A 72089-nucleotide genomic window follows, 5' to 3' on the forward strand; every position below is an offset into this window, starting at 1 on the left:
ACCACATAGCAGTGACCCGGGCCAAAATTCTAATGATCCCTGTCTATATTTATTGTTTAAGAGACAGATATCTTAGATAAACACAATTTTAAAAAATTAACTCAATGAGCTTGCATGGGCTGAACTCACTATTATCCTGAGTGCTAATTTTATGAGCTCCAAACAAATGGGGTCAAATGACTGTGAACTCAGTCTGCGTGTGCATAACAAACTCCTCTCGCCTGGTACTTGTGCCTCTTCCGAGTGACTATGCCATAACACAGTGAAACTCTGCATTTACCTTTCTATGGGACAGCATTTTGACAACTTACCATTGGCGAGAAATCCTCTGCAGACAGCCTACTGCACTCCTCTGTACTGAACGAATAAATAAAAGCTGCTTTCCTCATTCATTCTATTCACACATGCTCAGAGTGTCTATGTTTGTCAAATATTTTGCAATTTTAATTTTGATTGCAAATCATGGATTCTGTAAATTGATCTTTGAATCATAGGTAAACATATTTTAAGTATCATTCATTTAAAATTAAAGAACACTTCTCACCAAATAGGCAACCTGCATATATAGTTTCCATAACCTGAGCCCAGCAGTGAGCCAATTTAGCAAATATATATATTCTTAAAAATCCTAAAATGTGGACACTATACTTATAGATTCTAAGAAGTTGTAAATCTTTTCCATGTTCACAAGGTTTGGGTTAACCGGTTTTATGATCTAATCCAGCCCCATTTTTATTAATAAAGTTAGACTTCAATGACAATTGATAATTAGTACTGATTGTTCCGAACATTTTAATTCCTGCAGAACTGTACCCATAACTGCCTCTGATAAATCCCATGGTCTATGAACGCTACACATGTACAGCCTTGCTCAGTATTTCTAAAGAAATAGTGAACCATGTGAAGATATCGAAGATAAAAGTGTAATCGATCATATGCTCCAGAGTGGAATACAAAGTATTTTGTATGGAATTCGGCAGCAAGTCATTTACATCACATCGTTTCTGAATCACCCAGAAGGTAATTTGCACTGTTTGTAGAGTGGGATCATCAACAGATTCACTTGGCCAACCAAAAATGGCCTTTGAGTTAACCTTTAAGGTGTTTAGTGATTTATTAAACAGAGGGGAATGCTCATTGGATCTTATATTTAGACACAACATTTCAGAGATGAGCTGCCTGTGCTGTGGAATGTGCACTACGCTGATTGTAAAGGTGGAATGGAGGATTTTGCTGAATATTCACAGAGGCTGATCATTGTGCATGGCGAGGACAATAATGTATTAAGTGTTCTCATGAGAAATCGGAAGCAGACATATACTGTGCCCTCTCCAGGAATATTTTAGTTTAAGCAGCAATCTTGGAGCCTTTAAAAAATTATCGTAGTCCTTTCAAAATTATTACAGTTACCAAAATAAACTGCTTTTACACAAAAGAACACAGAGCAAAAACAGAAAAATCGCCATTGAATGTGAGGAATCGTAAAAAAAAAAAAGCATGCTCTGCTCTTACTATCAAAATACACTTCTTTGATACTGAGGAAACTTGAAGAATTAACAAAAACGACTATGTCCTGCACGATTTCCTAGTTTATCACTGATTTCAAAGGGCTAGCCATTGATCTATGAATAAAGGTCAGATTATGTTTTCCAAATGGAAGTACCAGGGTGTGTTACTGCCAGCACTACCTATGGGTTGATGGCATTCAGTATGAAGAGGTCAGCTGCCACTCATCAGCGAATAATAGACAATAAGTTCACATATATTTTCACATGACCAGAACCAGAAGAGTTTAGATGTCCCTGAAAAAGGTGTGTACCATAAAGATTCAGCACACATGTTACCATAAACTAGTGCAACAAAGCGGTTAGTTGTCATAAACTGAACTTGTATTATCAAAATTGAAATTGAATTGGCGTACTCCACTTTACAACTTTTATAGAGATTTAATGAGAGCAAAGTTGCAGCTACCTGCTAGTAATGTTGCCCATATCCGTGCTCTGTAAAGATATTGCTTATCTCAGTGGATACAGGATTCTGCCCTAACATCAACTCCAACCAATTCCCTTTGCGCATCATCTATGACAGAACCATTGTCTCATGACTCATCCGAAAGAAGCTTCCTCTCTACAAATGGAATACACAAATGTCTAAGTGACTATCAGAACATGGATATTTGCCACCAATTGAAAGGATACCTTGTTTCTACACAGGTCATTTTCACTGAGGGCATGGATACAGCACAGTTACACTAGTTGGAGTATTTAACTTGCAACAGAATAATTTGCAAAGTGTCCAAGCATCGCCATGGGCATGTTTCAAAGTTTTATAAGAACCAATACTATCAAGGTCAGAAACAACTTTTGTTTCAGCAAAAGCCATGAATTCTCACTCAATAACTTGCCAAAAAGTCAACTGGAAGATCAAATTGAGGACAATGTTCACTTTTAGTTCAAAAATGGAAATTTTCTCGGTGCGCTCAACTGACGGGCCCATTGGAATGATTAAACATATTCTATCTGTTTAGTAATTTTTTGGGCATTTTGAGTCATTTACCTACATCTCTCAGCTAGTAGCCATACTCGATGCGTGATCAAATTCTTGAAAAGATGATAATGATATTTCAGATGACGATTTGTAACAGAAATACTCCAACATTTTTGTAATCTGAAGTTAACCATTTGCACGAATAATCTTTTCCAACATGGGAGATGTCTAGATTGCATTGTTTATTCAGCCACAGTATTTTTCAATTTTGAAGTTGAATGGTTTGCAAGTTACCTGTGAAAATATATGTTTAGCAAAGTGATCGTGTCATTCGATGGGGCACTAAATGAAACAAACCAAGGCGTGCATGTACTGATAAAGTTGAACAAGATGATCAACGAGGTGGAGTTGTAATAAAAGGAATAGAGAACAAGTTATATAATGAGGCCTGGCTCTTCACCATAAAAGCTGGGGAATATGTGTTTTCCTTTCCTTCCTGTTGAAGCATGCAATTGAGCATGCTTTACTTCCTGTCAAGTGATATGTTTGTTTACTGGGATGGGTGGCTTGAGTGTGGGGTGTCTGTCTTTTCTTACTCTTGAGTCTGTTTCTTTTTCTCTCTTACTCTTCTCTTTCAGAGAAAGGACCAGCAGAAGGGAGGGTGGGAAAAACACCAGACACTTATAGTAAGTTAGAGCTACGTTTGGATATGTTTAGGAGTTCATTCGCTGTTAAACAGAGGTACATTCAGGCCTCATCATTCCATTTGGCATGCTCAAAGCAGTCTGATTTTTTTCTGCCCTCTTGACCATTGAGAATATTTTTTCTTTGTTTAGTGACTATAACCACTGTTAGTAAGATGTGCAGTAATGTGAAATCGAACTTGGCAAAATTCTAATGTAACTAGACATTCTCCTCTCTTATGAAAATATGTTGTTACCTGGCCTAAGGAGACCCAGGGCGTTGTCTTCTGTTTGGCCAATGGAAGTGAACCCTGAATGACTGTATGACTGGTATTTCTCATGTAAATCCATAACACCACCGACTGTATTATGAATACTTCACCCGTTCCTTCTTTGTGTCACATCACACCTTTCAAAAGGTGTGCCTTGCGCAAACAAGGAAAGTGCACCGTATTGGAATGTATGCGCAAACTTGTGGTGCCCCGGTAGCAGCGCATTCAAGTGAAATACGAAAGCTGCTGTGTTCCTATGTGCAGGTGGCAACTTGATCATTTGATAATCGGGATTAGAGATGCCTATGCAGGTCAGTGCAGTGAGTGACTGCACCCATCAGCAGGGGGATGTCTGAGGTGTCCTTCGGACTACCTTTCTCCCCCACAGCGGGCTACCTTTAGGAGTCACACTGTAAATATGCTACTTTTTTGTGGCACACTTTCAGAGTGGCTTTCAAAGGCATGTTTGCTTCTGCACCCACATCAGTAATATGGCACGGGCGCAGAGGTAAAGTGATTTCCTCATTTGCATAGGGCACAACCCCATTTAAATGTGGGGACGCCCTTTAATGATAGCGCTGGTGCTACATGTGCGCTAGCACTATCTGTACCTAAGAAAGGGAAGCACAGATGTCTGCCGTACTTCTGTAATACCATTGTGCCTTGGCTGCGCTCAAAGCGGGCACACATGCCGGTTGCGCTTCCGGGGCACAATGTATAATACGGACCTTGATTGTCTCTCACTCATATGACTCTGGGATAGGTAGATGGTGGCTAAGATCAAAAGAGCATTGTTATGAGCAAGTAGCTTCACAATATACATCCCCATACCGTATGTCATAAAGTATGTTTTGCTCTTATTGAATGTAATCAGGGTAGTATTAGGAGAATCCTTCATTTGAACTTGAATTACTAATGTCCATTCCAGTCTGAACATCAAACATCAACAACTTTGTTTTGCAAGGCAATTGAACATCCCACCATCTACTCAGTGGATTACTGACTGCCCTAATGAACATTTGGGGAGTGCTACTGTTGGAAAGTGGTAAATATGTATCAATCACTGGTAATAGGACCATTAAAACAATATAGCGCTCAGTATTGGTCTTAGAAAATTATTCCCATGCTTAACCATTGGTAGCTTGGCTGCGAGCAGACAAGCTTAACTTCAAACACAGGTATGAAAAGAATTTAAAAACACAAAATCAGTAAATAATTAAGACAAAACACACAATAAAAACTCAACACTAATTTATAAAAATAGGAGATATTTAGATCTTTAAAATGACACCAAAATGAAAAAAACCTAAGGAACCGGAGATATGAATTTTTAAAGATTTAGCACTTTAAGCTAATAGAAACCTATAGCGCCTATTGGGACATCTGATCGCGCTACACCGGGACAAAGTCAAATTCTCAGGTCGACCACGGTGGAGCCCTGTGTGACTACCCGTCGAGGTAGGTCTTAGGAAATCTTCTGAAGCTTTTCTTCCCGGGTCCCTCGCAGCTCTCAGCCAGTGCGGATTGGGTGAGGTTTCACCGACTTCCCTTACGACAAGCTTGCTGTCAAACTTGTGGAAGTGTGACCTCCGGGGCTTTCCAGCAAGACAAGCCAGAGAAAAAGGCTGGCTCACAGTTGGTTCCGGTCACCTTTTCTAAATTCAGACTTAGACACTTTTACAGAGCTTTTTCTCGCGAGCTCCCTTGATGCTCTTCACTAGGCTGGATTCGGTGACGGTTCGCCGGCCTACGTTTTTAACCAACTACCAGTCAAACACTAGAAGTTGGAGCTTTTCAGTGGGACATACCTGGACAGCAGGCCTTGTGCGGTTCATGGTCGCCAGCTGCCAGGTCGAGTTGGTCCACTTAGGGAGATTTTTTCGAAAGTTGCTCCAAACTTCTTCCTGAAGTTGCTTTGAGGGGTCCAACATGTCTGACACTTACTCCATGGGTCTAGAAGCTCCAAGATGGTCCTTGAAAGTTCGGGACTTCAAATCCTGTAGGAAAGTGTGTTTCTGTTGCAGTAACTGCCCCCACGCACTTTTTGCGAGATTTCTGATGCACTTTGACTTGATGTGCCCTGGGTCCTCGCCAATCAGATTCCCAGGGCTTGTGTTCTTTCTCAAAATTGTACCTTTGTACCCCAAATTGGCACCTCTCAAAGTCCCTTGTAAAAGGTACCATGGGTACCAAGGCCACTGTGACCAGGGAAGGCCTCTAAGTGCTGCAGCACATATTGTGCCAGCCTTGGAGATCCTGTAGCTAAACACACACACTGCCATTGCACGCTGCGTGTTTGGATGCAGAGAAAAGTGAAGAGTCGCCATGGCACACATACTGTGTGGAAGTCCTACAGCCCACTGCCTATGGTACAGGTAAGACACCCCTCTCTAGCTGGGTGCACTATACCGCTGGTGAGGGTACAGTTGCATGAGCACTGTACCCCTACAGTGTCTAAGTCCATTCTTAGACATTGTAAGTGCAGTAAAGGCATAACAAGTATATGGTATGGGAGGTTGTCATTACAAACTCCACAGCACTATAATGGCTTTACTGAATTCTGGGAAGGTTGGTAGCAAACTTCTCAAGCATAATAAACCCACACTGATAGCATGGTGGGATGTATTATACTATGCACTCAGAGGGCATCTTATAGATACCCCCTGAACAACAAGACCAGCCTCTGGTGGGTTCCCTGACTGGTAAACACCTTGCCTGCCACCACAAGACAAGTTTCTGGACCCCTTGGGGGGGGTGGGGGGGCTTTGCTCTCTGAGCCCAGAAACAAAGTCTTTCCTGGGCGGAGGTGGCCATTCCTCCTCTAGGTCAGGAAGAGCCATGTGTGGCAGGGGAGCTACAAAGGCCTTGCCACCTTTGTAACCCAATACCCAGCCTCTCCTGCCATCAGGATCAGGCCCCCTTTCCTGTCTCTCCCCCTTTTCGGCGGGCAAACAGTTGGAAAAAATTAAACAGTCTAGGAAGGTGTGCCCACCTCTGCCAACTCTACCGCCCAGGTGGGGGAGGCAAGGTGAAGCCCACTCTTCAGTGCCTGCCATCTTGCAGGTGGCAAGCACTCTCCAATCAGTGTTAGGGATTGTGCCCCCTCCCCCACGTGGAGTGAGCATACCAAGGGTTTAGTCACCCTTAAGGTCAGTAGCCCATTGGCTACTGACCTCGAGACCTCTAAGGCAGATTCCTGCAGCCAACGAAGAAGGACAAAATAGGACTCAGAGGAGACTGGAGAGAAGAACTGACTTGGACTCAGCCCTGCCGGCGCGTCTGCAGTTTCCAGAGATCCTGCACCAACTGTCGCCTCGTCCTGCAGCCAGCAACCTCCAGAACCCCTGGGAGGACTAACTATCTTCAACAAAGACCAGACCTCCTGTGAACAGCAGCTCTGCTCAAAAAAATCTCAAAAGAAAGACTCCAAGCCTGCTGAAGGCAAAGAAGCCCGACGCCTGGAACCACCACGGCACCTGTCATATATGGCCACAGTCCGAGTGGCCCACCAGTCCTAGCGAGGTCCCCCAGCACTCAAGAGTCTGAGTCCTCTGTGGGTTGACCCCTCCACGACTCCCCGACGTCAACTGCAGCCTTTGCACAGAGATTCCCCCATCCTCGACTGGCCCGGTAAGGTGAAATCTGACCTCAAAAGTCACTGCAGCATCTGGCCCTCCTGCGCCCTGGCGAAGAGTACCTGAGGTGCACCAATGTCCCCAAGCCCTACAACTTACCTGCCGAGCTGGTGGTTCCTCCCAGTAGACTTCCTGGATCGAGCCTGCTGCCAAAACCCAATACCGGCAGCACCCATTAACAACAACAGGGCAGCCGACCCCAAATCAGCACCCTGCACCCGGCCGTTCCTGTGTTGCTGTGGGTGCACCTTGTGTGCTAAATCAGATCCCCCTTTGCCCTGATCTAAACCCTAGGAGCTTTGCTCCCACATCCAACTGGCGTGTCCATGAGCAGTCACCAACCGGAGGCCCTCTTTCCCCCGTTGTATAACATTAGGCCACCCTAGTGCCGCTAAGGGTGATCCTTGAGTGCATCCTTGACCCTGGGGGAGCTCTAGTTCTAACCCCAGAAACCCAACTCCCAAGACCAAGACCGATTACTCACCTTTTTTTTCTCCCATGGAACTGCATAGAATGTTTTTCTGTGGAAAAAGGTCTGTGTGAAGTTGGAAATTGTATGAGAACCTAAGAAACTGTGTTTTAAGGAAAACTGACTTATGTACCCTTGAAGCAGGAAATGTCCCAGTGTGATATCTAGGCATATCACACTGAGTGGAAAAAGTAATCCTGAAAAGTAATATGGAAATTAATCTTAAAAGTAGCTGCAAAGTAATTTTAACTGGTGCTGAGCATTTGACCTACCTGTAACAAAACCAACTGCTTTCAATTACTTTCAACTATATTATTCTTAAAAAGTACTAGTTTACTTACCTGCAGCTTGGTTCTACAAATAAAATAAACCACAGAAATATTTTTATACAAAACAATTAGTCATTAGTCAATTTTTCCTCCCGTTCTGGACATACTTACTCCGGTAATTACGTAACTGTGTAATGGTATGTTTAAGTCAGGAACCTACCCCAATGTCCTAAAAAACACCCTTTTAAAGCCACTTCTAAAAAAACTGCATCTGGCCAAAGACGAACCAAAAAACGTTAGACCAATTGCTAGTCTTCCTTTCTTGGCCAAGCTGGTAGAGAAAGCTATGAACCAGCAGCTGTCTGAGTACATCGAGGAACATCACTTGCTGGACAATACCCAGTTTGGTTTCCGTTAACTTCACGGTACGGAAACTGCCCTCATTAAAGCCGCAGATGACATCAGAGTCATCAGAGATCAAGGGGGAACCGAAGGACTTATACTGTTGGACCTCTCTGCGGCCTTCGACGCGGTCGATCACTCCATCTTGATCGACCGTGTCGAAAGGATGGGCATCAAACTGGGAGCTAAGAACTTACTGGCCTCTTTCCTGTCCGGCAGGACTCAGGCAGTCACACTAGGGCCATTTCAATCAGCCGAGCTGTCTCTACCATGCGGTGTCCCCCAAGGCTCATCCCTTAGTCCGACACTTTTTAACATCTATGTGTCGGACCTAGCAAGAGTCATCAAACAATATGGGATGGGCCTTACCTCCTATGCGGATGACACCCAGCTAGTCCTCACTATAAACGACGGAGAAGAGGTGGCGGAGCGCTTCAAGGAAGGTATGCAGGCAATAGGAGACTGGATGTTCTCCAGTCACCTTAAACTTAACTCCGAGAAGACCGAGGTGGTCATCTTTGTGAACTTTTCCCCACGCTGGTCATCTGTTTTGTGGCTCTCATCGTTTGGAACCTTGCCCAAAACTGTCCCGAAGGTTAGGAATTTGGGAATTGTTTTTGATGAACATCTTAACTTTTCCATGCATGCTAATCAGACAGCGGCAACAGCTTTCCATAAGCTAAAACTTATTAAAAAATCATGCCGTTACTACCTGACAGTGCAGGCAAAACTCTGGTCAGCTCACTTGTACTTTTATCACTCGACTACTGCAATGGCCTTTTTGCCAATGCTCAAGCTCGGGTTGTTAACAAAATGCAATCAGTACAAAACGCTGCTGCAAGATTACTTTCCAAAACTACCAAATTCAAACCTATTACCCAAACCATCAGGAATTTTCACTGGTTTCCGATAAAAAATCGAATAAAATTCAAAACACTCTGCCTGGTATTCAAAGCACTGAATAATCAAGGCCTGCAGTATCTCAGGAACCAGTTTATACCATATCAACCCTCAAGGCAACTGAGATCGGTGACCTTGCATCAACTAACTGTTCCTCGCACTAAAACAGTCTCCTGGGGTGACAGACGATTCTCAGTTACGGCAGCCAGACTCTGGAATTCACTTCCATTGCCAATCAGACTAAGTCACTCTCTTTACTCCTTCCGTAAAAGTTTAAAGACATGGCTGTTCAGCCAGTAACCCCTTGAATCGCGTTAGAAGAGCCTAGAGTCGAGTTTTCAGCGCCGAGACGCCCAAGGGCATTCGTTCGCGCTTTACAAATCTCAAAAATAAATAAATAAATAGTCTTTGAGTGAGTGGAATCATTTCTTGTCTGAATGTGTACAATAAATGCTTAATACTATCCTCTGATAAAGTCTTACTGCTCGCCCACACTACTACAAATAGAGAATAAGGCATTACCTACTTTCACCTCTGTAAGCCTTTGGGAATCCACTGGACTCTCTGCACACTATACCTTACTGTGGAATATCATATACTGAGCCAGCTTCTTACAATTCCCACTATCCACTTGGACAAAACCCTTACAAATCCATTGGTAGTACTTAAGGCGGGGAAGTATTAGTGGTGATGGTCCAGGTGAGCTTTGTTAACCTGTAGCTTGCAGGGAGTCCATTCTTTAGTCATTTGGAAGCAGGTTTGATCCACAGGACTGTAGTTCCAGATTGTGCAGCAGGCGCAGTCAGAGTCAGCATGGAACCTAATAATTGCTTAAGTTTCAAGCAGCATATCTGAGAGGCTCTGCCCCTCTCAGATACTTATTTCAAGTTCTCTGGGTGAAACAGGGTGGCACCCCTGTCTGATGAGGTGTAGGGCAACATCCCAGAGAAAGACCGTATCCTCCAAAGTGTGGCACTATAGTCTCCAAGAGGAGACTTTAGGGGTTCTGAATATGTACAAATATTTCAGATTCTAACTTCACAGTGCTCCTAGCGGCAACACTCAATTTTGGGAAGCACTTCACTTCTATGTGCAATTTCACTAAACGCAAGGTATTTAAAACTTATTTTATCATGGTCATCCTTATAAATAATTGACCCCCCACCAATGGGACACCTGGGGAAGACTCTGGGCGTACCTAATATGCCAAAACATTGTAGTTTATCAATTTTTAAGTGCCCCAAACACCAAAGTCGAATTTGGGTACAATTTGCATTTTAAAAGGAGTAGTGTAACACAGGGCTACTTTTAAACTGACCTCATGCCTCAGCAGTGCGCAAGTGCAGAAAGGGCTGCTGGCCTCTAAACTGCTATCCCCTGTTATATAGTAGAGACTAAAAGGTAGTTTTGATCCCCCTGCCCTATTATGTACTAGGGCCTTATAGTGGAGGTCATGTTATCATAGGTGTACCCTAACCCATAGTGTACCCTAATTTATTTTGGTGTTTCACTTTATTCTAAATGCCTTTTCAGTGTAGCACTGTGTAAGAATACAAGAAAGGCAGGAGATTAAATATATATAAAAAATTGTAGTTTAATTAGAGAGCAAGAGGTTTACAGCTCATCTAGTCAGTGGCTGGAAGTCATCTTACAAGAATCTAGAATTCTTAACAAAAGATAATAATCCAACCTAACAGAAAGTTCTAAAAAGAATTTAAGGAAACATACATACAATACAGGGAATATAAAACACATCTCTTCCCTTAATAACTAAACATAATCTATCATTTTAATGGGAGGTCTGATATTTCTACCACCAATTTTTATTCTGGAAGAAATTGAATCCGTCTCCTTGGAAATGTTGGGTTTGCGAGAGTTGAAGTAAACAGAAGGAACATTTCATTTAGCAATTCTTCTAACATTCAAAATTTTAGCATCTTGTGTCATTACACTATTGGGATATGTTATAACTAATTTGATGGGTGGTCCAAACTTAGGGGGCCCTTTAACATTAAAGCCTGGTTTACGTACCCTTACCCAGTCACCCATAAACAAAAGCAGGTTCTTTCACTTTCATTTTAGTGTCATATACATTTTTCATCTTGTCTTGTTTTCCTTGTATCTCGTACTTTACTTGTTGTAAGTCAGCACCAAAACATTCTTTTGGCATTTTATTTTTAATCCACCAAGGACACAACTTAGAAACTGGTTCTATACCCCTAAAGAGACGGAAAGGAATAACATTTGTTGTAGAATGTGGAGTAATGTGATACTCCCACAACTTTTTGCTCAAAACAATTTTCCAATCTCTGCCTGATTTCCTAGCTGTTCCAACACCATCTTTAAGAATACAGTTAAAACCCTCAACCGGACCATTTCCTTGAGGCTCATAGAGAGCTGTGGTATGACGTTTTATGTTATGCATCTTCAAAAAAAAAATTCCATTCCATGGGATTTAAGTTGTACCCATTATCAGTTACAAGAATTTCTGAAAAACCTTCCCTAGAAAAAATCTCCCTGAAAAACTAAATGATAATTAAAGTAGTGGCATGATGAACAAACTTAACTTCTGGCCACTTTGAATGATAATCAATGATCACGAGTGCAAAATGAGATTCTTGAGGCAATGCATTGAATGGGCCAGAGATATCAAAAGCAATGTTTTGCCATGGACAAACTGGCCACGGAACAGGTCTCAAGGGAGCAGGAAAAACGTTGAACATTTTATCACTATTGATACATTCAAAACACTCTTTAACTGTTTTGTCAACAGATTTGTCTAAACCTGGCCACCAAAAATTTGATCTAATTAACCTCTTCATAGACGAAATTCCAAGATGTCCTTCATGTGCAAGTTTCAGAATAAGATTCCGCATTGACTCAGGACGAACACACTTACAGTTTTTCAAAATTAAGTTATTTTCAAAAGTGAGTTCAGAGGAAACCTGCAAAAATGATTTAAATTCAGTAGAAATTGTCCTATCATTAGGCCATCCTTTAAGAATGAACTCTTTAAACTGACACAAGATCTTATCAGAAGTCATACTCTGATCCCACATCTATTCCGAGATAGAAAAATAATTCCTGTGAGACCTATAAGCAATCATTTCCATGTCATTAGAATCTTCAACTTCACACATTTGAGAACTAGGAAGGTAAGAAAGACAATCTGCGGTAGCATTATGTCTTCCCGGAACGTATTCTACAGAAAAATGGTATTCTTGCAATCTGGACATGTCTGCTAATTCTTGCCGTTGCATTCCACCCACCACCAGGGGATAAAATAGAAACTAGAGGTTTGTGGTCAGTCTTAAGTACAAATCTGTTTTCCCATATAAAATTCTGGAAATGTTCAATTCCCCACAGACATCCTAATAACTCTTTTTCAATCACAGAGTATTTTCTTTCAGTTTCACTTAGTGTGCGAGAGGCAAAAGCAACACACCATTCATCTTTACAAGCTTTTTGTGATAGTACTCTCCCTAAACCATACATCCTGGCGTCTACTGTAACAATACAAGTTTTGCTCAAACAAAATGGTTTTAAGGTTGGACCCTCAACAATTTATTTTTTTATACTTTGAAAAGCATTCTCTTGTTCCTGTGTCCTGCAAAATTCCACATGCTTCCTAGTAAGTTCTCTTAAAGGCTCCATCTTAGTAGCAAAGTCTTGGATGAATGTACTGGAATATTCGCAGAGCCCAGAAAAGGATAAGAGTTTTTGTTTTTTATCTGGAGCTTTCACAGTAGCTTCCACTTAGTACTTCTTAGGAACAACATCATTACCAGAGAGTGTATGTCCCAAATACTCTACACTTTCACAAAACATTTTACATTTTTCTTGTTTCAAAGTTAATCCGTTTTCCACCAAACGTCTACATACTTCTCTTATGTGTTCAGCATGTTTTACTGAAATTGGAGAGAGAACAAGAATATCATCCTGAAAACATCTCACAAATCAATCTACATCTTTAAAATTGTGATGCATGGCTCTCTGAAAGGCTGATGCTGCTGAGGCAAAATCAAAGGGCATTCTTTTATATTGAAAGAGACCTTGGGGCGTTATAAATGCAGTGTTGTTTTTTTAATCTTCATTGATAACAATTTGGTGATACGCAGAGCGTAAGCCAAAAGTAGAAAATATCTTAGCACCCTCAAGCATAGAACCAACTTCATGTATAACAGGTAAAGGATGGCAGTCTACAATTAAAATTGCATTTAGGGGGGCGTGGCCAAGATGGCGTCGGAGTAGGACGCTTTCTCGAGCCTCTCCGACGCCGATCCTGCACAGCGGCTGATTGCGGGGTCCCAAGGCATCCTACCTGCGCTGTTCGATCGGCGGGGGCTGCCGACAGCTGGCGGTGTGTTCCGGTGTCCTCCCGTCGTCGGAGGGTGTCCGGTGAAAGCGGGAGCTGGGTGCCGAGCGGCGGCCTGCAAGGCGGCGGCCTCGCGTGATTTGGTGACCGGAGGAGGCGGAGCTGTCCCTGGCCTTGCCGCAGCACCAGCGCAGGGTCCGTCGCGCTAAGCGGGGGCAGCAAGGATCCGGACCCGCCGGCGGAAGGAGCGTCCATTGCAGGACACTGGTCAGAGAGATCGGCGGTCCGGGCCCGGGCCGGTGCTGGACGACACCTGGGACCGGCGGACGGCCGAGGGGCGACACCCGAAACCTCGGAGCCGGCCCGTGCACTACAACATCGGCCCAGCGGAGGTAGAGCAGGGGGATTCCTCACCCCAGGGAGCAGCGGACAGGAGTGCCTGCCGGCGGAGGACGGCAGGCGGGGTGGCGAAGTGGCGAAGCCCCATCTCAGCGCAAGATCGCGCGCCACATTGGTGACTGCCGGATTTGGGCCTGCTCGGTGCAGGTGGCCGGAGGGCCGATGCGTGGACTAGCATACCCCTGCATACAGCGAGGTGAGGCGCGTAGAGCCAGGCGGCCGATCCAAGGCAGAGGCTGCGCTTGGGATACCGTCGGGGGCCCTGGTCCCTGGTGTTGAGACTGTGGAGTGGCTTGCCGATACATTGGAGGTGGGCTTTTACGGCGGCGCCTAGAGGGAGCGGGACATTCGCGCCTTGCCGGTACGGATTTGGAGAGTGGCGCGCTGTACCTGCCGCCACTTGAATGATGGGCCCTTGTGACGGCCGAGTGCTTGGAGCCACTTTGGAGGCACTCTAACGCTAGCTGCCCGATCTGGATGGTCCCTGGTTTGGCCATTGGAGGGGACACGTGCCATATTGGGGTCCCGTAGGCCCTGGGCCTAGCAGTCTGCCTTGTGGTGCAGGCCTCCCCGGCCGCCTTCTGCCCCTGGGCTGACTCTTGGGCACTGGCACCCCGGCGATTCGAAGTGGCCTGGAGGGAGCGAGGCCGCACTGCCATAAGAGGGTACCTGTCTGACCACTGGAGTGGACGAACAGCACCATTTAGGGTCGCCCTGACGCAGTGAGCTGCCGTCCCGACTCTCACCCTCCGAGTGGCGGTGATCTGGAACCTGAGTGCAGGAGTGTGGCAGAGACTGACCACTATGTCCAACTCGCAGCGCAGAGGGGGCAAGACGGGGAAGGAAGTAGTCCCCAAACCGTCGCAACAGCCGGCTTCACCTGGGGCCAGTGGCTCCTCCAGACAGTCAGATGATGAGGCGCCGGCGACCAAAGCCTTCATGAAAGAACTCTTCGCCACTATCAAAGACGATATTTCCGAACTCCGTACGCAGTTGGCCTCGGATCTCAGAGAAGTGCGGAGAGACGTGGATGGGATCGGCGAAAGGGTGGCGACGCTGGAGGACCATGATCTTAGCATGGCGAATGATGTACATCAACTCCAACAGGACATCATACGCCTTACGGAGCAAAATCTGGATTTACAAACCCACGCGGAAGACTTGGAGAACCGCTCCAGAAGAAATAACATTCGTATCAAAGCGGTGCCGTGGGACGGCGAGGCAGGGGACCTGCGTGGGTACGTCCTGGCCCTGTTTCTCCAGATCTTGGAGGATGAAGAGGTGCGTGACATCCAGATGGACAGAGTGCACAGAGTTGGGCTGCCCAGGAGGGGCGGAGGGCCACCTCCTGACATCCTCGTTTGTGTACACGACTTCCAGTTGAAGGAGAAGATACTACGAAAAGCGAGAACCACTACCTCGTTGCAATTTAGGGGCCATCGCCCCCAGCTTTTCCAGGACCTGGCTGCGACGACCTTACAGAATCGGAGGGACTTCCGCCCTGTGACCGCCTTCCTCCGGGAACGCGGAATATCCTACTCCTGGGGCCATCCCTTCCGGATCATCTTTCGTTGGGAAAATCGGTTGCGACAGATCAACTCCCTGCGGGAGGCGAAGGATCTCCTAGGTATCGAAGAGACGGACCCGACGCGGGAGGCACGTGGCTCCCCGTTTCGGAGGCGGCGGCGCTCTACATCTTGGCACCATGTGGGCCCGACCACAGACCGACGGCGGCCGGATTCGGCGACTAGTGAGCAGGAGAGAGGAGCTGCAGTGGCTTCGGTGGCCTCCGCCACCATGACAGATTCCCAGACGAGCTCTGGTGCAGCGTGACCCCAAACTCGCGGAGTGGCACCGGAGGGGCTCTTGGCTTGAGGTCCCCGGGGCACAATGGTACTTTTGGAGAAGACACCCCGGACTATGGACCTGGGGGTCCCCAGGTGGACCCCCCTGCCCCTACCCCAGTCCAGTGGGAGACTTCTGAACCACGACCTACTGGAACTGAAGACTGCGAGGTTCAGGTTCAGTGCCTTGAGTTGCTTTTTGTTGTTTCTTGTTCTTGGGGGGGGGGAGGGTGGGATTCTTGGAGCTCTACGTCTGAGTGTCATGGCGGGGTGGTTTGGTTTGGGGCTGGGGGTAAGGGGGGTGGCGGCGGCGGAGTGTGATGTGGGTATGCTGAGGACATTTTCGATGACATTACCCTCTATGTTTGTATGTTGCTTCGAGATGTGCCTTTTCATGACCCTTGTGTACCTTCGGAACGTGATTGCCGGGCGCGGCCTGCGGTATAACCATGTGGGCCTCTCGGAGTGGTTGTGGTTGGGCCGCTTCCCTCGACTCTTTCCGTGGGCTTGGGTCCTGATGCATGTACGGGGCCAGTGCGGGCGCCGTGGCTGTCTGGCTGTGAGCATGGCGTGGACTCTGTATTGCCTCTTATGCCTGTCTGCATAGGAACTTGGAATGTAAAGGGCCTTAACTCTCCGCAGAAACGGCAGAAGCTCTGGAAGTACATCATGGACCATCATTTGGATGTGGTGGCCCTCCAGGAAACCCATCTGGCTAGGAGGGATGAGTTGAGGCTTCGTCATAGGCAGTTCCCCCTCATCTACAGGGCATCTGTGGCCACGAAGCATAGAGGGGTGGCCCTGCTATTCCGAGCCTCCCTGCATTTTCAACCCATGGGCGTCAGTGTGGATAAGGATGGTCATTGGCTGCTGGTGAAGGGATTGTTGCGTGGCCGCCTGTGTACTTTTGCTGTGTTGTATGCCCCTAATGCGGGACAGAATGGTTTTCTGCAGGATCTGCTGGACAGGATGGGGGACTTTGTAGAGGGCCACTTACTCTTATTAGGGGATTTCAATATGGTCTGGGACAGGGGGCTAGATAGTTCTGGGGGCCGCAGGGCGGACACTGGAGTTTTTTCAGATGAAACTAAACGTCAGATAGGAGACATGGGACTGATTGATAGCTGGCGCTCTCTCCACTCTCAGACCAGGGACTACACCTTCTTTTCCAACGTACATCACTCGTACTCCCGCATTGACTATGTTTTGGTTAGTCAGGCCCTCCGGGGGGACATACAATTAGCTGACATCCTTCCGCTCTCACTTTCGGACCATAGCCTCGTGGTTCTGGGACTGCACTGGGCCACCGGGGGGGATGGTTGGCGCAAGTGGTATTTCCCAGCGGCTCTAGTGCGGGATGAGGAATCGTGTAAGGCTCTGCGCAAGGCGATTGGTGACTTCTTCCTCCTCAACCCACCTGCGGACACGTCGGTGTATACCACGTGGGACGCATGTAAGGCCTCTCTACGGGGCACGTGCCTCGCCCTCAATGCGAACTTGAATAGGCTGAGGCGCAAGGAACGGGAGGCTCTGGAATTGGAACTGGCTTCCTTAGAGCAGGCTCACAAGGCGAACCCCTCCAGAGTGACTCTACGCCCCCTGACGGCGGTGCGAGGGAAACTGAGGGCCCATTACAATAACAGGGCGGAGTTTACTCTTCTGCATCTTAGGCGCACCTCCTATTCCCAGGGCAACAAGATCGGGCGCCATCTTGCCCGACAACTCAGGGATAAACGTGAGAAAGAGTATATAGGGGGCATTCGCGACCACGCGGGCTCTGTTCAGCACAGAGATGCTGACAAAGCGACCATATTCGGGCGCTTTTATGCGGCACTCTACTCGAGGGACGCCCTTGACTCAGACGCACAATCCAAATTCCTGGAGGGTCTGTCTCTCCCGAAAGTTTCTACAGAATGGAATGGTTCACTGTCCTCCCCCATCACCCGGGAAGAGGTCTTAGACGCCATTAAAGGCCTGAAGCTGCACAAGGCCCCAGGTCCTGACGGCTACATGGCCCTCTTCTACAAAACGTATGCTTCTGAAGTGTGTGACTACCTAGTCTCCCTTTTCAACGCAATGGCGTTTGATGGCAGAACCACAGATTCTATGGCCGAAGCACTAATCACTGTTATTCCCAAGCCGGGGAAGGATCCTACTCTCTGTACATCCTACCGGCCGATCGCGCTTCTCAACTTAGACGCCAAGCTATATTCCTCTATCCTGGCGAGTAGACTGCAAGATCTGATGCCTACTCTGATCCATCCTGATCAATCGGGGTTTATTAAAGGCAGGCAGACCCATGACAACCTGCGCCGCGTCATACACCTCATCGAAAAGGCGGAACGATTTCGCGTGCCTGCGGTGCTAGTGGGGCTCGACGCAGAGAAGGCTTTCGACCGCGTCGACTGGGGGTTTTTGCACAAGACACTGGTAGCCTTCGGTTTCTCGCCCTCTTTTGTGAGGATGATTGAGGCAAACTACAGCGGCCCTACATCTCGAGTGTTGATCAACGGCCATAGATCCTTGAGTTTCCGTCACTCCCGAGGGACGCGTCAGGGATGTCCCCTCTCGCCCCTTCTATTTGCTCTTAGTATTGAGCCGTTGGCTATGGCGGTGCGGGAAAATGAGAGGATTTTGGGACTTCCCTTTACGGGCGAGCAGCACAAGATCTCGCTCTTTGCGGACGACGTCCTGTTGTCTATCAGGGAGCCGGCGCTGTCGCTCCCACATGTCCACTCGGTGCTCACCATCTACGAGGAGGTGGCGGGCTTCAAGGTCAATTTCGACAAATCCTACATCCTGAATCTGACCCTGTCGGCGGGGGAGGTTCAACTGACCCGGCCTCTCACCCCGCTCGCCTGGGCGTCGGAGTCCTTGCTTTACCTGGGCGTGCGGTTGACCCCCTCCGTGAATGCCCTGTTCCAGGCTAACTTCCCCTCGATGTTCTCTTCTATTAGGGCGGAGCTGGAACGATGGAAGCCTAAATTCATCTCGTGGCTGGGCAGGATACACGCTCTTAAAATGGTGCTCCTACCCAAACTGTTGTACCTCTTTCAGGCTTTGCCTATTCCGATAGGGTTAGATTACTTCCGCAGACTGAAGACCGTGATGCTGCAATATGTCTGGCAGGGCGGCCGTGCAAGGCTTCCGTTTTCGGTCCTACGGCGCCCACGCTTAGAGGGAGGGGTTGGCTTTCCGGACATGCATTTGTACTACAAAGCCGCCCAACTGAGGGTCATCGTGGAGTGGTCACAACAGCTATCGGAAAAGCACTGGCTCCACATGGATCGGAGTGTTGCGGGTCGATCCATCTGGGATTTAGCCTGGAAGCCTAAAGCAGACCGGCCCAAAAATGCCTACATTAGTACTCCCACGAGCACGGTATTGAAGGTTTGGGACACGGTGAGCGGTGATGACCGCTGGACCACGTTCCCGTCCCCATTCACCCCGATTCATTTCAATCCGGCTTTTACCCCGGCCCTGGAGGAAGGTCCCTTTGACGCTTGGAGGGAGGGTGGATGTAGATCCCTCACCCATTTATTCCATGGCGCCGAACCCCTCACTTTCCACAACTGCATGAGGGACTATGGCGTCCTTCCGACAGAACGCTACAGACATCTCCAACTCCTACATTGGGCGACGTCGCCCGCCGTAGTGCACGCAGCTACCAGACCCTTGTCGAAATTTGAGTCCTTCATTCTTCACACCTCCACCATGAAGGGAACGATTTCTTTCCTGTACAAATTGTTGTTAGACTCTACCGTGGCACCACGGCCGCGCTATCAGGACCATTGGGAATCCACACTGGGGAGGGACATCTCTACGACCGAATGGCAGGCCTTATGGAGAGATGTGACGACGCATAATCACTCTACTGACCTCAGAGAAGCACACATGAAACTCATCTTTGACTGGTACCTGTATCCCTCTAAATTACACCATATATTTCCTACTGCTTCAGATAGGTGTTGGCGGGGCTGTGGGATGCTTGGAGACTTTAGCCATATATGGTGGGATTGTCCCGCCATCAAACCATTCTGGGCTGAGATTCTCTCCCACGTAAAAGATATCCTGGGTTACCCGATCCCAGACACCATGGCCTTTGTTCTCCTAGGACTTAGGGATCCGCTGCTTGAACATCAGACTAGAGCGGACAAGCGTGTTCTGTGGTTATGTTTGGGTGCAGCCAAGATGACTCTGGCGGCTGCGTGGAAGTCCCCATCTGCCCCAGCTCTTTCCTTGTGGCATGCCCGATTGTGGCGTCTGTTGAGCATGGAACGCCTCTCTGACATCTTCCTGGGGAATTTTAAGAATTTTATGTACAACTGGGGCTCACTTGTGCGATTTCTGTCCCGAGGCTTGCCCTCGGCTGTGTGCCCGCCAACGCTGCGGTCTCTTCATCTTTTCCAACTTTGATTACGAGAATGTCTGCATTGCATTGTGTGCTTGTTGGTCGCCGCCACCGGGGGGAGGGTGATGTTGGGGAAGGTTGAGGGTGGAGGGATAGTGGGGTACTTATCTTGTGTTCTTTCTTTCTTTCTTCTCTCTCTTGCTATGACTGGCTATAACTGGGGAAGGGTTGCTGGACTATGGCGGAGCTTGGGTTGTTCTTTTGATCTACGGATACCTGTTCTGGACTGGAAGCTGCACTGGGTGGGAACTCCCCCATTGATTGTCGGACTATTGTTGGCTACCTATGCACTGTGGAGCTCTATCGCCCTTCTTTTTTGAATGCACCCTCCCTTTTTTTGTGCACCCCCTGTGTGGGGCTGAGTGGCGGTATGTCGCCTGTCTTTCCCCTCTTTTCTGATTCCCCTCTTCCTGTTTCCCACTCCCTTTCCGTTTCAAATGATATATTGCAAAATAAAAATTTTACAAAAAAAAATTGCATTTAGTGCCCTCAAATCAACACATAGTCTCAAACTATTGTCTGATTTCCGTGCGAGAACAATGGGAGAAACCCATTCAGAGGATTCTACTTCCTCAATTATATCCTCATCAATAAGTCCTAGTAACAGTTATTTTAAATCTCCACTCGCGCATAGGGGTAGAGTCCTAAGTTTTTGCTTAATAGGACATCTCCTCTCTTTAGTTTGATTTTATGTGAAAACTTGTTGAGTTTTCCTAACATATCAGATAAAACTCCAGGAAAGAGTTTAATGATGTTGTAACTCTCTTTTTTAACATCCGCACTATTGCTAACTTGTGAAATTAATAAAACAGGATTAACACTCCTAGGATTGAGTATAATTCCAAGAGGCCATTGATCTCTCCATCCTAATACATTGACACCTTTAACTGCAACATACATCTTAATGTTGGCAGTGCGTCCTTTGAACTCAATAATGGTTTCAACAGATCCATCCATCTCTATAATAGACTCATCAAAAGCCCTGGCAATAATATCAGATTTCTTTAAATCTTCAAATGAAAAACTTTCTTTAAAACGATCTAAGAAAAGTTCCCTAGTGACAATGGTCCAGGGAGAACCAGAGTCAGCCATGAGTTCTAACTCTACGTTCTGTACTTGTACAAGACATTTCGGAGGTCTGAGATTATTGACATTTAAATCTACTACATCCTCTGCCCCTGCTAATAATAATAATATACCAGTCTCACATCCTCCATTAATATTAACACTGTCTCTAGAATTGACATGATACTTTTCCTTTGACACTAGTATTGTCACTGGGTTTTTGAATATCTACAGAAAGTAGCAAAATGTTCACGTCTTCCACACTTTTTACATTCTGTTAAGAGCAGGACACCTAGGAAGAGAAAAGAAGCAGCGTGCTTAGGATTCCCACATCTAAAACAATGGAAACCCTTCTAATATCTTCTGAAAGAGGTTTGACCTAAATTATTTTTTTAGAAAAGGTTCAACACTATCACATGATAGCATAGTGCTAGTACCAGAATGCGGTAAATCTGTCTTTAAAGCACACACATCATCACTACTACTTTTATTTTACTTATGTACACACTTAACCCATTTTTCTGATTGTTCCATAGCATTAGAAGTATTAATGACATCAGTTAGATTTGGATCACCCATGATCCATAATTGTTCTTGTATTTTTTTTACTCCTAACATGTACAATTATTTGATCGCGGATCATCTCATCAGTTATGGGACAAGCATTGCAATGTACAGATAATCCACGTAATCCTGTAAGGAAATCATTGAATGTCATTCTCCTTTTGCTCTCTAGTATAACATTTATAACTATTAAGCGCGATACTAAATGAAGGTTTAAATCTAGTTTATATCCTATTCAATGCATCTTCAAAAACATTTCTATCACCACTACCATCAGTCTGTGGAAGGGTTCTAAACACAAGTTGACCGTCGGATCCTAAACAATGTAAAATAATATTTTTCTTCCTTTCAGCAGAAAATCTTTCACCATCAATAGCTTTAATGTAGGTCAGAAACTCCTCCTTCCACCTAGACCAAGGAATAGGAGGGTCTCCCTTTACCTTAAGAAATTTTGCAGGTGGATCCAACTGCATAATGAATATAAGAGATAATACAGAATACCACACAACACTCAATAAATGTTTTAATAATGAATAGTGTCAACAGATAAATGTAAAATTCTTAATAATAAGTTGAAATTAATTTGAGTAAAGTGGTGTGTGCATCACCAGATGCATAGAACAGTATCAAAATATAATGGTGTGCACATAACCATGAAAATGCACCAGATAGTCAATTAATGTATCTCCAGATAAATAGATAGAATGCACACATAAATAATTCATAAAAAAATTCAGGTGCGCACCTCACCGAATGCATGCACTGACATTGAAGGCTGAAAAATTGTAAATTGGTGTGCACATCACCATGAACATGCACAAAACAGTCAACTTGTAAAGTCCAACGATGTACACATAAAAAAACAATTAGTAGGAACTTTGAGGTGTGCACATCACAGTAAGAGTGTGTACAATGAGAAAAAATGAATAAAATGCTGCTACTCAAAGTTGCTGTAAGCGTTCCATAAGAATAAAGAAAAAATAATAATAAAATAAATCAATAAATACCGCTGTTTAAGGTTGCCGATGCTGATCACATAAGATATTCAAAGGACTGTTCCGTTTAACTTCTTCAACGCGAGTCGTTGCTAGGAAACCACTTAATAGTTGCAAAATGGCTTCCTTACACAACGTGACCTGGCGTGGAGTCATAAGCGTGATGACGTGGCGGGTCACTCAATGAGGAGAGAAGAAGATTTCAATGGGAACGTTGGCTGCAAAGCTCCAGCGACATGGACGCGAGACAGAGGCTTGAAAATACACATGAAGCAATGGAACGAAGAGACGGCAAGGGGAGCCGGTAAATACCTTAGTTCCAGATAGCTTCACTGCGGTATTGTAGCTATGTTCGTTGCGGTATATCAGAGATGTCTTCACTGTCACAAGCGATAAAGTTACCGTGAGAGCCCAACAGTAAAAAAGAAAATATTCCAGGGAAATATTTTTTTTAAAGTGAAGAACGAATCAGGATACACAAGTAGTAGTAGGGTTCACAAGGTCTTCGTCGCCAAATTTTTTAAGAATCCAAGAAAGGCAGGAGATTAAATATATATAAAAATTGTAGTTTAATTAGAGAGCAAGAGGTATACAGCTCGTCTACTCAGTGGCTGGAAGTCATCTGACAAGAATCTAGAATTCTTAACAAAAGATAACAATCCAACCTAACAGAAAGGTCTAAAAAGAATTTAAAGAAACTTACATACAATACAGGGAATATAACACACTGGTCCTGGGCCTGGTTAGGCAGAGCCCAGGCACAGTTAGAGTCAGGCACCACCAGTACCTGTCCGCAAAAAATGGGGGGTGCCCAGGGCACAGGATGACTTTGCAACAGTTACATTGTAGAAACCGGATTTAAACAGACAATAAACCTATATAATATAAAAAATAATGACAAATATGCTAAGAAAATGTATTCCAGAGGACAAGCATGACAAACGTACGTTTAGAACATTTGCCGGATTTAGATTCATCATTTTGTTATTAGTGTATTTGAACATTAAAATTGAATGTGAACTTTGTTTTATTTAGTGCAAACTCCATCCGAGCACCAGTTGCCTTACACAGGGTCAGATTTTTTTTTTAATGTTTTTGGTACAAGGATATTAAGTGACTTACCCACAATCCATGGATGTTGACCCGATCCCGTGACTTGAACCTGGTTCTCCAGTTCCAAAGTTCGCAGCTCTGCTGTAAACAAGAAAAAGATCTACAGAATTTATAGGCATTTTCTATACCGCATTGTAGAAAACAAATAGAAGAAAGAAGTAGCCTGGTCGTACACATTTTGACTAATGCTTCCTTGAAGGGATGTCCAGTTATAGTCAACCCACCCTGTATAGGGCGGGATGGCAGTTACTATAACCTGGAGGCCCTTTGATTGACAGGCTGAAATTGACAAATGTGAACAGGAGGAGCAAGCTGAGGCTCTGCTAGCAGAAATTCAGCAGTTCCCATCACTAAATGAGGCAAGGGCACCAAGAGAATGGCAGGAAGAGTAGCCAACTAACGTTGGTTGACCTGATCCTCCATAAAACAATTAAAAGATTTAAATAAGCACATTATTGTTGTTCATGGTTCTTGGCTTATGCGCTTGAGTTGTTCTTCAGCTGTAGAGTACCCTGAGTCTAGTCAAACATTTGTGGATGTCTACAAAGATACTTTTGTATGGTAGGCTTAAAATCATTTAAAATAGATATCAGTGGAAAGTTAATTACTAACTACAATGATGTTCATCTGCTGTAGTTTTATTGAGATTCATGGAATATATCATGATGGGCTTTTCTGGTATTGCTCAGAGCCAAGCGTCTGTTTTATGCACCAGCAGTGTGTAAAGTGAATTTATTTAACCCAGTATTTTCTGTGTTAGTGCTTTTATTCTCGAATAGTACAGCTCAGAAATAGGCAAACCTTTTTTATTGTATCACAGTTGTACTTATATGTGGATAAACATGGCGCTGTCTTGAAAAGATGGTGCATGTAAAATAAAAGGCTTAACATCTCTGTTGTGACTCGTCGGGTGCTATGCATCATCCCCAGAGTTCCAGGTCCCTGCTGCTCAGCCAGTGTGAGAGGTCACTAGAATGTTAAGAGTGTTTGTGGTTGGATGAATGTCACGTGAATGACTGGGCTGAGCAACAAGGATGCTGCTCCTGGTGGGGAGTTAACTGTAACTTGTAACAAGCTTAATAAACCTTCATCATTAATCTATATGACTTGGCTACACAACATCTTTTAATTATTATTTTGTTAGTTAGGGGCTGATTACGCTGGCAGCTGGCCGAGCATCTGACTGCCATTGCATCAGGAGTGCGACCACCTAACAAGTATTCGGAGATCCCACCCTCCAGATTAGAATGCGACCGCCGTTTAGGCAGTAGGAGACATCCCTTTTTCTATGGCCCCTAGTGCTGCGGGCGGGAAAAGGGCCACAGCTGATGCAGCGGGTTTAAAATAAAACCCTTTACCTGCGTCACTAATTCAGGAAAAATTAACTCTTACTATTTACTCATCGGTGGGGCCCATTACACCAAAAACCACACACATTCACACAGTTCCTGAACCAGTGATAAATAGACGAGCTGCAAGACATGTGGGGTACCTCATTAACCTATACAATAATTATATACATTTTATATATTAAACTTTGATAGCTGTCTGTTCTAAAAAAAAACATCAAGGTACTCCGCTATTTGGGCGATGGACCAACTAGTAGGAATCAGTTGATGGTGATTGAGTCCAGCTCAATCACAATTTAAAACCTTCAGCCTTTATTTAACATGATTTTATTCTAATAACCACAGACTCGAGTTTATCTTTCACAAGATTGTATCTAAATTCTTTAACAATAACTCAAATTCAAATAAGTTTTATTAGGAAAATACATTTAAGCATTATATCAACACATTTAAGCATAGGAAAATTAGAAAAATTGAAAATACTCATTACCCCTTGGCCACAGGGCGATGATGAGAACGGTTCACCAGAAAATGAACAGCTGATCACCGGATAGGTTCCCAAGCTGACTGTCTGTTGCTCTAACCTCCTCGGATGTCTCCCTCCCGGGATAGAATTCCCACAACAGTCTTGTTCCTTTTCCCCATCAGAGTTGTCCAAAAATGTCAAAGTCTCTTGCACCATAAAAGAAAACTGCTTCAACGGAGAGCGTGTCATGCTGAGCAAAGGTGCGAAAAGCAAAGGCCACAAAAGCTGCGAAAAGCCACCTTCTCATAACTCATAACTTCATAAAGTATCTTATTTTATTCTTTATTGAAGTTCTTTGTAACTCTTTTTCACGGTCATGATTCCGTTCATCCTCTGGAGCACAGCTCTCTCATCCATTCCCATGCTTTTAGAATAGTCTCTTTGGCACAACTCCTGTTGCAGGTCAAGCTAACCTTGACATCTCTCACTCCGGTCATAGGCCATACACTTGTGACTGAACATCTATCCTGATCATGCACGGGGCCATCTTTATTTTCTTTTGCGCCGTCGCATTTCAATTCAGCCATTTTCAGACAAGGCCTAGCAGAGGCAATTCGGAACTAATATGAAAGCAAACATAACAGAAATTAGATATAGAATATAAGAACTTCTGTTTACTGCCCATCATTCTAATTACCCATGTAGGGTATTACCTAGCAAAAGCAACATTAAAAGCCGTTGTACTTACCTGATTTCAAAGTAGTTTAAGATTCTTTGGCATTGACAAGGTTCCCAAACACATACGTGGTGGAGACCACGAAATACAGCTAAGGGTCAAAGAGTCCAGATACATTATAGATCTGGACAGTAAGACCCCGAAGGGGCTAAATTGTGGGGAGGAGTTATCCTCACATATAGGCTTTTGAATCTGTCAGGGACATCATGAAAGCTACCTCGTAGAATGAGGAGTATTGTGAGGATTTTTATATCACTATCACTTTTTTAAGATGTAGGCTTATACATATATTATAATCCCCTATCCATACTAAAGGGGGTGGAGGACAACCACAATGGTGGTACCATCACAGGACCGCTAGTCGCTCCAGGGCTAGAATATGAGGAACGGTAAGCCAAATAGGAATCACTGAAGATTTTGTTTTATTTATTGGTTACTTATAATTTACACGATTACACACTCACACTAAATATGTCATCACTTCCTCATCCTTGATCGTAAGCACTTGAACGTAAGGCCAACCACCTCGTAGGCACTAGCACATCTAACTCCCCTTATTAAAATTCTACGAGAGAGAGGAGCACCCATCTCGCAAGACGGTATCTTTGAAATCAGGGATCTCCCAGGTAACAAAAGACACAATTTACAGGTGCGGATACGTTATGTCAGAGGAATTCCACTAAATAGCAGTCTCGAACCCTGCTTGCATCCGGCGGGTGAAATACATTACCCGGCCGGTTTTGCGACCGTGTACGAGTCACATAATACGCGACTCGATCCACTTGTATTTCATGTACAGATACGCTTTGCCAGTGGAATTCCACTAAATAGCAGTCTCGAACCCCGCTCGCACACGGCGGGTAAACTACATTACCCGATCGGCTCTGCGACCGTCTGTGAGTTACACGATATATTGCTAGAGAATCAAACGGCAGTCCCTCGCGATAAATGAAATCGCAATATCATTCAATGTAAAAGTGAGATCACGTTGACAGATTTTAAATACAGTAATTAAGTATTGTGATTATATAATTTTGTGCTGAAATGAAATATGATAGTATGTTTTCTATCCTTATGATTTTGTCATCAAAGATGGACTTAAAAATGGCTAAATACAAAATGGTGGTAACTTGATAAAGGCAAACGCCGAAACGCGTCGTCCTTGTTCTATAAGTGCACAATAAAGGATTTGTGCTGGATTTTCCTGGTGTGCCATTTTCTGTGTCCAGCTATTGTAGGTGGATGGGAAGCAGGTTCGAATAGAGTGTGGCGGCTGCTGCCACCAACGGCGCCAGCGTTGTGAGGTCGAGGATCGTTTATGCAGCAACTTTGTGGAATATATATATATATATATTACCTACTGGCGGTCGCCAGTAGGTATATATAGTTAGGATTTTTTTCCTATGGGATTTTTGAAAATTCTATGTCTAATAACTTTGGCGTTTGTGGACGGAATTGGCTGAAATTTTCAGGAAAATGGCACATTTTGTTTCTGAGCAGCCCCTAAAAATTTGGGGGGGTTTCGTCAAGGGGGGGGCCGAGATAAAAGGGGGGTCCCAAAACGCGTTTTTCCCATTCATTTTTCCATAGGGCGGTTGGAATCACTTTTAGCTCGAACGGCTGAATGGATTTACACGAAACTTGGCAAAATTGTAGATATGGTTTGCCCGACGTGCCTTTGCTATGTCTCAATATATGTGCTCCAGTGGATTTTGAGAAATTAACGTTTTTAAAAACAGATATATCTGTGACAGCGCTCCGGTTAGTGCCCTGGTTCGCGTACCTGACGCGTAACGAAACTTCGCGAAGCGAAGCTGATTGGCTGTCGGGTGTCTGTCAACATTCGAAACAGTCCGGAGCGGCCGCCATCTTGTGTCTCGGTAGGATCGAGACACAAGATGTGGCAAAAACAAAGGGGGAAATGAGCATAAGGGGGCAGAGTACATCCTACAACCCCCTAGGTTTGATGAGGGGGCTTTAAAAGGGCCTCGCAAGGTTAAAAAATAATAATTTTTATATCGTTTTTTTTGCGGGGGAGCGCTCGGTACGCGCACCGGGAAGCGGTCCGGGAAGCGTAATATTGGGAAAATAGGATGAAAGAATGTTCAAATATTGTATGTTTATTGATTGTTCTTTTTTTTAATTTTTTTTATTTAAGTACCAACATGTAGGTACCAATGCAGAGTCTAAAAATAAAAATACATTGTTTCCTTTGTAGATATCTTGCATGTTGTTTCAGACGTTATTGTGGTATATGGAATTCATAGCGTAGTCTGTCAGGAAAGCAGAAACACCATGGAGGCAGGAGATGATAAAGAGATGTTAAATACACATTGGAGATGATATAGTGGAAGAAAATTCCTAACTATATATGGTCTATAACCTATGGTTTTTTCAGTGAATTTCAATGGTTTTTTAATAGTAAATATTATTGCATTACAACATTCAAGACATCTACAGAAGAGATGGTGTGCACTTCCCCGATGAAGGGAATAGAATATTCGTCCTTTATTTAAAAGTGTGCATTGGAACATACTTGGAGGTACCTAAATTAGCGACAGAACCCAATAGCTCTTTTCAGAGCTACCCTACCTCTGATTATTCAAAACGTTTATCTTTTTCTTACTTTTTTTTTCTTTTCACCAAAGTACGCTCCCCGGTTCGCTTACCGGTGCGCGTACCGGGCGCTCACCCGCGAAATTTTTAAATTTTTATTTTTTTTATCTTTGCATGTATCAGCATCCTAATCCCCCCTCCGAAAACCTAGAGGGTCACAAAGTGTCTACCGTGCCCCCTTCTACCCATTCTGAACATTGTTTGTCCTCCATCAGTGATGTCACTGACCATGTCATGAATGATGTAATATGTGACATCATCAGCAGTGGATTGCGGGTGCGCGATATATAGTTAGTGCAACTAACTATATATGCAAATTTCAATGGTTTTGTGCGAGTAAAATAATGTTTTGTAAATGCTAATCCCTAACTATATATGGTCTATAACCTATGGTTTTTTCAGTGAATATATATATATATATATATATACACACACACACACATATGTATGTATATATATAAAAACCATTACATTTCTCACTCAACCTTCTGGGTGCTTTAATATTCGACCTGATATGGAAACTGAGAGCTGTCATCTTCACTGTTGGAGATCTGTGAAGACGGTGAAGAAGTAACAACAGTCACTTGGATTTCAGGTTTAGTCTTTCTTCTAACATCTTGATCCAAAGACTGATGAATACAATGTTGAAAGTGCGAAGAGTCTATGGTTCCAGACTTTCCAGGATGCTGGGCAGTCACCATTCTCCCTTGGTGGACACAACGTGGAAAGGTGCAGCATCCTAGGAGCATTCGATTTTCTCCTTCGTAGGAGAGATCATTAGATCTACTGTCTTTAATTCAATGTTCTTTGCATGTCAACTCTTGTCGGCATAGGCATTCATCTTTCACGTATTAACCAAGTCTTTCATTTGAGTTGTCTTCTCACCTCCTTCTATTTTGTTGGTCCATTGAGGTAACTTGGTTGTCACTGCTCTCACAAATATCAGAGTTGCAGGATTTTCACCTGTGGCCGAGTGAGGTTTTGAACAATAGGCTCATAGGGTGGAATTCAAAACCATTTGCAAACTGAGTCTCTCTAGAGCTGCACGCTGTACTGCTTTCTTTGGCATACCAATAAAATGCTCAAGTCTGTGGGCCTATGGCCACAAAGGTGTACTCTTCTGATGCTTTATATTCAGATGCTCTAAAAAATCCTTGAACTCCCTATTGTTGAATGGTGGGCCATTTTAAGACGTCAAAATATCGGCAACTCCCCATGTTGCTAAAATGGCGTCACGTCTCTCAATGACTCACGCATGAGTTGTGGATGAGAGATCCTCTGTTAATGGAAATCAAGAGTACTCATCCACAGTTACCATCAGATAATGCCCATTGCTGAATGGACAAAGGAAAACAATTGCTATTCTCTCTCATACATGCTTTTGGAGTTGTGACATGGTGTGAGTGTTGAGTAGTGTTTGTAGAGAGGCAGTTACATAGATGACAGATCTGGAGTTCCTTTTCAACCGTCTCATCTAAATATGGAAACCAAACTCAATCTCAGAGAGCTCTCTTGGTGGTAACAATACCACAATGTCCTTCATAAGCCACTTCAACTATTTTCTGTCTCAATCTCTTGAGAATTAGGATTCTTAACCCTTGCACTAAAACTCCTACCTGAGTTATAGACAGTTCATCTTTAACATTTATGTACTTTTGATATTCACCATCACTGGAGAGTTATTGAGCTTTCCAGGTTCACTGACTGCTTTGTAATTATGTCTTTCAACTTCAGCACATCACTATCATGATTCATGGCAGTGATGATCTGGGCTAATGAAATGGCAGCTGGCATATTAAACTTTACAATGAAATTAAAGTAGGCTTCAGTGCCTTGGATGGAGTATCCTGAACATGTCTAGGCACTCTGGAAAAGTAGTTGGCACAGTTTGGATTCATCTCTGGACGATGTACAATTGTGCAATCAATACTCTTGCAATCAGAGTTCACATCAATCAATTAAATAAGACATTTAGATTTTTGGATTGCCAAAGATAGTCATTAAAGCTTGATGATCAGTTACCAGTGTATAAGTCTTTCCAAGCAGAGATACATGGAAATGTTCACAAGCCCATACTGTGCCCTAACTTTCGGTCTCTGGTTGAGGGTAAGCATGTTTTGTTCGGGACAAACTTCTACTGGCATATGCCACAGTATCCCTACAAACATGGGGGTGTCCGCTGTGCTTTGCCAAAATAGCGTCTAACCCAACTGGGCTAGCGTAAACAACAACCTCTGCATGAAGCTTTAGATTGCGCTTGGGCATTTCAGTAGCAGTGCCGATGCCTTGTTTGATTTTCTTGAAACTTCTCTCCTATTATTGTGACCACCTGAATGAAACATTTTTAAGTCTTGTAAGGGAGCACATATGGTAGCAAAGTCTTGTATGTATCTTGAACAGTAACTGACCATGCCAAGAAATTAATGCATCATAGAAACATCTTGTTGTGGAACAGCATTTGACAGGGCTTGTACTTTAGCAGGATCAGATGCAATGCACCCATCAAAAAAGATATGCCAAAGCATGTTAACCTTTTCTTGTGAAACTCTTCGCATATTGTAGAAAATCAAAGGTAAAAAATTAAAGGTATAATTATCTAACCATTTTATCTTGTGTGACCGCGCAGTACCTTTATGTATGTCATGACCAACATGTTCTTGACCATCAATGTCTAAATTCTTTGCAATGCTTCCATTGTCTTCACCTGCTTTACAGAGTCTGGAAATATACTTTAACTCCACATGCATGAAGCGTTCATCTTGCATATTGGCTCTATTCTTCCTTGCGATTAGACTGACCACCACTGCGTCACTTTCGCCCTAAATATAAAAGGAATCCCCTCCAAGAGGCAACCAAAGAAAGCCAAACACTGGATCCATGACACCCGCAACATTAACTCACTTTCTTTATCTTCTACCCGCCTCCCACCATGATCGATGCAAAGGGCGTCACTAATCACTATTTCAATTCAATGTCAAATATCCTGGACACTTAGCCCCTAACCAACTAAAAAAAGAATATCGTCCAAACGCTACAACCCCTGTTCAACAGTGATCTTATTGAAGAATGGAGTGACCCCTCAAACTTGCCAAAAGAGCATGGAGACACCCCCCCACCCCCCCTTCCATGGCTAACCTCAGAATCCTGCTTCAAAGACGCAGCTCCTACAACAGGCACATTAGCAACTCCAAGGCAACGTTCTTTCAAAACCAACTAGACTCTGCTACTATTAGACCTAAGAAATTGTTCTAAAGTATTTAAAACCAATTTACCTTCAAAAGCGATCCTGCTTCCATAAACAACAAAGCGCGCCTAACTGTGAATCTTTTGCCTCCTTTTTCTTTGAGAAAATATTGTTAATCACTAATGACACCCAGAGCGCTCTTAATCTTCTTCTGCCCCAACACATCCTACAACCCCACACAAGGAGTTCGCCAATATATTTGCCCAATTTCTCCCAAAAATACCACCTGGTCTATCTTCATAAACCTTGTTGAGATTGATCACCTTAAAATATTCTAACCCTTTCACTGATCCTCTACCCTCCCCTCCCCTCCACTCTCCTAAATGAGTTCATTCACCTCCTACTCCCACTGTGGACTAAGATAATCAATGCCTCTGTCACCCAAGGCTCTCTTCCTGACTGCCTCAACATTCGTCAGGTTACCTCAATCCTAAAAAAAAAAACTCTGGACATTCCAACCCCAGCAACTACCTACCCATCTCCAGCATCTCTACTCTGGCCAAACTCCTAGACAAATGTGTACACTTCCAGCTCCACAGTAACATTCAACATTTCAAGTTCTAGATCATTGCCAATCTGGCTTCTGTTCGGGTCACATCACCGAAACTGCTATGGTCCACATTGTTGACGATGCCCTGCGCACGCCTGACCTGAATGAATCATGCATCTTGTTCCTACTAGATCTGTCAGCAGTCTTTGACCCCATCAACCATATTACCTTGCTCGATCGCCTAGAACACGGATGGGCCTCTATGGCACTGTGCTAAAATGGTTCTCCACCTTTCACCACAAAAGGTCACAGCGCTTCCTAATGAATCACTCTCTATCAGTGCTGGCTGCACTATCGCTGGGCGTCTCCCAAGGCTCTATCCTCTCCCTGACATTTTTCAAACTCTACATGGAGTCTCTAACCAATTTTCTCAAATACTCCCACATATCCTTCCATATGAATGCTGACAACACCAAACTCTGAATGAGAATAACCTCCCTATCAAAACCCTCAATAACACCCTAATACTAATTCAACAATGGCTGACTCGCAATCACCTCAAAATCAATCCCCTTATAACTGAATTTTACTGATCGTAACGCCCACAACCACCTCTAATGCCAAAGGATGGCTCCTCCTTCTCCCTGCATTGAATTACATCTCACATGTTGTCGACACCGCCAAATCCCTTGTTATTACTCTACACAAAGATCTCACTATGCAAAAACAAATCAACGCTATCACTAGAGGAGCTAACCATCAGCTGTATATTCTTAGAAAACTAAACTCTTTCCCACCCTGAGGCCGACCTCAAATCTGTCACTAATGCACTTGTGCTGTGAAAACTAGAATATGGTAGTGCTACCTTTGTGGCCTCCTGAAAACTTCAATTGCTCCCCTTAGGTCTACACTTAATGCGCCAGTCAGGCTCATCAAGGGTTCCAAATAAAGTGACCACATCCCCCGTGGCCTTTGAGCTCTGAATTGGCTACAATTCCAGGCCAGGATGTATTTCAAAATTTCTTGCATGACCCATAAAGAGCTGCACGATTATACTACTTCCTACCTGTCGCAGAAGCTGACACTTGGTTGGAAACAGATCCTCCAGATGTAAGTGCACCTTACTTCTCAGCTACAGAAATTCAAGAAAAAGAAAAGCTAAAACTGATCCTTCTCTGAAATGGCCCCAAACATTTGGCAGTCTCTCTTGACTGAGATCAGATGCAACCCATCCATATCCCTCTTCAGAAAAGAAGCAAAAATGTTTCTCTTCAACAAAATCCTCTCTCACTGAGGACTTGACCACGTCCCCTCTCTCTGTTTAGACCCTGCTCTCCATCTGCCCACTGCCTCCTTCCACTCCCACGTTTCAAATATTATTGCAACACATATATAAATGTCTTTTAAAAAATTTAATTTTATTTGAAGGGAGCCAGCATAGATTTACACACTTAGAAATTATACAAAACATAGCGTATTTCATGTTGTTAACTTAATCTGCATAAGTGTGCACGAAAAAGAATGAACAGAGAGGAAATAAAATAAAATAAAGGGGAAAAGGAATGAGATACATAGCGACACTAAATAAATCAGACATTTTACACTCCATTTGTACTGCCCAGGCTCTATTTCTACATAAGCGGGCACTCAAAATAATGATCGAAAACAACAATAAAGGCCCTGCATAGCCTGCACAGCCTTGCTTGTATCCTAAAAGCCTTTTCTTTGTTAGTTAGTTAGAATTCGTACCCTAAACATTCAGAGAGTAGTAAAAATTAGAATGGCCCAGAATTGCTTCGGCGATGAGCAGTCCACAAACATATGTTTTAGGTCAGGAGCAAACAGATAACATTTCGGACAGTGTGATTTACAAGAAACTGGTTACTGTGCCCATTTAGAGATTTTATTTATTTGCAAAGTTTTATATAGCGCTGGCTAGACCCGGAGGTATCAGAGCGCTTTACATGAGGATCAGCGAGTTACAGGATACATAGTTATATCAGTTGAATCAGCGAGTTACAGGTTACATAGTTACATTAGTTTGAATCAAAGAATCACAGTGGGAGGAGGAGGAGGGGGAGGGAAGGAGACACAAAGGGTGACACAAGGAAAACAATGTCAGATGACCGCATGGTAGGTGACAGCCAAGGGGCCAGACTCCTCTATAACTGTATAGGACAGCTCAACCGGGCATCGGCAAAGGTTGCTTGGTCTCTGCAGTGGGTACAAACAGTTTTGGTTTCCGCCCAGGGGGCATCGTCATTGTTCCATCCTAGGGGGAGAGAAGGAGACACAAACGGGGAGACAAGGGAAACAATGTCAGATGACCGGCTGGGTAGATGACGGCCAAGGGTCAGACTCCTCTATAGCTGCATAGGACAGCTCCACCGGGAATTGGTCAAGGTTGCTCGGGCTCCGCGGTAGGTAAATACAGTTTTGGGATCCGCCCAGGGGGCTTCATCATAGATCCATTAAAAGCATCTGGTGTTCCTGACTGCTGGGTTCGAGTGTGAGATGTGCAGTGGGAGCTGGGACCGATCCACGTAGAGGCATGTGTTGCTGCACCCAATGCTTAGGCGCTATCATAGAAACAGCTTACAATAACACCAACATTTGCCCATGAGTTGAAGCTTGCATACATTTTTTTTAAAAATACTTTGTTGCTTTCCAGCATATTACACTGTGTTGTCACAATACAAATGCGCACTCACCAGACCTGCAGCACTCGGTGTCACCAGGGGTAGAAATACTTCCTCATCTTCACAAGACTGCCATCTTGGGGTCAGGAATCATTCAAAGTAAATCTGTCAGACAGCTGGAGTTGGACTCTCCAAGAGGTGCTTTTTATGAATCACTTGTGCTGCGCCAACAACGATTGCAGAGATACACAATTACTTCTTCTCAACATCACTGTAATCGGAAAGGCCAGTCCTGGCATTGCATTTAAGCCCCCATTTTAAGAACAGATTTAGTTACGATAAGAGCCCCGCAAAGTGGGGCGAGTAATACAACATCCAGATTGTCTTGAAATGCTGATGTTTGAGACTAACAGAAGTAACTGGCTGTTGTAAAGTAGCAAAAGCCTCCTGTATTTTATTAGCTATAATTTAAAAGGATAAAAGCCGGCTCCATCTTGAGGCTATCTGCAGACTATCATGAACCAGTGAAATAAGTTTCTGATAAAATATGCTGATAGATATACGATCAGAAGTCTCATATAGACAGGACAACATTTCTGATGTTCCCTGCTCAATTTGGAGTTTGCACCTATTTAAGAAATACCTTTCAGATACTTAAAAAAGGAATGCTGTGGAAGCCCATATACCTCTTACATTGAGTAGAATCTACGAAACCCCTGGTAATCATGAACATGGCCAAGATTACGAATTCCCTGATTTTTCCCTAATTTTCCCCACATTATCATAAAATGCGTCCTGGAATAGAGGGTTACCCCACAGTATTCTGTAGTTATGAAATGTAGGTAAGGAATATTTCTTGGAAATGTATTGCCATATCCATGCTATATCCCTGACTGGATTGAACCTAACCCTCTTGTGGTAATTCAGGTCTGTGAGTTTGTGGAGTACAAAAAACAATTAAGGGGCTGCATGCTATTCGATAGCCCAATGAAAATAATCTAGCTTCCTGCCCTGTTAACAAGCTCAGGATCTGTCTAGCAAGCGAAGCCCAATAGTATAATTTAAAATCTGGAAGCTTGAAACCCCCTTGTTTATATACTAATTTTATTAAACATATAGCTTGTGTCTGGCCCTACAAAATCCTCAGATGAAGCTGCCAATCACAATTTCCAAAATAAATAGACATTTGGGGTGTATGTTCATTCTTATAATATTACACCTACAAAGTATACTAAGAGAGAGCCAATGCCAGTGCCATAGTTTAGCCGTCACTAGTTTTCAAAGCAGCTTCTAATAAAAAGATACAATATCTTCAACAAAACTGCTCAACCTGTAACTGAGACTGGAGTACATGGTTGGTAATAGAGGATTATCTGTGTTTTGTACAGGTTTAGTTTATAACCAGAATAAGTTTCAAAAAGCTCAGCTTCTTCTGATATGTACACTAGGGCTTCTAATGGGTGACTAGAAAAAAATTTGATATCGGCATAAGCAGTTCGCTTTTAGATTGACTAGATGAATACCCTATTTCCGCATTAGATGACTCATAAATTGCTCCATATATATAGAGAATAGTAATGGAGAGAGTGGGCACCCCTGACGAGTGCCCCTGTATGCAGACAACAGAGATGACACAATGCCGTTAAATATAACCTTAGCTATCAGTTTCTTAGGTAGTGTCTAAACGAGTGTTATAAACTAATTTCTGAGCTCGACTGTTGACCATATTGCTTCCCAAGTTACTCTGTTGAAAGCCTTCATGGCATCTAGCATAATCATAATGATCTGTTCTTTTATTTGCCCTGAGACATCGAAGGCCACTATGGCAGTGCTGACATGGGCTACCGGGTCTCTGCCTCGGATAAACCCATGCTGTTTGTCTGATACTAAGACATGTATAAAAGGGGCTAAGCGACTTGCCAATATTTGTGAAACTTTGTTAGCATTTCAGTTAATCAGTGAAATTGGTTGGTACGAACTTCTCTCCACTGTTGGTTTGCCTTTTTTGAGAAATACTACAATATTAGTCGTCCCCCCAGAATACACGAGCAACTCCTACACTGGTCAAACATGTAATTAAGTCTGCAAATTCAGGTATTAGGATATCCCCAAAGACATTATAAAACTCGAGGGGAATTGTATCATCTCCTGTTTCTTTGCCGGAGGGTGGAGCTCTAACAGCATCTTCAGTCTCCCAGCGTTATGTCCTCTTTTAGCAACAGTTTCTGCTGAGGGTCCAGCTGCAATAGGTGGCTCTCTTGCAAGTATTCATAAATGCTAGATTTGTAGGGGGAGTTGGTTTACTATATATCCCTTCATAAAATAGTCTAAATTGCTCTGCGATAGATTGAGGTTGAGTATGTATCACCTCTCCCTCGCCTTCGATATGTTTGATATTACATCTCACCTTTTTATCTGAAATTAGATCAGCTAAAAGCCGACAAACTTTCTCGCCATATTCGTATTGTAAAATTTAATTCTTATAGTAGCTAGCGGGCACTTTTTCAATTAATCCTCGGCAGTGCCTGTGTCGCGTCTCTATCAAGCTGAGAAATACTGATTGGACCGCCAGGACCCTTGTGATGATTGCCTGTGCGTGCTGGAGTTCTAGATCGAGACAGTCCTACCAACATTGTCCCTCTTCTGCATGTATAATCCTTTTTTTATTTTAAATGAATTGGAGTCACCCCCTTGACATACGCCTTCATGCAGCTCAAAACTACTGCTGCCGGTGCAGATCCTTTATTGTTACTTATGAATTCCACCAAGGCCCCCCTAAAATCAAATAATCAATCATCAATCATAGTACTTGTAGAGCGCGCTACATACCCATCAGGGTCTCAAGGCGCTGAGGGAAGGGGGTGCTGCTACTGCTCGAAGTGCCAGGTCTTGAGGAGCCTTCTGAAGGTGAGTAGGTCTTGGGTTTGCCGTATGTGGGTAGGGAGGGTGTTCCAGGTCTTGGTGGCGAGGTAGAAGGATCTCCCACGGAGGTCGTTCGTTGGATGCAGGGGACAGCGGCGAGGGCGAGGCTGGTGGAGCGGAGCTGGCAGGTGGAGGTGTAGAAGCTGAGTCTGCTGTTCAGGTAGGCTGGTCTGGCATTGTGGAGTGCTTTGTGTGCGTGGGTGAGGAGCTTGATGGTGATCCTCTTGTCGACAGGGAGCCAGTGTAGGTCTCTCAGGTGGGGGGTGATGTGGCTGCGGCGGGGGACGTTGACGATCAGTCGGGCGGAGTTGATTTAGATGCGTTGTAGTCGACGTAGGTGTTTGGCTGGGATTCCTGCATAGAGTACGTTGCCGTAGTCCAGTCTGCTGCTGACGAGGTCCTGTATCACTGATCTTCTTGTTTCGGTCGGTAATCACTTGTGGAGCATGCAGAGGGTGTTGTAGCAGGAGGAGGAGACGGCGTTGACCTGTTTAGACATGGAGAGGGAGGAGTCGAGGATGAATCCTAGGTTGCATGCATGGTCGGTGGGTGTTGGTGCTGCTCCCAGTGTGGTTGGCCACCAGGAGTCGTCCCAGGCTGAGGGGGTGGGTCCGAGGATGAGTACCTCCCTCTTGTCCGAGTTCAGCTTCAGACGGCTTCTCCTCATCCAGTCGGCGACGGCCTTCATTCCCTTGTGGAGGTTGTTGTTGGTGTATGGGTCCTTGGTGAGGGAGAGGATGAGCTGGGTGTCGTTGGCATAAGAGATGATGTTGAGGTCGTGATGGCGGGCCACTTGTGCGAGGGGGGCCATGTACATGTTGAACAGTGTCTGGCTGAGGGATGAGCCCTGGGGGTCGCCGCAGATGATTTCGGTGGCTTCAGATCGGAAGGGTGGGAGGCGGACACTCCGGTTTCTGCCGGAAAGGAAGGACGTGGTCCACACAAGGGCCTTCTCTTGGATTCTGTCTTCTAAGAGGGGTGCGATGGCAGACCTTGTCGAAGGCGGCCGACAGGTCCAGGAGGATGAGGGCTGATGTTTCGCCGTTGTCTAGTTGGTGCCTGATGTTGTCTGTGGCGGCGATGAGGGCTGTCTCGGTGCTGTGGTTTCATTTGATCCGGACTGGGAATAGTCCAAGATGTTGTTGTCTTCCATGTGGCGGGCCAAATGTCTGTTAAAGATTTTCTCGATGACCTTTGCCAGAAATGGGAGCAGGGAGATAGGTCGGAAGTTCTTGAGGTCCTTGGGGTCCGCCTTGGGGTTCTTGAGGAGGGGGTTGATTTCGGCGTGTTTCCAGCTTTCCGGGAATGTCGCTGTTTCGAAGGAGATGTTGATCTTCTTCTGTAGTTAGGGTGCGATGGCTGCGTCTGCTTTGTTGAATATGTGGTGTGGGCACGGGTCTGACGGAGATCCTGACTGGATGGAGTTCATGACCTTGCGTGTCTCGTCGTCATTGACATTGGACCAGGAGGTCATGCGGATGGCACTGTTCACAGGGGAGGTGAAGTCTGGCGTAGTCGGGGCGGTCGTGGTGTTAAAGCTTTGCGGATGTCAGCGATCATGCGGTAGAAGAAGGTGGCTAGTGAGTCGCACAGTTCTTGAGAGGGCGGGATGCCGTTGGTGTTGGCGCTGGGGGAGACAGCCATTACACCTCGCTACCATTACAACACAGCCATCACAACGCAAGTCGTTACAACGACTTCCGCTGGATGGCGCTATATACTAAGGAATAGTATAATTTACTATTCCAACACCTTCCCTACTGTTACGTAGGCTGGAGTTGGAATAGTAAATTATACTATTCCTAAATCCAGCGCCTACAGCGCTAGTCATTGTAACGATTTGAGTTGTGATAACTGTGTTGTAATGATAGCGAGGTGTAAACACTGCGTCGTAATGACATACATCCTGGTGCTGGGGTTGGAGAGTTCCTTTATGATGCTAAAGAGCTCTTTTCTGTCATGTGCTTTGTTATCCAGGCGGTCTTTGAAGGAGGATCTCTTGGCTAACTTGATGAGGTGATGATGTTTTCGGGTTGCATCCTTGTGGGCTGCGTGGTTGTGCGGTGCGCGTTTGTGGAGCCATATTTTCTCCAGTTTCCGGCATGCTCGCTTGAAGGTGTGGAGTTTGTCGGTGAACCAGTTGGCTCTCTTGCTGGTGTGGTTTTTGGAGGGTTTCTTGAGCGGGCGAGGTTATTGGCGCAGTCGTCGATCCACTCTCTGAGGTTGCGGGCTGCAGTGTCTGGGTTGGTGGGGTCAATGGGTGGGTTCTGGGCGAGGATGGTGATCAGCCGGTCTTCAGTGACTTTGCTCCAGCAGCGGCGAGGCAGCTGTAAGGTGTGGTGGTGCGTGGTTGGTTTCTTTAAGGTGAAATGGATGCAGCGGTGATCGGTCCAGTGGAGATCGGTGGTGTGGTTGAAGGCGACGTGGGTGCCTGTGGAGAAGACTGGGTCCAGCGTGTGGCCGGCGGCATGGGTGGGTCCGTTGACGAGTTGTCGGAGGCCGAGGTTGGCGATCAGGGTGGCAGAGTTGGCGTGGCGTTGTTCTCGAGGTGGAAGTTCATGTCCCCGAGGAGGATGTAGACCGTGGAGGCGAGTGCGTGGGTGCTGGCGAGGTCGGCGATGGAGTCGCTCAACAGAGCCCTCGGTCCGGGGGGTCTGTAGATGAGTGTTCCTCTGAGGGTGGTGTTGGGGTCGGTGTGGAAGTGCAGGTGTTCGGTGGCATTGAGGATGTAGTCTGCGTGGGTGGTGACCTTGAAGGTGGACTTGTGGACGATGGCTATTCCTTCTCCAGTTCCGTTGGCGCGAACCCTGCAGGTGATCTTGTAGCCGTCCGGGTTGGTTATGGTGATGTCGGGCGCCGAGGAGTCGTTCCACCAGGTCTCGGTCAGGAAGGCAACGTCTGGGGCAAAGGTGTCGAGCAGATCCCAGAGCTCGATGGCGTGTTTGCGTGCGGAGCAGGTGTTGAGGAGTATGCAGCGGAGGCGATTGGGTCCAGTCATTGGAGGTTTGGTGGTTCTGTCGCAGGTGATGCTGCAGGTGCGGCAGGAGAAGGGTCCGTGGGTCAGTTTCGGGGTGGCCTGGAAGCAGGTGTGGTTTCGGCCGGCTTTGAGTGCATGGAGGCTGCTGGCGTAGTAGTGGAGTCTGGTGTTGTGGCGTTCGCGGGGTCCTGGGGTTCTGGCACTGGGCACGGTCCAGGCGCGGACGGGCTTGCCTTAGGCGCGTCTGCTGCGCGGTCGCACAGCTGCCTCCATTTGAAGGGGAGCTGGGGGAGGGGGAGTAGCTGGGAAAGCGGGCTGTGGGTAGGGGGGGCGAGGGAAAGAAAAAAACGCCACCCAGGAATGGGCAGCAGCAGCAAGGGTCAGGGCCAAGGGCTGGTGCCGCTGCAGTGGGGGGGAGTGACCTACCTGGGGAGGTCAGGGGCCGCTCTCCTCACTGCACCCTGACGCCAGATTTAAAGGGAGATGGGAGGGAAGAGTAGCTGGGAGGCGGGAGACAGGGGTTTAGCCAAGGGGCGCCGGGTGGAGCCGCAGAGGCAGCAGCGACGGGAAAGCGGGCTGTGGGCAGGGGGGGCGAGGGAAAGAAAAAACAGCACCCAGGAATGGGCAGCAGGAGCAAGGGTCAGGCACAAGGGCTGGTGCAGCTGCAGCGGGGGGGGGGGGAGACCTACCTGGCGAGGTCAGGGGTCGCTCCCCCCTAAAAGGTGAACAATATTCCAAATTGCTAAGTAGGTAATGAGGGAATGAGAATGGCCGATGGCCGCCGCTTCCTCCGATTTCTACCTTTATTGCTCACATAATTGAGTTATGATCTGTAGGAGGCCTGAGACGGCCGCAGTCAGGGCATCGGAGCTCAGAGCTTTGACAGCAGAGTACAGCCAGCACCTCGCTGGCGACTGAAAGAATTGATAGAACCTTGTCGGCAGATGGGTCTTCAGGCGTATCTCATGAATCCGGCAAGACTCAAGATCATCTATAAAAACACAAACAGGGTATTTCAATCTGAAATTCAAGCCAAAGCCTATATGGACACATTGAAATCAAGAAACGGAAATGGAAATGGTGAAGTCCCGGGAGAATGAGAAGGGAGAGGTTCTACCGAGCTATTATTACTGATATGGATATTGATATGGACATTGATATGTTTACGAAACGAAATGGCAGATATGATTAGTTAAAAGGAGTTAATAGAGTAGAGTGGGGTGTTGGGAAGTCAGTATAGTTAAACACTTAATGCAGGAACTATTGATTCAAAGGGAGAATTCAGGAGGGTGATTTGGAGGTAAACACACCTTAAAGGAAGGAATATATTCATGTAGAAGCTCTGCAGCTAGAGGTCGACCGCCAGGCACCATCACAGAGACCTTGAGTCTGCTTGCCTTTTTTGGTGGGGGGCGGGGAGGGGAGTGGGGGGGGAAGGGGCCCACGAAGGGGGGGATTCAGGGTTGGGGGTTAAAAAGAGAGAGAACATTATCATCATCAGTTTACAATATGAATCAGAGTGAGGCGTACGGGAGAAATGAAGGGGAATTTGATCAAACTACATGCGGATAGCTACACTAAATATATGGGGACTGAATGATGCAAGGAAACATAGGGATTTGAAAGAGTATTTGAGGACAGTATGCACAGATATAATAGGTCTGCAAGAGACACACGTATACCACGCAAGGGACCAGAACACAGGGGGGTGGCGATATTAGCACGAGCCAAGGTGCTCACAGTAAAAAAACAACTCGCAGACAAATATGGTCGATGGGTTATGATAGAATGTCAGGTACAGAGATGGAAATTCACTCTATGCTCTATATATGCACCCACAACTGATGATCCGGAAGTATTCAATCAAGTTAATATCCAGATGGCATCTTGGCCTCTTCCAATAATAATGTGTGGGGATCTAAATATTAACAGGCTTAATGGCCTCTGGAAAGATGACCGGACAGATTTAAAGGCCGAAAGAAAAAAAGCCATAAAGCCCTAATCCAAATAATGAAGGATAACGGCCTCATAGATATGTGGGAACAACAGAACTCAGTTGGGGGAGGTAGCACATATTATTCAGCCCCACACAAGGCCATAGCTAGACTAGATTACTTTTTAGTCTTGCCCACATTGATAACACTCTCTAAAATAAATAGGTTGCCAAGGGTTGTGTCTGATCATAATCCCCTGATATTAGATGTAGAAGTTCCAAACAATCAGGCACAATTTACTAATTGGTCATTCGAGAGAGCCTTGCTACAAGGAATTACGTATGGAAAGGTGGCTTTGAGAGTTTACTAGAAATAAATAGAGGGTCGGCACACCTAGGGACAATGTGGGACACATTGAAAGCAGGTATAAGGGGAGAAACTTTGAGTTATACCATCAAGCGCAATAAGGCAGAGAAGGCGGGGATGGAGGAGAAGATGAGAGTAGTTATTACACTGGAGGAAGATTTAGTTAAGGCCATCAGTCGCCAGGAAGACATAAATGAGATCTTGCAGAAACTAGCCCTAGCTAAGGCAGCGGTAGGGGACTCAATCGCCTCTATAGCAGCTGGAAAATTCCTAGCCTGGAAACAAGAGCAATATGAGTACAGTGAGCAAGTCTGGCGCTTATTAGCAGCCAGAACTAGGCAAGCGGCTACAAGAGGGGATATTTCAGAGATAATATCAAATACAGGGGTCAAAGCTACCGCACCTAATGAGATTTGCTTGATATTTCAAGCTTTCTATCAAGAGTTATACAATGCAGATAGATAGGAGCCCAGAGAAGAAATAGAGCAGTATTTGGAATCGGCAGCTATGGAAAAATTTAAAATAGAGGATAAAGAGGATATGGAGACGAGTTTTTCCATTGAGGAAATACAGGGAGCGGTCAATGATTTACCTGCCGCAAGGCGGTGGGTCCTGACCTCATCCCACTTGAGTTCTATAAAAAATTCCTCCTGGTAATGCAGGGGGATTTGCATAATCTCCTGACCCAAGTTCAAAAGGGCGCAGCACCACCTGATATCTTGGGGAGAAGCTACAATGGTGGTATTTTTGAAGAAAAATAAGTCCCCTACGCAACCAGGCTCCTACAGACCAATTATTCTAATGAACAGTGACACAAAAATCTACTCAAAGATATTAGCAGGTAGGCTGACTGCTAAGATTGGGAAGATAATCTCGCCCAGGCAACATGGGTTTATCCCAGGTAGGGGTACTGCAGACCACATTAGAAGAGTCTGCACACTCTTTGATGGTGTGGCAACCTCACAAGCCCCTATGGCTCTTATTTTATTAGACGCGTATATTAGACGCATAAAAGGCCTTTGATAGGGTCTCGTGGGGCTTCCTATGGTCAGTGCTAGAGAAGGTGAATGTTGGCAAAGGGTTCATAAGGGCCTTACAAGCATTATATATAAATCCTAGGATTAGACTCAGAGTAATGGGCGAGGTAAGCGGAGCAATAAACATCGGGCGAGGGAGCCACCAGGGTTGTCCCTGCTCCCCGCTTCTCTTTGCCTTCTACATTGACTCCTTTATAAGGAGAATAGATCACAATAGAAATATCTTCCCGATAATATTAAATGGGTATGAGACAAAAATCCTAGGATACGCTGATGATCTGGCGATTACTTCACCCGAACCAACGTCTGCATTGTTGGAAATAGAAAGAGAGGCGGACATTTTTGGGGCCTTATCTGGATATAAATTAAATCAAGGGAAGACACAAATCGTGGCTAATAAGAAGTTAAAATGGTAGATCAAAGGGTGACGGACACAGCGGTTTATTTGGGAATAATGATAACTTCAGATCTAACGAATCTAGTAGAGAAGAATATTGCCCCAGTGCTTAAGAAAGCAAGGAATGATCTAGATAAAATGAATAATTTACATTTGACAATAATAGGCCGCTGCAACATAAAAATGCTGTTCCTCCCAAAACTGCTATATCTTTTTAGGACGTTCCCACTAAAGTTCAAGTGCAATTTGTTTAAAGAAATGAAGGGAGTCGTGAATCGCTTTATTTGGGCAAAAGGCAGAACACGAATACCCATAAAATTTATATCTTTGTCAAAAGAGCGAGGGGGTCTGACAGTAGCAGATTTCAGGCTATATTATTGGGCAGCAGTACTTCAATATGCAAGAGGTCTTCTGGGGGGTACGACCGAAGATAAGTGGAGAGGCAGCGAGAGCACTCCGGATATATAAGAGCTCATAACAACTGTAGCAAAAGGATGGCTTTTAACGTATAGCGAGGCAAATTATTATAAGAAAGTTACATTTAAGACACTTGGGGCTGCAGTGGCAGTATGCACCTCGGTCCGGAAAAGGCTAGGTATTGGCAGGATGAATTACTACACTCCCCTATTCAACAATCCTTCATTTCCGACGGTGTTTCATGACAACGTAATGAAATGGTGGGATGAGCGCGGAATTAAGACTATATGGGATTTTACAGATGCCACTGGTATAATTATTTTTGATAAGGCACAGCGCAGAGACTTTTTTAAGTATCTGCAGATCAGGTCTGCCTTAATAAAAAAACAAGGGGGCAGTATGGTAGTTAATAGAGAAGAAGTCATGGAACAAGTACTGAGCGAGGGGGGATGTACAATTTCATACATATATGAAGAACTGAGCCAGCACTCAGAAGATGATCGAGGGAAAATCTCTGAGAAATGGAGAAGAAAATTTAATCTAGAAGTATGAAACCTCGCTCAAGCTAGGAAACACAGTATTAAAGGTTGCAAACCTTCAAGCACAATACTTTAAAACTATTCATGAGCTTTATTACACTCCACATAGAATAGCTTGGTGGGGGGGAACAAGTGGTATAACCTGCCCACGATGCCAAAGTATTGAAGCTGACACAATACACATGTTTGCACTGCCCAAGCCTGGACCCATTTAAAAACTCTTTAGAACAATTTTTGAATAGGGCAATGGGTATTTCTATAAGTTTAACCAATGAAGTAATGGTATTGGGCGATGTAAAGAAGGGGGTCCCTGCAGATCACCAAGAATTTATTTTTCTATGGATGGCTATTAGCAGGATATGTATAGCTTGTTTATGGAAAAGATCCAAATCCTCCAACATTTCAGCAATGGATCTCACGGCTATAAGCTATATATAATTTTGAGAAAGCACTGTATGAGAAGAAGGGTCGGAAAGCTAAACAACTGGGGAAACGTATCTGGACCCCAATGATAGAGTGGAAAGAGAGGATGGAAGGAAGCTAAGGCTAGTATTAACAGCTTAGAATACATTTGGTGGGCAAGAGGCTAGATCACGTCTTTGTGTTATTTGAAATCCGTATATAATTTTGTAAATATTGATTCCGTTTCGCGTTTCCCACTGCTTTTTACTTTTGTTTATTTTTGTTTGACAAGAAGTCTTGACTGATTACTCACTCTGTGTTATAACGAATCCTTTAAATTATGTACTGATGATTATAATAAAAAAATTAAAAAAATATTTTGTTCATCCACTGGTATTTTATTTGAGGCGTCTGGTATAGCTTAATTCACTACCGGATGTATTATCCACAATGACGAGGACTTGGGTCTAATAAGCATACACTCTAAATGCACCACCTGTCATCTAGTATGCGGGCATTTCTAAAGAACAATTCTGCAACTTTTGGCCATTGTAATTGATGATGAAGTGGATGCATAATAAGGCAGTTTTAGTGGCGTCTGGCCTTTTTACCTTTTGAAAAGAAAAATAATTGTTCGTCTCATTTCGTTCTTTACCACTGAGAGATCATGAAATAGCTTGCTTGAATTTTCCAGCATAGTGAGGAATGTAAGGCTGATACTTGCCATTGGGATTGTGCTTTCCCTCGTAGACCTGAAACCTGACTGAAAGAAAGTGCCATCAGGAATGAAAGTACGATTTTGTTGCAAATGCTATTGACGCTGACTTTTCACTTCTATTTACCCAGTTATAGTGGATTAAAGTAGAGTGGTTAGTAGTTTATCAGAATGCATAGGTCTGCCATTTGTTCACTAAAGGGAGTTGGTAATGCCATTTTTAGTGTACTTGAGAACGTACCTATTATAAACGATGAGGCAATATTCAATAACTATAAATCCCAGAATGCAGAGTGCTATGGATTCAAAAGCTTGCACTGTCTATACTTTTCTCATATGGCATTGGATCACCAGGAAGCAATGGGAAATTCCAAACAGAATCATTAATTGACTACAGAATTTACTCCGAAGCTATATATTGATATCTTCTGAATGTGTTATGTAGAAGTAAATTATCTTTATTGATTAACACTAAAAACCAGAATGAGTTTATTTCAGTAATGCTTTGATTATTAGTTGTATTTAAGATCACTGCAGATTCCCAGTAGGCCATAGGTGAATTACATGATTAAAGATTTAAATTGTTTACTGCACTGCCACAGGTTGTAGACTACACTGTGTAACCCATCAGCCATCCATAAATAAACAAATTATTTGTGCACTGGATCTTGATTATCTCATTTTATTGCATTAGAATGTCTTTGTTTAAGTAACAGGAATCTTCACATTTTTTGTTTAAACATGGTTTTTCTAGTAAGCAAAGGCCTTTTGTACAAGCGTGTGATTGCAAACCCTGCGATTAGCAAAATCACAGAGTCTGCGACCACAAAAGACCTTTGTACAATGTTCAGATGCCCCGCTACGAGTCAGAAATGTTTTCTGGCTGGTAATTGGGCTTTTTCCACCCACCCTTTCCGATTCGGCAACACGAGGGGGGTGTGAGAGGGATATTCCACTGCTATTTGCAATACATAACGTTATGTATCAGTGTGTTGTTACCGTGATAGTGTAAAGATGCTTATTGCCCAAGAATAACGACAGGACATTTGCTGGGGCAGATACGTTGTTTAATCAATATTATTTATTAGAGAGCGCCGAGCCGGCAACCGCCGCGCTCCAAGACTCGCGCCGTTTCTCTTAGGGTGCGCGCGCATCCTAAAGATGGCCACCGGCACGTTGCGTCGTGATGCGACGTGCATACACTAGAGCGCAATTCTACATATCTCCCTTTTTTCCCCAACAATGGAAACTTATAACTTAAAGTCCGCTACTCATATCAAAGTCTTGGAACCTGGCCGGTCTCATCACAGTTCTCCCCCTTTGCGTCAGTCTTACCGGAGTAACCAAGGCCTCTCTCCCAGGAGTCTCTGCGCTGTCTCCTCTGTTGCTCAGCGCCGCCTGGCTCTCCACCTGTCTCCCCATGTCCATCTCCTGCTCCGCTCCGGGGCTACCTCCGTCACCTTGCTCCTCCCTGACTTCTCCGCTTCCCATGTCCATCTCCTCGTCGATTTGTTCACCTCCTGTCTCAGGCTCCGCCGCCATTTCCAGGTCTTGACCCCCTTGGCTCCACTGCAGCACCTTGTTGCATCTTGCCATGCGGTCCTGAGACCACACATTTCCATCACTCAACAAGGCAGCTCTGTCATATACCTTCTTAACTTGCAGGGGTTTGCTGTATTTGCTCTCTCCCATTCTTTGCATCGTCGCAAACTTACTCGCACCCATTCGCCTTCTTCTAGTCCGGTATCCTTCACACTCCTTCGTCTATTGTAGTGCTTGGTATATACAGCTTGTGCCCTCTCCAAGTGCGCATGAACCACCGCAGGGGACCACTTACTCATTATTGTTTTCTCCTTCCCCACCCGATTGTCCTTCGTGAAGGGATAACGCCCTCTCAAGATTTGGAAAGGACTATACCCGGTCCCCGTAGGGGTGATTCTGTATGCCCATACCATTTGCCATATCTCTTTCTCCCAGTCCTTATTTTGGGATATCGCCGCTTGCACAGATCCCATCACTACACGGTTAAACCGTTCTACTAGTCCATTTCCTGCCGGGTGGTAGATCGACGTGTGCTTGGAGAGGATACCATTTCTCTCCATGAAGTTGGTCCACTTATCGGAGGTAAACTGAGGCCGTTATCGCTCAGGATGGATTTAGGAATGCCCTCTCTCACAAACGTGTCACTCAAAAACTTCAAGATGGTTTCTGTGTCCATTACTTCCTTCACCTTCATTTCAGGCCATTTAGAGTATCTGTCGAAGAGGATGCACACATATTTTTGGACTCCTTGTCCATCTAAGATTGGGCCCAAAGTGTCGATGGACAACTCCTCCCACAGGTTCTGTGGGGGGTCAAATTTCCCTAGCGCCGGGCGCAAAAGCTTCAGTGTTTTGTCTGCTCCTTGGCACTGTGGGCAATCTCTGACATATCGTTCTGCTCGTAAGTCCATGCCTGGCCACCAGTACCCTTCTTTAGTCCTCAATTTTATCTTGCCTATTCCTAAGTGGCCTTCGTGGAGTAAGGCCAGTAGTTTGGGGATTATGCCAGCTGGGGGAATAACCTTGTCTCCCCTGAACACAAACACACCTTGGTCGTCCATTGACAACTCTTCTCTGACCTCATAGTACATTCTCAGGGTGTCACTGGTGTGTTTCTTCTCCGGCCATCCCTGTACTATGTATTTCTTCACCTCTTGTATCGTTTGGTCTTCACTGTAGGCTTCCTTCCACTCCTGGTTGCTGATGACTTTCTCCTGGTCATCTGTCAGGGCCACCATCTCTTCCCCACTTGTCGATTCTTCTCCTCCAGGTTCCATGGCTGCTGCCCTACTTTGATAGTCTGCGACTTTGTTCCGACTGCCTGGAATGTACTCCACATCATATCTAAATTCTAGCAGCTTCAATGTCATTTGTGAGATCCTGGGGGTGGCACTCGCGTGCCCACTAGAGGTGAGTACCTTCACCAAGGGTTTATGATCTGTCTTTAGCTGAAATCGCGTACCCCACAGGAATTGTCTGAACCTGGTCATTGCCCACACTACTGCTAGCATCTCCTTTTCGATGACGCTGTATTTCTTTTCTGTGTCGCTCAAGGTGCGAGAAGCAAAGCTTAGTGTGTCCATCACCCCTTGTCCCCGGTCTTGCATTAACACCGCGCCCAAGCCTTTGTCGCTGGCGTCCGTCATGAGCACAGTCCTTCCATGAGGATCATATCCTTGCAGGGGTATGGCTCTCACCACGTCTTCCTTTACCTTCTCGAATTCCTTTTGCGCTTCTTCCGTCCAGCAAAACACTGAGCTCTCTCTCGTTAACTTCCTCATGTGGTGGGTCTTTGTTGCGAAATGTTGTACGAATTTACTATAGTATTCGGCCATTCCTAAGAAGGACCTGATGTCCTCCTTACTAGTGGGTGGTGGTGCCTCGTTGATCGCCTTCACATTTTCCCCCTTGGGGGTGATCCCTTGCACTCCGATTTCGTGTCCTAGGTAGGTCACCGATTCCATGCCCAGGCGGCACTTTTCCCACTCCGCTGTGAGGCCCTTGCCTTCTAATACTCTCAACACTTTGGTCAGTTTGGCATCGTGGTCTAATCTGTCGCTGCCCATCACAAGGATGTCATCCTGGAAATACTGGATGCCATCCATTTCTTTAAACAGTTGGTGCATTAATTTCTGGAACACCGCTGCCGCCGATGCCAGTCCAAATGGCATGCGGCGGAACTGGTAGCACCCGAAGTGGGTAATGAATGAAGTTAACCTCCTGCTCTCTAGGTGCAATGCAATTTGGTGGTACGCTGAGGTTAGGTCGATGGTTGAGTACCACTTAATCCCACTCTCGTCGCCATTGTAAAGATGCTTATTGCCCAAGAATAACGACAGGACACTTGCTGGGGCAGATACGGTGTTTAATGAATAATATTCAATAGAGAGCGCCAAGCCGGCAACCTCTGCGCTCCGAGACTCGCGCCGTTTCTCTTAGGGTGCGCGCGCATCCTAAAGATGGCCGCCGGCACGTCGCGTTGTGACGCGACGGGCATACACTAGAGCGCAACTCTACAGATAGCAGTCATGTACAGTGATCAGTTACCAACTCCTCAAGTTCCGATGATAGCTGATATACAATAAAAATCATGTCACCAGCCAAAGGAACACTGCGTAATCCTTCCAATGGGCTTAATTTACAAGGCTAAATTTACACTTTTGTGTAATTTTGTGTATTTTTTTTTGTATTCACAAACTCCGAGTTTAATTTTGCTATTAGGAATTTTCTGAGTGCAGAGATAGGACAGGCCTATCTTTTTATGCGTGAAGGCTCGGACCTGAGGGCTACACCTCCGCAGTTGTAAAATTATTATTAGTACAAAATTAAATGTGTAGTTCGTAAGAACCGCACCAAAAAATAGTAAACAAGCACAAAAGTATAATTTAACCTTTGAGAATTATGCCCACTGTCTTCCTAAACAGCGCCTAGCTTTGGGAAACAGATTGCTTTTTCTTAAAGAATGTTGAGGTCTGTTGTCACATGAAAGCCTCCTTCCCTCTATTTGCAGTCAATTATGGGGGAGTGGGAGGCATACTTTTTCAGTTGTGCAGTTCATGTTCATATAGAAGGTCGTTTTGTAACTTCATGCGAATGGGCAGTTTGCAAGTGAAATATTAGTACAAAGGCCATACAGCAATATGCACAGCCATTCACAACCCAGTCCTTTGCGCAAACAGCATATCCTGGTTTTCAAATGCTGGTTCTTCCATCAGCCCATGTTGTACATATTTTCTGTAAATCCAATGAGATGCCGCAGGACCTGTTAACAGCACCCAGCTAGGTGAGAAAGACACATTTCAAATAATCCGAAAAATATTAGTATTCTCTGTTTTCATTAGTCAAACGTTTTTATCAATGTTCAGTCTTAAATCATTTTGCTAGTCATTAAAGCTGTTTCTTGTTATCTTTAAAAAAATAAAATAGTAAAACAAGTTTTAGCATTCTTGTTATTCATATTATGACATGCCCAATAATTTTTTTTAATTAATCTTTTTATTAATTTCAACAGTATAATCACATACACTTTCCATTTGACATTTCGAGTAGTCGTATAATGCGTCATCACAATAACTAAGGAGAGAGTAATTAAAATCATAATATTCCAATATCTCGCCCACCACCACGCTGAATTATGAGTTCCACCGAGGGGGATACACACAGGTTTCCACGATAGACATTCCATTTGCCCCATTTACTATCCCATTCCTTCAGACACCCTTGTGATTTGAATATTTCCGTTTCTGCAATCATGCAATTATCGAACTCTTTCACCCACACTCGGCGAGAAGGTGTATCCGCCGCTCCCCAACCCCTCGCTATTTCCCGCTTAACCAGGGTAGTCAGTTGTTGTTCCACCTCCGTGTGGTTAGTCGGTGCCTAAATGTTAAGAAGACCTAGTCTCGGTGTAAGGATTATTTCTTATCTTTTAATTTTTTTGTTATACTTACTAATATAGAAAATGTTATTAAATATTATGGGAAAGAAGTAAGTACTATTGCAAATCCATGACAAATATAAAGTGTGCATTACTAATAAGACTCATTTGTTAGTGGTCACAGTAGTGCCTGACCCCACATAGCATCAAAGATGAAGAAATTAGTGAAAAGAAGTTGGCATACCTGCCTGGGCCCAGGCTGGCGGAGACACATGTTATGGGTCACCGCAAATAGTTGAAACCAGATGCTCATTGGGTTTGCCACTTACAAATTTGGTGCCAGCCATTGCCTCCTTTGACTGCAAATGGTGACCATGAAACCAGTGGAGGAATAGGGGACACTGCTCAGGATGAGAGAAGAGTGTTTGGTTAGTCAGTGCCAGAAGTAGAACCTGGGCTCAATGAGATTCAGTGGCATACACCAATAGACGTGATTCCAGCTACAGTCAAGGGAGGAGAGGTTGGCGAGTTGAGGCCCCATCAGTGGACCTCTAGTCAAAAATGTTTCGTTTGTTGCTTTGTAGAGCTATGTAAACCTAGTCCTTCCAAGGAGGCAGTATTTTAATGTAATGAGACCCAAAGAACGTCGTAACCCGCCTCAATCCCATATGTTATCCATGCAATGTTGCTCAACCTCATGTCATGAAAGGCTTGTGTGTTCCTCGCAAACTGCAAAGCTTAGAACTTCAAACCAGCACCTTATATGAAACTGTCAATTTTTATATTACTTACAAGTGCTTTAACAGAAAGACAATGAAAGTTTGTAATTTGAAGAACCGTGGAGGGGGAGAGGCTATAACAGGAAAGAATAGGGGGAATAGTTCAATTGACTAATATTTGACTAATTTGACTAATATTGATTACAGTGTTTTAAAGCATGAGCATCCAAGTGCTGGACAAAAGAGTGCACTCATCTCATGAACACAAACAACAGAATACCAAAAGGTTTCAAGAAGAACTGTGCTAACAGAACATATCACGTTCAAACTCTTGGACTAGACCGCAACATTAACTTACATTTTAACTAAATCAAAATACAAAGGCCGACGTAAAAAGCAGCATTTTCCGGTCTTTACGAAATTAATAAGTGAAGGATTTTGAGCCCAGAGAACAGTGTGAGACAAGTACAATTGAATGGACAAGAATGGCTACAGGTCTTGACTAATTCAACAGTCTTTTGTAGGAAATAGATTCTGTTACACTTGCAACACCAGATTTGACCGAAGGAATCAAGTCCAATAAAATGAACAGATTTGAAACCAAGAGTATAATTTTAAATCAAATTTGCACATGAATAGCAAACACTTAGGTTATGCAGCACTGCTTTAAATAGTTGTCATACAACAAGATTAAACGGAGGAACTATTTTGGAAACAGTTGGATGATATTTCAAACATTGAAATACATTATTACACATGCCAATTTACCACTTCAGTATATTAAAGCATTGCAAGCTAATCTTGCTAGTGATATGGCACTTAAGGTTTTACATAAAGTAATACAGTGAGTGAGATTTTCTGTAAGTGAGTTGAAATTAGGTTAACTTTAAACAATAAGTAATTTACAGATCCACAGCGGGCATGATCAAGATAAGTGATCAAGAGTTGGTGGGACAATTAAAAAATATTTCTTGTGAAAGGTTTGGCACAGTACTTAAGAATTAAGTCTAGGGACTAAGAAATGGTAATACAACAGTATAATGTGCCTGGATGGTAATAGCCACTATTGAAAAAGTGAGATTCAAAGCAAACTTTTGCTGTGGCACAAAAACTGAAAAAGAGATACTAAAAGTCGCATGGAACGTCCCTGAACTGCCAGAATACCTAAAGAACATAGGTATGCAATGTAACAATGCAGTTGTTAACACGTTGTAATGGCATGCGATGTATCAAAATCATTGTAAACGATGTTTACCATTATATTTCATCATCATACAACGATGACAAATCACAGGAAGAAGTTACACCATACCCACTTTTTAGGAATGGATTCTAGGTGAAAAAAACTGATGCAGCCAGAAACTTATGAGCGGTTTTCATACAGGTTACGTAATTCAGAGAAATGAAAAATATAAAATCTGTAAAATTCTTGTTTCTCTCTAGAACGCACTGGTGACCATTATCCACTCTGTTGAATAATTTGTTAATGCTGAAACCACAAAACTATGGCATGACAAAAGAGAATTTCTGGGGGAATGCCACATTTACAAAAGCCAATGGAGAAATATGAAAGAAAAACTTTTTAAAAAGTGGCATCAGCTAGAAATTCGTCTTATGGGCGATCGGATTTTAACTGATAATAAAGTGGCAATATCATTTAGAAAAGAGAGCAATCTAGGGACCAGATGTAGGTAAATATAATTATCGGATTCTAAAATACCAAATTTTACCGATTCGGTATTTTAGAATCGGTAAATGATATACAGCTAATGATTCGGTAAATTTTACCGAATCGGTAAAATTCAGTAAATATCGATTTGGTATTTCCCGATTCGGTATGCCCCATTCATTCCTATGGGCCTGGAGGCTCATAGGAATGAATGAGAATTACCGATTCGGTAAATACTGAATCGGTAAAAGGGGGTAGACTTACAAGGGTGGCAGGGTGTCACATTGACCCCTGTTGCACCCCTGTATAGTGCATGGGTGCACATGTGGCAGACATACTGTGGCGTTCTAATCTAGGATCCTGATCGATACTGTGACCTTATGCCCCTATTCGGCTATAAATCCATTTATTCCCTATATTGGCATAACCGTTCAAGTGCAATATTCAGAAACTCATCTCTGGCCTCACACGAACAGAGCCACATTCCAGAATAGCTTTCTCTGCCACTTCCTTTGCAACCAATTAGTGCAATGACAGAGCAGAAGTTACTATCTGAGATTCTTAGATTAACACTCCGAGTTCTTCAACAAGATAAAAACTCAGCAAACCTGGAAATCCCCGCTTGCTGTGTTTTGATTAGTAATAGAACTCTAATGGGCACTGATAGACGATCACTTCCTAGTGACATCTTTATTGACGTCTTATGTCCAGCAAACTTACGTCAAACAAGGCACCTTTCAGGTATAAATATTACCAACGTTGCCTTAAGCAAACGCTGTCTCGTTGCTGTTGGTGAAGCTAGCTGCCTCAATGCCATCGCTGCTATCTTCGCTGCTGCTGAAGAAGCTGTCATGCTGATGATACCATAGCTGCTATCGCTGCTAACAAGCGAACGATGGTGTGGTGAACTTAGGAGCTGAACAGCCGTCCTCTGCAAGAGCCCAGCAGATGCAAGCTGCCCGCGGACGCTGCCCCTCCTCCTCCTCGACGCGCTGAAGAAGAGACGCTGCCTTTCTCCTGCCGAGAAATCCAGCTCCGGCGTTTCTAGTCTACCCTTGCGGGTGACTGGGATATCGAGCCCTGAGGGAGATACCAGACCTCCATCATTCTATTCCAGAGGTATGGTGTTGACTAAACCCTTGAGAGAGAATTCTTGAAGCAAACCTTGGCAAAACCAACTTAACTTAAAGCTACTTACTTACTCCCCTCCCACGTATTAGGCTTAGGTCAGGTACACTGGGGTAGGCGTAGTTAGAAGCACCAGTTGATTATTTTAGCTTAATGTATATATGAATGTATATATGTTTTATTCCTTTTAAACCATTGTATGGCTAAGAAACCATATCAATGCTTTTACAGTATTATTTCGTAATACTTATCTTACTGTATGTACTTTTTATAATAACAAGTCTTGCAATTGTGGCAATTCATTTCTCTTGTATGAGAAGAAAGACTGTTCAATAAATGTTAACCCTTTATTGACAAACGCCCGTCTCTCTATTCTCTACATATTGTGAAAGTAAACTGCACCAACCTGACTGAGTAAAATAACTGTCTATTGTTTCACACGACCCTAGAGATTGACTCTTGATCTGAGGAGCAAAGTTGTCATGTTACACGGTTGTTGGAAAACTGAATCCCTTCTTGGCTGTGCCAGGGAAGCTGATCACTTCCTATTCAGTCAAGAAAGTTTCCAGTGACCTCTGAGCTAGTTGGTAACAAACCCAATTAAGTTTAGCATAGTCAGTAGAGGCCTGTAAGATCCGCACTTCTACGTCGATACTACTGTTTATGTTATTCCAATGCGCAGGGCCTATTGGGAAAATAGGAACTACGCTACAATACATGCCCTTAGGGCATGTATGTCTGCCACATGGCACAGTTGAAAAAAGCACAAAACTGCTTTTTTTAGGGTTTTCGATATTTACCACCAACTTGTAGTTGGTGGTAAATAACGAATCCTTACAAGTGAAAAGCACTCACTTGAGTGCTTCCTACATTAAGGAATCTGTAATTTACCGAATCGGTATTTAAGAACTCGGTAATTTACTGATTCCTTAAATTACCGATTCGGTAAATTACCGAATCCTTAAATTAGGCCCCTACATCTGAAAAGCCTAATGCCGGTCGGTAACGGCCGAAATTCGGCAATTTTGGCCGTTACTGACCGGTTTAGGCTTCCTACATCTGGCAATAGGTCTTTTGGAATGCAAACAAGAGGACCTGTCCTCTACGATCTCACTACTTACGTCATAACTAAACACTTGTCTACACTATCCAATTTGTAAATGGGATATGAACATTGGCAGAGTTCCAAGACCACTGGAATACGAAAGATACTATTAAGCAGTTCGTCCATTGTCTACCTGAATGTCATTTACATTCTTTTTTGGCTCTGCTCTAAACCATATGTGGGAATCTTGCTTATACATGGATGGCTTTGTTGTCTGTCTCAAATGTCTCCAATTGAATATATAGCTTTTCTCTATAAACTTGTGTTTGTCCCACCCAGGAGCATTTCGATCTCACGGTATTTTGGATATGTTGTATCTTTCCACTGTTGACTTCAGTGGAATATTTTTTTCTTTGCTTTTCAGCACTCCATGGAAGTGCAAGCCTTTCCTTGTTCTCTTCTCCTCTTGCTTGCTACTCCTAACATCACAGACCCCGGCCCTCTTACACTCTCTACTTACTCCCCTTTGTTGCTTAGTGATGATTCTTGTCTAGCTCCCAGTTTTCAATTGTTTAGTTTTGTTTTCCCATCCAAATGCCCCTGTGTGCTTTCTATTTACTCCCAATGCTTCCGGTTCCGCTATGTTCTAAATATTATGATTTGATTTAGATTTTATAAAGAGTGGTGTCTGCCCTTTGGTGTCTCGGTGCTGACTTTCTCCAGGAGACAATGGAGGGAATTATAGGAGGCGAGTGAAGAACCAGGTTATTAATGATTTCCTGAAAGTGAGATTATTGACTTGGTTCATCATGTTCCAGGACATTTGGTACCATAACTTAGTTGTAAACTAACTTCTAACTACCTAAGTCCCTTTCCTGATAGAAGGGAGTTGTACTTTATTAGCTGAAGAAGACCTCAGTACTCTTGTGGGTATATATCAGGAGATTTTCTGTCTGAGAATCTCTGGGCCTTGAACTACCCTCTTTTTGACAAGGAGCCAATGCAGGTTTTGCCTGTCTTTGAAGACATGATTAAACTTTTTTGTCTTAGTACGAGCACGGACAGAAGCGTTTTTCAGCCTCTGCAGTCTCATTAGGATACCTTGCTGAGCTGCCACGTACAGGGCACCGTCTAACCTTGATAGGACCAGTGCAACGACCACTGATTTTAGCTCAGGTAATAGGAAAGGGAGGACTTTCTTGAGAATTTTCAGAAAGCATGATGATGTGAGATGTTTTTTCTGGTCCCTGTAGGTTTGGTTGGTGTTGAAATAGACAACTAGATTCCTAACTTTTGGGACTGGGCATGTCAAGCGTCCAAATAAGTACTGCGTCCACCAGGACCAAATACAAAAGGAGGGATCTCGCCTGAATAGAAGAACCTCTGTTTTATCGGATTTCACTTTTGAAGGCCTGGGAGCTCATCCAGTCTATTGTTGCGTCTGTACATGCATCAAACCTAGCAGAGACTTCATCCATGTTCTCCTCCACAGAGATCACAATTTGCATATCATCTGCGTAGGATACTGTGTAGAAGCCACAATGAGGACCCTCGGCTGCAAAGTGTTTTATTTTTCACTTTTACTTTACTAATCTAAAAGTGCCGCTGGCCATGATGGCATGCTAAATAAAGGATGGCAAAATGGCCACCTGTGCTTCCGTGGTAATCTTGGAATGACTTCATACATATGCATTTATCATAAAGCAAGGTTATGCAATGGCATCTTGGAATGGCTTTTCTTTAATAGGAAACCCAATGTAATATGGGTCACCATGTGTTTGTATGTAAGCACATTTATGATGATATATTTGTTGTGATACACAGTCTTAGCTTTAGTAACAGTTGATGTAAACAAGCACTAGCAAAAACAATAGCCTAGCCTTTTTTAGATGAAATGTATTGGCTTTGCCAGTGCTAGTTAAAAGCAAATATATGGACATTATATACACACAAAATGTTAATTCAGGATCCTTTGTCAAGTATGAACCAAATATGATTTTGCAACTTATATTTCTAAGCATGGTTGTGTATTTAAAATTATGCAATAAAACACTATTCAAAGGTACAATAATATAAGTAAAGGATCAAAATGCCTTTCCTATAAAAAGAAAGGTTGAGAGAATTCATTTTATAATAGGAGGATGAAAGATCAGAAAAACTGAAGAAAAGAAAGTAGAAGACAACAGTAAATAGAATCCATAGGGAAAGTTTGCTCTTACTCAGAGACATTGTTAAGTATTAGATTTGAGATAATGCATTATAAGGCTCTAAGGCAAGTCACAGAGGAATTTCATGTCCGCATAGTGGCACCAAGTGATTAAGGGCCATGGAACTCTGAAGTGACAGAAAATGTCCTTCACGTGTACTGTTTGATGTACGTAACCCCATAAAATCATTGGGATCCAAATAGGTTAATGAGTGAACCTCCTGCTACTAGGCCACTACCCTGAGTATAAAGCACATTAATGACAATTCTTAAAAGCTCACATACTACTGGTACATGCAACATGTATTGCAACCTTTAGCCGGATACTGAGGCTTGCCCTCTCCCAGACAGTAATCTGACCAAGGCTCACACTGACCTGACTCTATGCCTACTCCATGTTGGCTCCAGCAGGCGGAGTCAGGAGTTTTTTATAAGTTGACAGCTCCATGGAGGCAAGGGAGAGGCACCCGAAGTCTGCACAAACAGGTTATGGTGTTTGCGGATGAAAAACACCCAGTAGCCTTTATTGTGGTTGTTTTGTATTCTATGAGAGTGAGGAGCAGTTCAGTCAAAGTGTGGGCTTCAGGAATGTTAGCCAGATGGTTACTTGACAGTCATCAGTTTTGTACATGGGAGCATACAGCATCAGTATTGGTCATGGCCTTGGGAAGGCCAAATACAAGGTCAGCCCTGAAAACAATTTGAGAATGCTGCTTAGCGTGTTCACTACCGCTTGGTCAGACTGCTTGCAGTTTCCAGCAAGGACGTCGATTCACCAAAATGCCAGGGGTAGCAAAAGTGATCTCATATGCCCGTTGACCCCCTCCCCAATAATGTCAAAGGAAGTGACATCACAAGACCTTTGATTTGGTGACATCCCAGGAAGTTACATCATGTTGAACTTTCATGACATCACAGAAGTTACACTGCATGACCTTTGGCTTGGTGTAGTCGCAGAAACATTTGGTTAGTTAGTTCCATCGTGTAGATATTCTGGAAAACCTCTACAGATACAAAAAAGTACTCTATAAACAAACATACTTCATTCAAATCCTATTGAATATGCTGCTACATCTATTGTATCATCAGATAGTATCTTCAGATACAGGCTTAAGAAAATGCAGCATTAATTGAGAACCTCTTAAATATTGTACAACAATGAAAAACATGCTGGTCAAAGTGAAATCAGCCAATGATAATGTCAAATAACCAACATAATGGGAAGAGTCATGGGCCTATAATACTCTACAGACGTTCACTATGCCATTTGTTTAAGAAACTAAAAGGACCATGTAATTGAATCTTTGTATTGGAATTTAGATAACAATGCTATTTAATGCAGATGTTCTCCCACCAATAGTAATTTCATGACATGTTATACATACTTCCCCAGCTGCACAGCCATTGCACTTTTCCAGGTTTACTATCATTAAATTCCTTGCACTGAAAAGGGTGCACATCACTAGTAGTTCTCCTGTGTTGAAAAATAGTATGCTTGTTTCCCATTAGCATCGTTAGAGTGTTTAGAAAAGGCGAGCAGAAGCTACTCACATGGATGAAGATAATGACTGCTGTGCGACTCATGAGAAGAGACAAGTGGGTGTCAAGTAGTAGTTTGATGTTTGGAACTCAAGAAGGTTAGCAGGCACTGACTGGGTGGTAAATAGTTGCCCTACTGGCAGGATATAAAGAGGCCCACATCTCATATGCCCTCAGATGGAAGAGTATCTGCTGCCATGAGTAGCAACTGGCTCTGATCTACCATGAATATTTGCTGCGTTTGACCTGATAAGATGTGCAATCGTTTGCATGTGAGCATTGAAAAGTAATTAAATCATTCCTATCAAAGCCTCACTGAGGCTGCCTGAGACTTAGCAGCAAATCAGCTGCTAGATCAAAATAAGCCCACCATTTAGAGCATGCAGAATGGAGCTTGGCATCCAGCATTACCTCCTCAGTTGCAAGCTTCCAGGTGCATTGAAGCAGAACCTGGTAGTCTAAAGCTGCTAGTATGCCCAGGTCCCAGTCCGGATGTGAGTGTACTGTATAGGACAGCCCTTCCATCCACCAGCACAACCGTTAAAAGCTATTTTACCTTACCTTTAAGTCAAGAAACTTCCAACCTGACACTATGTCATGCTCGGTCTGACAAATATTTAAGGTTAAGAGCCAATTCCTGCTCTTCCAATTCTGAAAATGCTATGTTACATAGATGGAATGCGCCCCCGTGATGTCCAGAGACCACCTGAAATTCATGAGGATGTGGATGACCTCAGAATAGCCTGCAAATTACTCTAGGTAAACTGGTGTGTGGAGAAGTTTAGGTCACACCATACTACATGGTGGGAAGTGGTATGTGAAAGTAACAAGTGAGATCACAAGCAGAATGCACGAGTAAAAGAACTAGGTTGTTAAAAGATATTTTCTGCAAGAAGTTGATGCTTTCATGCATCTGAAAGCATTGACTAAGCAACATTAGCTGCAGGTTAAACTTTGGCATTTTAGTAACAGTCCATATTCTGGAAACAAAAGCTAGTCAGATATCGCAGATCTACATATTGTGAGGAAGGTGAAGATATGTATCTCTCACAACTGTGTGAGAGGTAGGCACTGCATGACTAACAGCAGGCTGTAAAGTACAGAGGGGCTCATCCACTACGCCAGTGGTTCAAACGTTTGACTACTGGCGACTCCCACTGCATAATTTTGGGAATCCGGGGACCCCTCTCCATCGAGCATTACTGAAAGCCGGGTACCCTGGCCTCAACATTGTAGATGATTTGAACGGCAAAACAATATACAAAAAGTACTGTAAAAAGCATTCCTCAAACAAATACACAAATGTTGCCACATTTTATTTCATTATGTTTTATAATTTCCAATTGTATTTGTAGGACCAGATGTACGACTATTCAGTTTAGCGTGTTGCAAATTGTGCAATTTGTGACTAGCTACACTGAATGTACAACAATGTCTCAGACACTGTTTGCGATTCCCAATGGGGTCGCAAATTTCATGCCTCATCAATATGCATCAGGCAGGCGCAATTTGTGACCCCATTGGGAATAGCTAGCACTCACAGGGATGGTGGCCTGCTGTGGTCAGCAAACCACCATGCCTGTGATTGCTTTATCAATAATAGCAGTTTTTTTTAATACAGCCCGTTTTCCTTAAAAGAAAACGGGATGGATTTAAAAAAGAAAAATCTAACTTTTCAGTTTCATTTTATAAGGGCAGGCAGTGATCCTTGAGACTACTGCCTGCTCTAAAAAAATATTGCTGTCCCCATTCACAAAGGGGAAGGGGACTCCTTCTCATTTGCAAGTGGTTTACCACCTACTTGAAGTAGAAGATAAATGCGGTTGCAAAACAATCATACATTGGTGTTAGACTCGCTATTAGAAAGGGACGCCCTTGGCACGCCCCTTCCTAATACCAAGTCGCGAACCATATTTTACGATTCGCTAATAGGTTCGCGACTCCCAAAATATGGTTTGTGCATGGGGCAGATCAATTTTGCAGTCTCAAATTCTTGTTTGCAACAGCAAAAAACGGTCTGCCTCTTAGCTTCTTTATTAATATACACTTTATTAATCAGTTAATATTATATGATTATCTAAGTAGTAGGTGACATACTGAGGAGGCTTTGCGGAACCCCAGGGGTCCTCGGACCACAGTTTGGGAACCACTTTACTACTCTATTCTATTTTGTCTCATATATTAATATTTTTGCCTTTCCCCAAACTTCAGCTCATTGAACTGGTAAATGTGCTAGATGGGGGCATAATACAGAAGGCTGTGTGATATGGCGGGCAAAAAGGATAATGTGTGGTAATCCCATCCTTAATAGTTAGAGGAATAAACAGTGATCTGTATATTTCTAATCAGCAGTAGCAGTCATGTGTTGACAGTGCGACTCATGCATTCTTGATGACCCAGAAATGCTCGGTTTGGCATTGGAATTACAGAACCACTAACGTTCTGTAAAAGTAAACTACACATGATGCAACTGGCAGGGGTGCATCATTTGTAGCTCACTTTTAGAGGAAAATAAGGAATTCCTGTAATTTCACTGCCAAAGTGAGCATTTCCTGGTCCTCAGAAATGATGCAACCTCTAGCTAATATTAAATATAGTGCTGCTCACCAGGTAGGATTGCAATGCATAGCTGGAAAATACCTTTGTTTAGAAATTCCGTTAAATACCACAGGACACTTTAAAGGAGCAATTCAGCTTCCGGTGAAAGGATTAATTAAAGGCAACAAAGGAAAAAAGTTGGAAAAATAATTATATCAATTTTGAAAGAGATATGAAAAATGGGAAATTTGTAAGCTGTGACCACTGACTTTCAGTAATAGTCATCCATGGGCATTTAGCCTATTGACTACGTTAGGGTTGCCACCGGAGAAACTAGAAGATAAGCCAGTAATTTCTAAAGTTCAGTTGGCTCATACATATGCAATCAAGCAACCAAATGGTAAAGTGATGCACCACCAACAGGCCTTTAAGTCATTTTTCCCGAAAAAAGTAGTCTGTCTAAAACATTAGTCATACTCACCGTCATACTCAATCATGGTGTCTTGCTCACCGAGCATTCTGGACACCAGGCTTGATCGGTTTGGTCACATTAGTTTCATAATTAATTATCTGCCTAACCTATGAAAACATGCATCAAAATCCCACAAACACAGTCTTCTTAAATCACATCCAAAAGCATTGATCTCTCACCCATACTTCTGTTAGAAAAAAAGGATCTACTATAAGAGATATGATATTCTACACTAAAAGAAGAGCGCATTGGAGGAAAGCTTTCTACTCACTACTCAGGATCTATTCAGCTAAAAAATTCCAACATGGCCCAAGACTCTCGGCAGCCCCGTTCCCCACCTACAGAGCAGCTGCTACCATCTCCATTTTTAATAATGGGACTATCCTCATACAAGACTCAGACTGTAATCTAGGGGTTTTTGATGAAATGTTCTCCGTCATTTAGAATTCCGTTAGGAACAATGACTCTCACAAATCAACTAGGGATTCTAGCATTTCACCCATTCCACAGGATCTGATATTCCATATAGGTACCCAAATAGGAGCTCGGGTAACATTATAACCTTTCACCTATATTCATCCCTACATTACATACATAACGGGCTGCTAGGACTGACCCTTTACCTAGTTACAGTACTGCACACAGAACGTGAGTTTTTCCCTGAATACGAGCCTCATACATTATGCATGAGGATCCTTGGATTCTCGGAAACTCGGCAGGCCTACCATCTCCTGCATAATAACTATGTACATGGTTCATTCCCGACGTCATCCAAAGTCTGACAGTGGCACAGCAAGGTAGAGCCCCGGGGATCCCTCCAGGTATATAAACATCACATTTTGCTGAGATAGGAAGAGGAGATCAGGACTTCCATGCCGACAAACTGACGCAAGACGCTGAGGTTCCTGCATGCCGACACGTCAGCTCGCAGTGGTCTGAACATCCCTTGTGGGATGTCTAACCAAGACGGGGTCCCACAGTTTCACCCTTCAGGTAATAGGGGTTGACTTTATTCTAGAGGGATTCTTGGCTTAACATCTACATACAAGCTAGGTAAACTTATGTACACCTAGTTAGGATAGCATCGTAGGAGTACGCATTTTATTGTCATGTATTTTATATACTTGCCTGTATTTATGATTATAGCAAAATGGTAGAAATCTACCATCCATTTACTTCCTTGTGCTTCTAATCATCTATATCTGTTACTGTCTAATGATTGTTTCAGAACACCTATTTTACACTAGAAAGACAACTGTTCAATAAATACTTTTTGGAAAACGTCCATACCATTTATTCTGTGTATCTCCCTGAGACTAAGTGAGCACGAATGACTGAGCGATATGTAGTGCACTGTTTCCACGGTCCTAAGGGATCAGGTTTGTAATGTTGGATATTTGCCAAGAACTATTCTCTCCTTGGCAAGAGGAGTTTCTAGTGGCACTGTGAGCTAGCTGGTATACAGGCTAACATACCCGGTGGGAGTCCTCAAAAAAAGCCAAGCACCAATCCTACAGTGTATGTTGTCTAAACGCACAGATCCTATATAGGTTTATAGGAACTACACGACATGGCACCCCCAACGTTGGTTGGGTATTTATTTAACAGTCAAATCTGAGTAGTCCAGTTGTGCTATTCTTAGAGACCCCTACTCACATTTCCCCAGAGATGTCTGGAGTGGGAGGGAACAAAAATCCAAAGCATCTGAGTAGGCAAAAGTCCTATGAATTGGCTGTTGGTTAATCAAGCTTGAAGGGCACATTGTTTCTATTGTGCATAACACCTTATATCAGTTCCCTTGAAAGGCTCTTCTCACTAAAACAGTGACTGTACAGGAAGATCCTGTGGTTACATTAAACCTTGCAGAAGGAGAAGAAGATGCAGATGCAATACACATTGTGAAAAATGTTAGAAATGCCGTCACCCTAAAACTAGTAGCGTACGGTGTTACAGCTAAGGGTGGGTCAATAACATTTGTGATTGGGGCACACGAATCATTTAGAACAGAGGTATTCTATTCATGGGTTACATTTCCACAGGCAAATGCATTAACAAAGACATTTTATTACTACACAGAAGATGAAATACCGAACAAATATTGCCCGTACGAGGATATTGAAATTCCACTTACCTACCAGGAACATTTACAATGGTTTAAAGGCGCCCACCCCATACAATAATAGAATAAGACTCGGTCCGCTCCGTAGAGATGAAGCAACATTGCCAGTATTAGCTGCCTATACATCACATCCTTGCATTAACACAATACCAGGAGGAGACTTACTTGTACAGCATAAAGAATTAATAAAACTTTACAGAAACATGACACAGTTTGTGATGAGAACGCTCAAACTTCAGGCAACACGAGCAGGCCCAGTCCAAACTTCTACAACTAAAATTACACCACAAACATTACACGCAGTGATGGGTAAAATGCCCACTACACATGAACAAATGCCTTTCTGGATATCTCACAAAATAACACAGCTAGAGGCAGTATTTCCACACATTGGTCCACATGAAAAGCATAGAATGCTAACAATTTGCTTGCCAACGGGGATAGCTCCCCCGATAGACGATTGTACTTTGTGGGGTACAGTCTTTGTCGCAATATATACCACAACTCATGGTATCCCTTCATTAGCCGTAATACGGATGTATTAAGACAAATACAGGGCGAGTATGGAGCAGAACCTGCTCTGAACTTGGGGATCAAGGGGCATATGTAGGTAATTTTTGTTTTGCGATTCTCAAATTGTGGTTTTTAGGGAATCGCAATTAGAGAATCACAAAACAAAATGTAGGTAGAAATAGCACATTTTTTGCGAATACCAATTATTACTTATTTGCGAATCGCAAATAGAGAGTCGCAAATAAGGAATAGCTTCTCATTCATTCCTATGGGCTAGAAGGCCCATAGGAATGAATTGGAAGACATTCTCAATTTGCGATTCTCAATTAGAGAATCGCAATTTGAGAATGCAATTTCAGGGTTGCAAGGGTGTTAATAGGACACCCTGTTGCACCCCTGAAATTAAAATGTGTGCACATTTGGCCCACATAAATGCACTTTTTGCCATTTTTCAAAGTGCCATATATGTGACCCACATGGCACTTTGAAAAATGCCAAAAAGCGCATTTTTCAAAGAAATTGCAATTTACCACCAACCTGAAGTTGTTGGTATTTTGCGGTTCCTTAAGCCACAATTCGGACAACTTGGGTGCTTCCTACATTGCATTTAAGGAATCGAAAATTTTGCGATTCCTTATTTTGCATGTGGGTTTTTGTGTGCTACATAGCACATTGCCCTAATTGCGATCGCAAATTGGCTACCTACATATGGCCCCAATTACTAAACAACTTTGCCCGGGTATCAGCTATAATATTAGTAAACATTAAAGGGGAAGCAGCATCAGTGGCAATACACCAATGCCTGACAAAATTAGGTAGAGATAGTTTGGGAACTAGACCAGTAAAACCTGAATTAATGGGAGGTCCAGATCAAGAACAGGCAAAGCAAACACCAGCTTTTTCAAAGAAGAAATGGGACAATAACTAACAACAAAAGAATAAAGACAATAGATCTCAATCCAGAGATGGGACTACCCAGCAGGAGCCCCTGAAAGGAGGTATATCCTTAGCAATAGAGACAACAATAGAAAACCTGACAGGTATCAGGATACTGATACGAGTTCCTGTCATTCCTTTCAGTGTTCATCAAAAAACTCAGAGAGGGAATGACGGTCAGAACACAGACAAGAAGAGCGTACAAAGTCCAGAGACATGCAACGCACTTCCGACTAATCTTCCAAAAAAGAAGAAAAGACTAATGCAAAATCTAAATTCAAAAAGAAGAAAGTAGCCGGTCTCAAATTTCGACATGCCTAGAATTCTAAGGACTCCAGTACTGAACAGGGAGTGGGCTCTGACGATGCTAGATAGCGCAGCAGAAGTAACACTAGCTCGCCAGAACCTGATGGAATTTCTGGTGACAGAGGAGTTGAGTGAATATATCATGGTGGAAACACTTGATACTGGGGTAAGTGTCCCACATAGGTTACACAAGATAACACTACGGGTGGAGGGGGACAAACCAAGAAAAGTTAAAGGTCTCTTTTGGGAGAACCTATAATTTGGCTATGCCATTCTTTTAGCTGAAAGGGATTGGCCGCCTGCTATTGTTATTGATTGCCCATAGGGAGAAACTGTTATTTTTCCAGCCTTTTCTGACCTTGTTCCCACACATTTAAGACATACATATGCGTGGAAGTGGGCAGTAGCCATTGCTCCTGCATTATATCGCAACCATGTTGGATGGGATAAAGAATCAACTCACCACGTGATACCACTAAAATCTACTCCAACTCCACAGAGACAGTATCCAATAAAACGTGAAAATAGGTCAGGGAGACCTTAGATCAACTTGAATATCAAGGTTATGATTGAAACTTGTACACCATCAATGATTAAACCGTTGTTTCCCATAATGAAACCCGATAATTCATATTGTCTAGTTTTTAATTACTGACATCTGAACCCATGCACAAAAACATTTGCAGTACAAAACGCACACAGTGCCGCTTTAATGAATAGCATGGTGCGGAAAAATACAAAACAACACTAGATATCTCTAATTGATTTTTCTGACAGAATATAGCACCTGAGAGCAGATACTTGACAGCATTCTCAGCAATAGGGTCCCAGCGTCAATTTTGTCGACTCGCACATGAATATAAAAGCAGCCCGGGTTTATTTTCCACCAGGGTAACTGAGTTACTTCAGAATCTGAATGAAGAGGCATTGTCCTTTGTAGATGATATTTATCTGACAGATGATGACCTGGAGCAACACTTGACGAAGGTGGGCACCATAATTTTGGGATTCACCTATGAAGGCTACCCATTCAACTTAAAAAAATCAAAAATAGCTCACCTCAGTGTCCTATTCTTGGGATATGAGCTGTCAGGTGAAGCGAAGAACCTGATAGCTATTTTTTTTTAGAAAAGTGTGTGCTGCTCCAACCTCCAAAATCACTGACAAATTTACAATCCATACTGAGATTTCTGAATTTTAGCAGAACATACATTTTGGATTACGCAGAAAGTGTTAAACCTTTCTACGACCTCATAAGACCTTATTTTTTAGTTAGGCATTGGGCACAGCTACACACAGATATCCTACATTCCCTACAAGCCGACATGATAGCATCTAAACATTTCCAGACACGTGTAAATGTCCGCAACCTGGTGATCCAGATGAATGTGGGTCAATCTGTGTAAACCTACTTAACATACAATGAAGGTGAAGCTGTCCCAATAGCATAAAAATCACACTTGTACACAAACGCTGAGATGCGCTTTGCATCTACAGAAAAGATTCTGACAGCCTTACAGACTGATGTAGTAAGAGAAAGGGCACTGGCTCAGGGAAAACAAATTATTGTTGTGACTCCGGTACCAGCTTTAGAGGCTGCAACAAAGGCAAGAGTTCCAAATGCTAAAGCTTTACATCCGAGATGGATTCAATGGGCTAATTCTCTCACTGCATCAGATGTAGAATACAGGTACAACCCAAGTCTAAAAACACAATCATTCCTGCAATACGCACAAGAATATCCTCTCCCGAATGAAATAATGCCTCTAGATCAGTATGAATACATAATTTACACTGACAGATCTGCACAACCGGCAATAGGAAGTAAACAACAATACAGCACAGCAGGTGCGATTATAAAAGATCGTATGCGAGATGGTAAGTTCAATCCAAGCTGTACATAGACTCACTGGTACATGCATCAACAATTCCATTTGCAATTCCTTATTAGCGAAAAATAAGGATTTGCTAATAAGGAATAGCAAAGGGCTATGCATGTAGAAATCGCTAAAAAAAGAGCGATTTCGAAACATTCCTTAATTGCGACTCGCAAGTTGCGAGTCGCAAATAAGGAATACCTCACCATTCATTCCTATGGGCCTGGAGGCCCCTAGGAATGAATGGGAAGACATTCTCAATTTGTGATTTTCAATTAGAGACTCGTAAATTGAGAATGCAATTTCAAGGGTGCCAGGGTGTCAAAAGGACACCCTGTTGCACCCCTGAAATCTGCATATGAGTACATCTTGCACACACACATGATCTAAGGGCATGTGTGTGTGTCAAATGGAACTTTGAACAATGCACTTTAGTTTTTGCAAATTACCATGAATTACAACTTCATGGTAATTTGCTTGCCCTATTAGCGAAATCGCTAGTTCTTTTACTTTAATGCATTGCATTTAAGGAATCTCAATTTGTGATTCCTTTAATTCAATGGCAATTTAAGTAATCGCAATTTAGAGATTACTTAAATTGTGATTTCTGCATTTGGGATGATGCATCCCAAATGCAAAATTACCGGTTGCAAAGGGACAGATTCTGAGAATCTGCCCGTTTGCGACCGGTTTTTGCTTTGATGCATGTGGGCCTCAGTCTCTAGGAGACTGCACGGCTCAGTTAGCACAACTAAAAGCTGTTTTACTGGCACTGATTAATACGGATCGAGAATTCCCCACACTAATTGTGTGCGATTCCTTTTACAGGGTCGAGTCATACAATGAATATCTTCACTATTGGGGACAAAATGGGTTTAAAGACTCAAAAGGTGGCACAATTAAGTACAAAATGCTATGGGAACAGGCAGCTGAGTTGAAAAACGAACTACCAAGAGCACATGTGATACACACGATGAGTCAGCAACGTGATGGCATTCCCGTTAAAGGGAATTCATTGGCTGATAAAGCCGCGAAGAGGGCAGTACGAATTGCGTCCGTAGCTGCAATCACTTATTCAAAAAGGAGAATAGACTACAGATAATGGTAGCTGTCATTGCATCACGCAAAGACAATAAGGCACTTGCAAAAGGTTTTCCACTCAAGTACTCCTACAAGTTAGATGCAAACAACGTTCCATTTGCTCATATTCCTGGGGTGGGGGATAGAGCAATACCAAGCATGGATCGCAGATTAGGCTTAATATTAGCTGCACACAAAGGCTTGGGTTCTGCACACGCAGGACTTACGGTGACTTTTTCTTTATTGAAACAACGCTTTTGGTTGCCAGGGTTAACAAAGCATACCAAAGACTATGTATTAAAGTGTGACTTCTGTCAACAGATGAAGGGCTCCATCATAACACGTCCAGCGCAAACACTATTAATAATATCAGACAGACCTCTTGCGTGTGTCTATTTGGACCACTGCAGCCTCTTACAATCTGATGGGGCTCACAAATATCATGGTTGCAGTGGATTCCTGCTCGAGATTCCTATGGATATGGCCTTAGCGTTCTGCTGATGCTTGAACTGTCATCAAAGATTTGCGAGTCTTTATAAGGACATACGCAGTTGGCACATTACATTCTTGTAGTGGCCCCGCGTTTAGCGCTAGGGCTTACAAGGAGGCCATGGGAGGTTTAGGTGTAGCATTGCGGTACTCTTCTCCGTACCATCCCGTGGCAAATTCGGTCATGGAGAGGAAAAACCGGGACGTAAAGCAGTCATTACCAGCTAGAGTATTTGGCGCGGGTGGTAGTTGGGTCAATCAGTTATATGGTGTTCAGAGGGCCATTCAAAACATGCCAAGAAGCTCTCTAGGAGGTGTCACTCTTTATGAGGTCCTATTTGGGACGAGAATGTGGGTACCTGACCTAGAGCATGATGGCACAGTGGCAGATGAAAAACCTTTTGACATCCACAAATGTTTGGCTGTTTTACAGGATCTGAATGAATCACAGGCACTACAGAGCAATGTCCAAGTGAAACAGTTCGCCACTGGGGAAGTCAATTCAGTCACTACAAGACCTGTCTGGATTACAAAAGTCGGGATCTGGTCAGGGAAAAGATAACAGACAAAAAAGCATTTGAGCCATCATACAGAAAGCCTATACCTGTCCTAGGTGTTGAAGGAACAAGAACTGTACTTCTGCAGCCTCTTGCCGGAAAAAGTGGAGAAAAGATTTGTCTCCATTGTTCTGATAAAACCACATTAAGTGGCCGATACTGAATAGAAGCCCCCCTGGGCTTCTGGGTAGCTGACACACTCCTCTTGTTACCATACAGGGAGTTCAAACAGAAAGGCTCATCAACTTCAGAGAGCCGCCCATACGGAATGATGGACTAAGCAACAATGCCATGGAACTCGTTCCTATTGAAACAGAAAACCAACATCCAAAAGAAACACACATTTCAATTCGACCAAACACTGATGTCTACATCAAAATACCTCAACAAGAGAAATCTACAAGTTCAA

The sequence above is a fragment of the Lissotriton vulgaris genome, unplaced genomic scaffold, assembly GCF_964263255.1.
Source record: "Lissotriton vulgaris unplaced genomic scaffold, aLisVul1.2 SCAFFOLD_405, whole genome shotgun sequence".
Taxonomy (NCBI): Eukaryota; Metazoa; Chordata; class Amphibia; order Caudata; family Salamandridae; genus Lissotriton; species Lissotriton vulgaris.